Here is a 52,060-nt window from a genome sequence, read left to right as displayed (position 1 = left end):
GCTCTGTGTAATTTTTATCTTCTCCACGATGTTAGTAATTTCCTCTTCAGATGGCAAACTTGATGAAGGTTCTAGTTGGACTAGTTGTAATTCACATACTATTGCCTTCGGTGGTATACTCAGTGTTCTTGTTGTCAAATTCTCTATGGTAATAGTCACTGTCCCGTTCTGTTGGTTTACTAAATAATCCTGGTGGCACTTTTACATGGCTGGTTTTGGGAACATTACTTCTACATAAGCCTATGGATGCTCCCCCTTCATAGACTTCTTGCCGTTTAAATTCTTCCTGCTGTGATCCATTCTTACAGCACAACCTCTTTTATAATGTCCAGTTTGTCCAACATCTCCAACATTGAGGTTCTTTGTGTCTGTTGTTGTCCTTGTCCTCTACCAAATCCTCTACCTCTACCTCTCTGTTGTTGCTATCCTGGTTGCCAGTGTTGTTGCCAAGGCTTTGGTTGCCAGGTAGGTTGTTGCCATGTGGATGGTTGTTGTTGTCAGGGAGGTTCTTGTTGGTCCAATTTCTTTTCATAACTGTCCATTCTAGTTGTCATCTGCTGGATCATTCCTTTGATATCCTCAACATCAGATTGTTCAATTGCTGCTTTACTGGTTTGTGGCTTGGAAGACTTGCTTAATACTTCTCGGTGGAAGTGATCATTCTCAATCTGGCGAAGTGCAACTCTCAGTGCATCAAATTCCTTGATGGTGTCATACTTGTGTCCTGAGATGTCCTTGAGTGATGACCTCAGACCAGTCCACAACATGGAGTGAAGCATACCATCTACATCCTGTCTTCCAACAATACCTCTCTCTACTGCCTGTTCCATGAGTGATCCTAGACGGCAACTCCAGCTGGTGACAGTTTCATCTTCTTTTTGGCGTGATCCATAAAACTCTGCCAAAAGTTCTACCTTCTTGTCGACATTCCCATAAATAGAGTCTAGCTTATGAATGACTTCCTCAACTGATGCATCCAAATCCAGTCGCATGGCTGCATATCCAGCTTCCCCTCTTTGTGACCTTCGAACAGCATTCAAGATGACTTCCTTCTCATATGACTGTTTCATCAGCAACTTTACTTCCTGCTTCCATAACTCATAGGTGGTGTCCCCTGACTTAGGTTCATTTCCAGAAAAGATGGAAATCCTTGGTGGGTGTGTCATTACTACTTTGTTGGATTTCTCCCTTGGTGGTGCCTTAGGTGGAGGGGGTAATACCAGCTCTGGATTAACCTGTTCTAACTTTATATTAATATCAAGTACTAAGAATATAAAAATATACAAAGTACATAAGATAACAGGCTATCACATATATATGTGAAAGGAGAGGCAATATATGGGGCACTTATTTTAAGGATTTGGGGTCCAATATTATCAGTTCCTGATGATTTATTTACATCAAGTTTGGTTAACTCATCAAATAGCTCATTTATCTTCATTTGTGGTATGGTAAATTTCTCATGTTTTTGTTGTTTTAATTGATTTTTATATGACTGCAAAAATTAAAAATTTTTTGGTTGTATATTGGTATCACGTTGTCGTCAGCGTCGTCTGAAGACAGATGGTTTCTGGATAATAACTTAAGTATAAGTAAATAGAAATCAATAAAATTTTAACACAAGGTTTATAACCACTAAAGAAAGGTTGGGATTGATTTTGGAGGTTATGGTCCTAACTGTTTAGGAATTAGGGGCCAAAAAAGGGGCCAAAATAAGCATTTTTGTAGTTTCCAGACAATAACTTATGTTAAAGTGTATGAATCTCTCTGAAATTATACCACAAGTTTCCATACTACAAAGGGATGGTTAGGATTGACTTTGGGGGTTATGGCTCAAACCATTTAGGAATTAGAGGCAAAAAAAGGGGAAAAACAAGGGTTTTTCTGGTTAAAGGACAATTGAGACAATTTAAAAGCAGTGTAAGGGAGGTAATCCAAATCAAAATCCAAATCAATTTAAATAACAATGTTTGATTACCTCCCTTACACCGCTTGTAGATTATGCATTAAGAAATGATGATTGTCTGAGATACTGACCATAACTTGAGGGAAAGAATTATTTTTTGGAATAAGGGAAAGGGGAGAGGTGAAAAAAATTGGCGGGTGGTCAATTCGCATAGTGTATTGCACAAAAGCAAAAATTTGAATATAAATTCAAATCATATAACCAATTTGAAGTTCTTTGACTAGTTATTCTGTGTCAGAAACCTATTATGTGTCAAAAATTTAAATACAATCCAAATTCAGACCTATATCAAGCGTGAATATTGTGTCCATTTTGGCCCCAACTTTTCAGGGTTGGACATCTGCGATGGTATCCAGCTGCGCTCAGCAAAGCAATTTATTAATGAATGTGCTGAGATTATTGAAATCTGCCTAGTCAACAGATGTAATATCTCTCTGCTCTCTAAGTTTTTCAGCACAGGAAGTAAAAAAGTTATTGAAAGTATCTGCTATTGATTTTTTAATATTTGTTGTTGTATTGTTATCATCTGTAGCGAACTCATGTGGGTATTTTTTTACCTTAGGGTTCAGACTATGAAGGCTGATTTGATTTAGAAATAGAAAGTTGGGCCCATCCTCTCATGTGTTAACTTTGCTACAAATCTGGTCAAGATTGGAAGTATTCAGCAAAAACTAGCGTGCCTACAAGACTTGACTGACATACATAAAAACAAACGTAAACACATTCTAGAAATTAGATGATAAATTGATTGCAAGTGTTATACTTGCACCTTTTACTTTTTGCAACTTTGTTCCAAGGTAACAATGAATTCTCCTGTTTTATCACTGAACATGTCATCTGTCAAATAGTAAAATTCAGTCCTAAAGAGAGAATAACAAGAGTTGAAAAATATAACACAACACTTTTAAAATAGTAGAGACTTTTATTTAGATTCTTTAAAGCAAACATCAACAAAACAAGCTTGAGGCAAGCCTCCTAATTAAGATACAATATGATTATAGTGACAAATAAGGAACAAACTTCATATTACATGGATTTTCCATGTTCAATATGAAAAACTTACATTTCAATATCCTGTAAAAGTTACAAAACTAATATAATCTATTTAATTCTTAACAATATAAAAAGATAAAATAATTTGCAACAATATTCACAATACAATTATAAGTACCCCACATTTGATGAACTATTTTCCCCTTCATTGGTGCAAGATAAATGAGTAAGTCAAATTAACAGTTTGAATTTGCACTGAATAACAAAAGAAAAAAGCTCCCTCACTTGACCCTCAGTCTATAACATAAACTGGCCAATGTAAATAATGATATCACAGATATAACATGTATATATGTACACCTGATATAATTTCCTGGTCTAACCTTTTGCTAGCATTGTATACTAACATTTTTTTCAGAATTTCAGAACATTGTCATGGAAACTTACTAATAAAGGTCATTAGTTTAGTAGACTGTGAATGTGAATCACTGAACCATGAAAATGAGGTCTATGATAAATCACTGAAGAGAGAAGGGCTTGTACTCTTTATGTACAATGACTCTTTGAAGTGATTTCTTACAGTGCACACACTGAACTGTCTTGTTTGCTTTACTTATCATTATTGAATTAATGTTCAAGTATCACATAAACATAAAATTATCAATGGTCCATATAATAAGGTCAAGGTCAGATGAACCCTGCCCGACAGACATTTACACCTTACAATCATACCATACATTAAATAGAGTTAACTTATTGCTCATAGTATCTGAGAAACAGACCTAATTACAAAAACTTAACCTTGGCAATTATCCATGAAAATGAAGTCAAGGTAAGATGAACATGGCCACATGTAATTATTCCATACAACAATTATAGTTGACATATTGCTTAAAGTATCTAAGAAACAGACCAAACTACAAAAACAACATTGTCCAATGAACCAAGAAAAATGGTCAAAGTCAGATGAAACCAGGCAAACGGACATTACATTTTACAATCATTCCATACATCAAATACAGTTGATCTATTGCTTATAGTATATCTAAGAAAAAGACCAATCCACAAAACTCAACATTGACCATGAACAATAAAAATGAGGTCAAGGTCAGAGGAAACCTGCAAGTCGGACATCTTTACAATCATTTTTTTAAACAAAGCAGTCACTGAACCATGAAAATGAGGTCAAGGACAATGAACACATTACAGACAGGAAACTTTGTAACATAAGGTATCTGTTTTATGAAGCATTCAGGTTTCCACCTTCTGACATATAAATCTTTATACAAATAATTCATGCCGGCGCCACCAGATTAGCATGACCTATGTCTCGCAAAGACAAAAACAAACATCATTAAAAATATTGACTTTAATAAAGAAACCAAGAAATCTCACATCTCACATATGGATATGTACACTCTACAATTATTCCACAGTCAAATATAATTTACCAATTGCTTTATAGCTCATAAACCAATCTACTCATGCTGCCCAACACCGTTTAATTCATTGCAGCTTCAAACCTAATAACTTAAAGGTTAGACCAGAAAAAATACACCAAGAGTACAATAAACTATAAGCTTTACAGCTCTTTAAATTTGGTATCATTTATTATATGTATTTAATTTTTCAGAAAGGCCATCATATCTAAAGACACCCTTGCCCCCAAATAATATATAATTTGAAAGTGCTGCCAATGTTTGGATGCCATAATTAAATAGAGCAACTCCACATAAGTTGTCTTGTTTTGGCAGAATAAAATGTCACTCATCACTAATACTTTCAAATTAAAATATACAATTTCAACAAGGAATGATATCCAATGATCCAGCATTTTTATTTACAATCAATAATCGAAATAGTACAATTCAATATATAAAATTTAATAAAAAAATAATATTATTAAATCATAAAAAATTGTAAACTAAACATATATTCTTTCCTATTAAACATATATCTTTGCAAGATTTTAGGGAGTCTAAAAAAAAATGCTTTTTCAAATGATTTTGTTTCAATTGACTTAGGTTACCAACCAAAACATGCATGACTCTTTCTTAATTTTATATTGCTATTTTTCAAAGGAACTTCATGATTCTATTTACAATTAATTTTTTTGGTGTCAATTCAGTAGATTAAATGTCAGGTTGTGAAAAAAAATTTGTCCAAATAAAAGAACATAGGACAAGAATCCCCCCGCTCATGCTTTGTAATTTTTCAAGTTAAAAAGTGGCATAACTCTATAACAATAAATGACTCACTGCCCAAATTCGAACTCTGTCTGCGTGTTGTGGTTCTTTGCATTGTGTATGAGTTTCAAAAAAATTTTGATGAGAAAAACTTAGATTAGAGTAGGTAACTAAAAAAAATTTTGTAATTTTGTAATTTTTCCAACTTATTAAGGCCTAAAAGGGGCATACTCTAGAACCAATTATATATGACAGACTACCAATATTTATACTCTGTCTGCGTGTTGTGGTTCTTAGCATTGTGTATGAGTTTTATAAAATTTGAATGAGGCAAACTTCAGCTAAAGTGCTGAAACGAAAAAAATTTGGAATTTTCCCAGTTATAAAGGGGCATAACTCTAGAATGGTAAGTGACTCACTGCCCACATTCCAAATCTTTCTGCAGGTTTTGGTTCTTAGTATTGTGTATGAGTTTCATAACATTTGGATGAAGAAAACTTTAGTTAGAGTGCTGAAACAAAAATGAGAAGGACGACCGGAAGGACATCAGGGGCATAAAAATGTGAAAAATTGATGTATGGAAAACTATAAAATGTAACTCTATTCATCTTGAAAAAATGCAAAATTTAAAGACAATCTCTAAAAACGAATTTTATTATAACATTTCAATACATTTGGTGACTTACCCTGTCAGGTTTAGCACCCTGTATCAATTTAGTACAGCTTTCTTCATGTAAACAATAACCTATTTTAATCATGCTGTGTAGCATTTGGCTATACACTATACACACATGGTATGGTTCTGTGTATATACACAGTCTTAAAATTTATCATATCTATATTCTTTCTAAAAATAAAATTACATGTCCAACATATTTAAAGTGAAATCGAAATTGCTACTTGTAAATATATTTTTTTATTAAATTTTACTAAACTCCAGGTACATTCATGTCACAAATATTGATAATATAAGCACTTATTGGCCAAGTTGTTATGACTAATTTGACGCCCCCCCTCTCCTCTTTAAATATCAAGCATGCAGACTGATATGGGTTTCCAATATAAATTCATATCCACCCCTTTTAAGATTCCATATATGACTATATTCCAGTCAGGTCAAAGCATTTCACTACCATTTGGTATTCCATTGTTTATTTAAAATAATCACTCTATCGATAAAAGGTGAAGGTACAATTTTCTTATAACAATTCCTACAGTGTACAATTTACACAATTAAACATTTTAATGTTTCAAATTCTTTCATGCTATAAATAGTTTCCTGACACCTGTTGCATGGTGACCTTTCCTGCAATTAAAACTATACATCAACATAACAATAATTTAGTACAAAAACAAAAAGATTTCATTTGACATAGACACTGCTACTGAAAAAAAAAATACTTGACCAATCAGCTTTATTACTAGACATTTACATAATGGTCAAGAACAATATTATAAAATACTTGACCAATCAGCTTGATTACTAAACATTTACATAATGGTCAAGAACAATATTATAAAATACTTGACCAATCAGCTTGATTACTAAACATTTACATAATGGTCAAGAACAAAGTTATAAAATACTTGACCAATCAGCTTGATTACTAAACATTTACATAATGGTCAAGAACAACATTATAAAATAAATACTGGTTATACTGGTGTTTAAGCATCATGATTCATTGCAAATAATTGTAGCTGCAGTTACATAATGATCAACAGGTTATAAGGAAATACAAAAACAGTCAAAAAACTAAGTTAATTCAACACAGAGGAGGTTTGACAAGAGCCAAAATTTGGCCTCTAACATTGCACCAACAACATTTCTTTAATCTTTAGAGTTCTATTTTAATCTAATTATGATACTATAAAATGGCCATTCCAGTTCAAAAATGTAAACTATGATGACATAATAATGTCATGAACATATCATAATTGGCATACTTGTCAAAATATGAGCAACAGTCGTACCCCAAAAAGATATTTGAGGCATTGCATTATCTTTGGAAAGACATCACATTTGGTGATATTAGAATGAGAGGATCCAAAGAGTTGGTCAAATGATATACCTTTATCCTTCATTAGATAATTTGGCTCAAAGTTTCAGTATAAAAATAAAATATCCAGGCAACCAAACAAATTCGGCTACAAAATTCAATAAATAAAGTATAATTTTGAGTTATGTGTATCATGACTGTATGTCAGTGCTTATTTCTGTTATTTACAACTACCAATATATTAGTTATTCTAGAATAAACTGTTATCACAGAGATATGTCTCGCCTTTTTGTAATTTTGATAATGCAAATGTTGAAATTCAAATAGCAATACTTTAACATGTAAGTTATGCAAATATTAATAGTTGATGAATCATGACTGAAGGTACATGGCTAAACAATCTCCATGGAAATGAGATGTGCCAATTCTTATACAACTGCATACCAAATACCATTGACTTATTATAAGTCGTTCCCTTTAAACTAATCTAAACAAACATTAACTTGTAAACTATGTAAAAGTTTCAAAGTCAATGAACCACGATGAGGGGGTGAAGCTATATAATCTCCATGGAAACGATACTTGCAAATGCCAATAAATTTGTATACCAAATATCATTGACTTAACATTAGCAGTTCATCTTAAACTGATCTAATCACAAACTAATACATGTAAACTAAGCAAAAGTTTCAAAGTCAATAGACCATGACAGAGGGGGCACGGCCAAATATTCTCCATGGAAATGAGATGTGCTAATGCTTATACAACTGAATACCAATTAACATAGGCCTTCCACTAATGGTTCCCCTTGAACTGATCTAATCACAAACTAATACATGTAAACTAAGCAAAATTTTCAAAGTCAATAGACCATGACTAAGGGGGCGGAGCCAAATAATCTCCATGGAAATGGGATATGCCAATGCTTATACAACTGCATACCAAATATCATTGACCTACCACTAGTGGTTCCCCATAAACTGACCTAATCACAAACTAATACATGTAAACTAAGCAAAAGTTTCAAAGTCAATAGACCATGACTGAGGGGGCAGGGCCGAATAATCTCCATGGAAATGAAATGTGCCAATGCTAATACAACTGCATACCAAATATCATTGACCTACCACTTGTGGTTCACCATAAACTAGACCTAATCACAAACTAATACATTGTTGATGCCGTCAACGCTGGAAACAGCATACCTATGTCTCGCTTTTTTCCGTCAATGCGAGACAAAAATGAACATATTGCAATTTGGTGATGTATGAATTAAAGAAACACACTATAACAGATAAATGTGCTTATAAAAAAGTTCTGAATGAAAGAATTGAACAGTTCATTTTGATTTATTCCTGTATAATTAATAGTTTTTTAATGCTGATGGTGAAAATATCAGTCTTGTGAAAGTTAATGATTATAGCTGTATTAAAGCTTTAAGTCTGCTTGTCCTGAGTCACACTATATATATCCATGTACATATATTTTTTAATCAACAATTAAAATCCTGATAAAATGATATGGACTAGATGACAAAAATGTTATGACTAATTATCGCACCTTGGGTAAATTAGTGACATTATGATTGGTTTAAAATCATCACATGGTTACCCCCTATGGATCTGTATGTGGTCAGTAGATTTCATATGGGGTTCATGATGTCACATCTACTATTCATGGTGACGTCATATACTAATGTTATTGTCTTTCATTGTTTATTTTTATACAATATATTTTATACTGTGTGCGATAAATTCGTTATACGGTTCACTATGACCCCCTACTGATCGATGGAGGGTTAGTAGCAAACCATATAACTTATAATATTTAATTCTTTCTAGTATTTTGTGTCCAGATTTATTTTCTGTGTAAGGTTATGCTTAGAATGATTTCTGCAAATTTGTATACAATTAGCAACAAATTTTTGGTGTGTTTTCAGTAAAATTTTGAATGTTTCATTAATCATATAAATCTACTGATTACCAATATTTATTGTGCAAGCAATACTGGCTGCAAAATATTCACTTTTTGTGAACTAAAATAATAAAACTTAATACTCCCTCTGAGCATATATTTTAAAATTTTTGTTTGATGTGTTTTTGAATATCAGTATATACAAAGCGTTCTCATTTTCAAATCTAATTACCATTATATTTTAGTTAACATTTAAAATGGTGAAGAAAGAGGTGCCATCTGAATACAATAATTATGCCCCACCTAGGATAGTAGAGGGGCATTATGTTTTTCAGTCTAAGCGTCCGTTCGTCCGTCTGACCACAATTTCACTGTCCATGGAAACATAGAAAATGATAGTGCTAGTGGGGCATCCGCGTACTATGGACACATTCTTGTTTTTCATATATCAGTTTTCCCTTGGCAACCTAAACTTTAAATTTTTTTTCTTAAATACAAAACAGTGATCTACAAATAATGCCCCCTCTTAAATGTTTACACTAATACACAAAAATCTAACTGAGTCAAACATTTCTATGATGTCCTGAATGGCAGTATATTTAGAACTATAAGAAATGATTTAATAACTTCTCTAGGTCTAAACTAAGGAGATTTTGTACAATAATCTTATATTATAGTATAGAGATTATAACATGAATTAACTTTTTCACAAACAAGATCTACATACTACAAAATAACACAATACTATGTACTTAATATATAAACACATTTGAGAAGATTTCATAATATCAGTGCAAAAATCTTGAAAAAAATTACAATATTTTCATACAACAAAATTTTAATTTCTTATGTTTAAAAATTAAAAAAAAAAGTATTACTACTGGAAAGGTTCATTATTATCACAGCTGCTAATGATTACATTTACAAAATTTCAAATTAACAAATAAATTCAAAGATCTTGGTTGTAAATCAATAAATTAAAAGGTTTTTTCTATTGTTCATTATCTAAAAGGCAACTGTTTTTTCTTACTTAAGCTTGTTTCTTTATATCAAGTTTTAATCAACAAAATTTTTAAATTATATTTCTATAGAATAAAATGAAAAGATGAATTTTCTTAATTAAAATAAAGGCTACTGGCTACTCTTTAAGGCTTTATTGCAATGAGGTAAAATAATAATTGTTTTGTATAACAAAGAAATATAAAAAAGATAAATAAAAAAAAAGAATAAGAAAACCAGTCAAACTGACTTGGTATATCACTTTCAAAGCTAGTTTTAAGAAAATAAAAATATCACAACTGAATGAAAAAAAAAAGAAATATAATGGGAATAAAAATGGCCAGACATCTCATTACATATGTACACGTCACAATTCAGCATACTAGATATGATAAATGTATAAGTCATGTAAATATAATGTAAGGTCAGTCAGTTTTGGCTGAGATAATAATAATAATACTTATAAGGTATAATACTCAATTATACTAACAAATAGCGTCAACAAAATAAATACAAATACATGTTTATAACATTCCATTGATCAGTAACTTTATACCATCCCATTTTGATAAATTTATTTTATGGTGCTGTTTCTATTCTACTATTCATTATTAGAATTTATAATGCGATAATTCTAATTGAAAAAAATTCGTAAGGGTTCCGCGGAACCCAGTGTCTCGCCTACTTTTGCTGTTAATCCCAGGCTCAACAAAAATGAGGAAAAAAATTAATAAAAATATTCCTCTCTATACTATCTTTTGATTGTAAGTAGCTTCTGTCCAAGTTTGGTAAAAATCCAGGATAGTTTATGAATCTAATAAATGTTTTAAAAACTTAAACTGCAGACTGTATGTAATGTTAACTTGAAGAAAAACTAAGTCCATTTATAAGTAAAATACGGAAAAAATGGAACAAAATTTTAACAAAATTTCCTTCTAGATACTAGCTTTTAATCATAAACAAGCTTCTGTCCAAGTTTGGTACAAATCCAAGATAGTTTAAGAAAGTTGTTAAAATTTTAAAAACTTTAACCATAGAGTGAATGTAATGTTAACTGGCAGAAAAACTAAGTCCATTTATAAGTAAAATACTGAAAAAAATGATTTTTTTTTTTTAAATTTACTTCTGGATTCTATCTTATGATCATAAACAAGCTTCTTTCCAAGTTTGGTAGAAATCCAGGATAGTTTAAGAAAGTTATTAAAATTTCAAAAACTTTAACCACAGAGTGAATGTAATGTTAACTGGCAGAAAAACTAAGTCCATTTATTAGTAAAATACGGAAAAAATGGATTTTTTTTTTTTACAAAATTTACTTTTGGATATTATCTTATGATCATAAACAAGCTTCTGTCCAAGTTTGGTGGAAATCCAGGATAGCTTATAAGAAAGTTATTAAAAGTTCAAAAACTTTAACCACAGAGTGAATGTAATGTTAACTGGCAGAAAAACTAAGTCCATTTATAAGTAAAATACGGAAAAAATGGAATTTTTTTTTTACAAAATTTACTTTTGGATATTTATCTTATGATCATTAACAAGCTTCTGTCCAAGTTTGGTAGAAATCCAGGATAGTTTAAGAAAGTTATTAAAATTTCAAAAACTTTAACCACAGAGTGAATATTTGTGGACGCCGCCGACAACGACGACGCCGACGGAATGTAGGATCGCTATGTCTCGCTTTTTCGACAAAAGTCGAAGGCTTGACAAAAATGATATGTTTACTATAATCAAAGCTATAATTCCCCAACAAGTAGTAACTCCCAAACAAATATTTATTTAAATATTGAAGTAATTCCAATATGTTTAATTAGGAAAAGAGTTTATACAAATATATGAAATACAGCAAGTTACGTCCTTTTGTAAATTGTGGACTAAAAAATGCAGTATATCTTTTGAAAATGAAATAATAGATCCTACATATATGACAGAGGTACATTAAAACTATCTAGTTTAATTAGAATCCAACACTTTGTATAAACTGTTCAAGGGAAAAAACTCTATGTACTACAACTATGACTGGTCGTCAGCATAGTTTTCTTCATCATCATCTCCATACATTTCCTCTTCAGATGATTCCTCATTCATATCATCGATATCCTCTCCACCACTGTACAGATTCTCATCTTCCTCCCTCCTGTGTAATGTCTGTCGTCTATGTATTGTTTCATCCAAATCATCATCGTCACCACTATAATAAAAGTACTTAATTTTACTAAGGTTCAGGTATGCAGATAAGTACATGTATTACAAACTTCTATACCATCAGTGTAATTCAATTTGTATATTTGTATTCTAATACTTACTTTTAAAGTTTTCTTATACATTTCTACTGAAATGAAGGATTTTCTTTGGCTACAGGAGTAAGCCACTTAAAAGTTTACAAAAATATCAGGTGAAAACCCTAATTTGGCATATCTTTTTAAAAGTTCATATTATAATAAAGATGTGTACTATGTTTCAAGCTGATGTTGCCATGATTTCATGGTAAACTACCTAAAACAAAAATGTTATCCTGATAAATAAACTGAAGAAAGGACGCCATACAGAGGAAGAAAGGCACACTCCAAAAAACATAATGCCACCGTGCTATTGTAGGCAGGGCATAAAAAACACATTGATCAACTCAATCACAATTAGTTTGATTCAAATCTAAGTTTCAAGTGAAAAGAGCATCTAACATACTTTTCATGTCAGTTATTTTATCAGTTTATGAAGGACTAAAGTTTTCAGTGATAATAAACATTTACACAAATTTGCATTCATCAAATTTTGCCTCACAAGATTTGTTGCAAGTGTTCTTCAAGTGTAAAGAGCAAGACACTCTGTAAACGAGGCATCATATTAAAAGTCCCCATTCCCACTGGTTGTGACTGCGTATCTATACATCCCATCCAGCCAAACAAATGCCCCATTTAAGCAAGGGTTTACTGGTGGATACGAGATGTCTTAAGGATGACAATATTCTATACTTTAGTAAACCCTGGAGTCTTATTTCAATATTCATGATAATGAACAAAAGTGATCTTTTCAAATCGTCAATTACAAAATACCCATCCATCTTTAAAACAACACCTTCAACTCTAAATGGTGATCTTTCAAAAATCAAATTTTGTAATATTAGTAAATATTATGGAATACTTAGATGAACTCGTATAATTTTCTGGCCCAAAGACTATAATTACTGGGTAGATTTATTTCATCCTAAACACTTCAACAGTAACATAACATCTAATAACACAACCTATAATAATGTGGCATTAAAATAAAAACTGACTCATTTATAGCAACATTTTCTGGAGTTATATTTACAATAGATGTGTTATAATTTGACCAATTTAATAGAATACCTTGTTTCTTTTATACTTCAGAACCATAAATAAAACAAGTAAAGCTGTGAGCTACTGCTCACTGATGATACCCCCGCCGAAATATTTCAGTAAACAGGAAGTTGTTGAGTGATGAATCTGAAAACGCATCACACGGTATAGCTGACTTATATAAACCCTGAAACCAAATTTCAGAAATCCTTGTCAAGTAGTTCCTGAGAAAAATGCGATGAAAATTTTCAACTTGGCTATCATGTGTAAAATAATACAAGTGTTCAGAAAACAGGAAGTTGTTGAGTGATGAATCTGAAAACGCATCACATGGTGTAACTTACTTATATAAACCCTGAAACAAAATTTCAGAAATCCTTGTCAAGTAGTTCCTGAGAAAAATGTGACGAAAATATTCATGGGACAGACGGACTGACGGATGGACTGACGGAAGGACAGACAGAGGTAAAACAGTATACCCCCCCTTTTTTAAAGCGGGGGTATAATTATCTTGTCAAAATATTTTTTACGCAAAGCTTCAACAAAATCTAATCATATATAAAGAAGCCATCAAACATAGAGAAATCTCTGTAAGACTGAACACATAAATAATAAAGATATAAGTAAATAAGACTAGAAAACACAACATTTAATTTTGTGAAGTTTATATATTTAAAATAAGCTACTAAACTTACTACAGACTTAAAATCAGTTTGTTAATAAATCCTATACATTTTTCTATGTTAAAATAAATATTGTGTGCACAATTAGAGAAACTGATACTTAGTTAAGATAGTCTAGGAAATAAGATATCTGATATTGTGGGTTCATTATTATTCTTACGATAGTAATTTTCAAGGATTACGTGGGTATATGTATACCATGAATTCAAATCTTCATCAAAATACAAATTTCCTATAGGCTTGTATGCTGAAATTTTGAAACCACAAATTCATGTATCCTTTAAAAAAAAAAAACATTTTTCCGGAATCCATGAAAATTTTTACCCACAAAAATAAATGAATCCACAATAGATATAAAGCAGAATTTGTCATCTCTCTTTCTTGTAATACATTAGCATTGTATCCTCACACTGACATTTTGTAATTCACTTATTTTGAAGGAATCTTGTGGTTTTTAATTTATTATTCAAATTTTAAAAGTTTGTTGTGCAAACTTTTTAGGTATTAAAAAGTATTTTAAGATTATTCAAGTCGTGAAATATAATTAAGACAGCATAAGAATAAGAAGTTTACCATCTTTTTCAACAAAAATAGAAATGTTTTCTTCTTTTTAAGCCTTAAGCTTAAGAGCACTGCAGTAAATGATAAATCAGGCAAAATATTTTTTTTCTTATGTTAAATATTTAGCCTTTATCTATGGATGGGGATATATAAAAAAAACTTTGTTTCTAAATAACAAATGACAGACGCCAAGTGATGACATAATAAAGCAGAAACACACCCATATTACCTTTTCTTACTGCTGGTTTTCTTCCTGTAATCAATTGTGTGTGTTATTTGTAAATTTAAATTAGTTCACTGAAATACAGTAAAATCTTGTTATACTCTCCCCTTTTTGTATATTCAAAAGTAAAGTAATTTCCTTTTGATGATGATACTTTGCTAAGGCACTAATACATATCTCATTGTATTCATTAGACAGTTCAAATGGTACATAGCAACTTAGCTTCTTTATGTGTTTCCAGATTTTGAAAATACCTATTTACATCTAATACATGTATACAAGATTTTACTGTCAGATTAAAATCAAAATGTATGTACCAACCATAATTTCCTGAATTTTTCCCAGATAAAATTATGCAAATATTTAGGTCAACTAAAACCAATGTTAGATCACATAACCAACACATTATTGTAAATCAAGTATACAGTGAATCAAAATGGATAAATTGTAAAGGATATAAGAACTATACATACAGTAGATCTGGATCCTGAGCAGTGGCTCCTAGGTTCTGTTGAGAGTCAGACAATGGAGGAAAAGATACCATATTCTCAGTTGTGTATTTGGTACGAGTTCTGATCAAGGCCTCACTGAATTTTTGTCCCATGTCTTCCATCATTGAGGTTGTAATATGTTGATCCTACAAAAAGAACAAATGTCTTAATAAAACTTTTCTTTGTGAAAATCAATAACCCATTAAGCTTCAAAAACATGTTGATGAGACCCAACCCAACAGCATAAATTAACCAATAAAGACATCTTTAACTGGCAAACTTCATATTTTTATTATAAATTTTAAGAGGGTATTTGTCAGTATCCTAATCTGCCTCCATAACAACTTACCTTAAACTTGCCATCATGATCAATACCACAGTATGTACTCTCCATTGTGTAACTCCTAAGTACCCCAATCTGCCTCCATACAAACTTACCTTAAACTTGCCATCACGATCGATACCACAGTATGTACTCTCCATTGTGTAACTCCTCAGTACCCCAATCTGCCTCCATACTACAACCCTGGCTGTTGTCTCCTTAGCCTTCTCCACAAGAAAACTACAGTTCGGCCAGGAAAACACCGGAGATGTTAAGTGCAAAATCCTTGGCAGTGTCTGAAAGTTAAACAATGTTTTTATATATAAACACTATTCAGTCCAAAAGCACACACAGTCCCTATGGAAGACAAAAGTATTTTGATTATTATCAATGTAAATTCCCTTTTACAAATGTAATTACAGTAAATTCAGAAATTATTGTGTGCATTTATTATTGCGATTTCTTAAGAATGGACACCAATTCGAGATTAATTATTGCGATTTCAGAAATATCTGCATACATATATATACATCAGACATCATGATTTGAGTTCTTATTATTGCGATAGTCGCCCAGTCACATTATTCGCATTAATAAAAACCTCGCAATAATTTCTGAATTTACAGTATCTTTTTTTTTTTCAAATAACCAATTTTGTATTCAAATTCTTTATATATGCACAAAGAATGATATGAAAAATCAAATTCTTACACATTGTAATCAATATCTCTTAAATAGATTCTTAAGATCTATAATTTTGAGAGAACTAGTCTATGTTTCCAATTGTATGGAATTAAAGATCCTGTCTTTCTATTGCAAAGATTTACAGTGAAAATTTTCACAAAAGTGACAGTTAATTTGTTATTTTGGTTTGAGGAAAAGAAAATCTTAAGATTTTAAAGCAAAAAAGTAAGTAATACTTCTATGACATGCTGTATCTTCTTGCAAAAGATTCTCATTCACCACATTAGAAAACCCCTGTTAAAATGGTAAACTATATAAATCTTAGTTAACCAATTTCAAATTTAGACAGCAAGAGTACACACGCTGAAATGTCTCGCCTTCTTTACTGACCATTGATTTTATGTTGATAGTCTTTAATATAAAGCTTTACTATAACTATCACACAAAACTTAACATGATCCAAGAAAATGAGGTCAAGGTCAGATAAACCAAACTGGAAATACATGTACACCTTACAATCATTCCATACACCAAATATGCTTTAAATATAGTTGACCTAAAGCACATATTATCTAAGAAACAAACTTAACCAGGAAAACTTAACATTGATCAAAGAACCATGAAAATGAGGTCAAGGTCAGATGAACCCTGCCAGACAGACATATACACCTTACAATCATTACATGCTTTAAATATAGTTGACCTATTGCATATAGTATCTAAGAAACAAACTTAACGAGGAAAACTTAAGATTGACCAATGAACTATGAAAATGAGGTCATGGTCAGATGATAATTTCCAGACAGACATACACCTTACAATCATTCCATACACCAAATATAGTTGACCTATTGCTTATAGTATTAGAAAAATAGACCAAAACACAAAAACTTAACACTGAGCAATGAACCATAAAAATGAGGTCAAGGTCAAATAAAACATGCCAGACTGACATGTACATCGTAAAATATTATCATACACCAAATATAGTTGACCTATTGCATACAGTGTTAGAAAAACAGACCAAAACACAAAAACTTAACTTTAACCACTGAACCATGAAAATGAGGTAAAGGTCAGATGACACCTGCCAGTTGGACATGTACACCTTAAAATCATTCCATACACCACATATAGTAGACCTATCGCTTATAGTATCTGAGATATGGACTTGACCATGAATACTTCAGTAGTTGTCGTTTGTTGATGTGGTTCATAAGTGTTTCTGGTTTCTTGTTTTTTATATAGATTAGACCGTTGGTTTTCCTGTTTGAATGGTTTTACACTATTAATTTTTGGGGCCCTTTATAGCTTGCTGTTCGGTGTGAGCCAAGGCTCAGTGTTGAAGACCGTACTTTGACCTATAATGGTTTACTTTTATAAATTTTGACACGGATGGAGAGTTGTCTCATTGGCACTCATACCACATCTTCTTATATCTATTAACCTTGTTCACTGATCCATGAAATGAGGTTGAGGTCAAGTAAAAACTGTCTGACGGTCATGAGGACCTTGCAAGATATGCACATACCAACTATTATTATCCTATTAGTCATAATTAGAGAGAAATTAAGAATACTAAAAATCCAAACTTTTTTTTCAAGTAGTCACTGAACCATCAAAATGAGGTCAAGGACAATGGACATATGACAGACAAAAACTTTGTAACATAAGGCATCTATATACAATGTATGAAGGACCTTCTGAAATATTAAACTTTAAAGAAGGTTGTTTACGCCGCCTCTGCCGGATCATTATCCCTATGTCGAGCATTCTGCGGCAGAAGTTGCAAGCTCGACAAAAATCATGATAAAATCTCAAAAACTCTTTGACAAGGATAGAAACTCTATGAAAGAAACTATAAGAAAATAAGTCAAATTAACTCTCATAAAACAAACTTCATCAAACCTGGCTTTTCAATGTGAAAGTAAAGAAATTAAGTATATACATATATCATGGCAGTTCTTTAACTCACTTTCACACAACTCTACTATTATTGTTGTTACATAATTACATGTATATTGTAGAGCTATTCAATACTAGTTCATGACATAACACTTGAAAATTCCAAACAATTGTAGATTTAGTACAAAGAATACTACCTTATAAGCATTATCTTCCAGTCACAATACTACCTTATAAGCATTATCTTCCAGTCACAATACTACCTTATAAGCATTATCTTCCAGTCACAATACTACCTTATAAGCATTATCTTCCAGTCACAATACTACCTTATAGGCATTCTCTTCCAGTCACAATACTATCTTATAAGCATTCTCTTCCAGTCACAATACTACCTTATAAGCATTACCTTCCAGTCACAATACTACCTTATAAGCATTACCTTCCAGTCACAGTACTACCTTATACGCATTACCTTCCAGTCACAATACTATCTTATAAGCATTATCTTCCAGTCACAATACTACCTTATAAGCATTATCTTCCAGTCACAATACTACCTTATACGCATTATCTTCCATTCACACTACTACCTTATAAGCATTATCTTCCAGTCACACTACTACCTTATAAGCATTATCTTCCAGTCACACTACTACCTTATAAGCATTATCTTCCAGTCACAATACTACCTTATAAGCATTATCTTCCAGTCACAATACTACCTTATACACATTATCTTCCAGTCACAATACTACCTTATACGCATTCTCTTCCAGTCACAATACTACCTTATACGCATTCTCTTCCAGTCACAATACTACCTTATAAGCATGATCCCTCCAGTCACAGTACTACCTTATACGCATTACCTTCCAGTCACAATACTACCTTATAAGCATTATCTTCCAGTCACAATACTACCTTATACGCATTATCTTCCAGTCACAATACTACCTTATAAGCATTATCTTCCAGTCACACTACTACCTTATAAGCATTATCTTCCATTCACACTACTACCTTATAAGCATTATCTTCCAGTCACAATACTACCTTATAAGCATTATCTTCCAGTCACACTACTACCTTATAAGCATTACCTTCCAGTCACAGTACTACCTTATAAGCATTACCTTCCAGTCACACTACTACCTTATACGCATTATCTTCCAGTCACAATACTACCTTATAAGCATTATCTTCCAGTCACACTACTACCTTATAAGCATTACCTTCCAGTCACAATACTACCTTATAAGCATTATCTTCCAGTCACAATACTACCTTATACGCATTATCTTCCAGTCACAATACTACCTTATAAGCATTATCTTCCAGTCACAATACTACCTTATAAGCATTACCTTCCAGTCACACTACTACCTTATAAGCATTCTCTTCCAGTCACAATACTACCTTATAAGCATTATCTTCCAGTCACACTACTACCTTATAAGCATTATCTTCCAGTCACAATACTACCTTATAAGCATTATCTTCCAGTCACACTACTACCTTATAAGCATTACCTTCCAGTCACAATACTACCTTATAAGCATTATCTTCCAGTCACAATACTACCTTATAAGCATTATCTTCCAGTCACAATACTACCTTATAAGCATTATCGTCCAGTCACAATACTACCTTATAAGCATGATCTTCCAGTCACAATACTACCTTATACGCATTACCTTCCAGTCACAATACTACCTTATAAGCATTACCTTCCAGTCACAATACTACCTTATAAGCATTACCTTCCAGTCACAATACTACCTTATAAGCATTACCTTCCAGTCACAATACTACCTTATAAGCATTCTCTTCCAGTCACAATACTACCTTATAAGCATTATCTTCCAGTCACACTACTACCTTATAAGCATTATCTTCCATTCACACTACTACCTTATAAGCATTATCTTCCAGTCACACTACTACCTTATAAGCATTATCTTCCAGTCACACTACTACCTTATAAGCATTATCTTCCAGTCACAATACTACCTTATAAGCACTACCTTATAAGCATTACCTTCCAGTCACAATACTACCTTATAAGCATTATCTTCCAGTCACACTACTACCTTATAAGCATTATCTTCCAGTCACACTACTACCTTATAAGCATTATCTTCCAGTCACAATACTACCTTATAAGCACTACCTTATAAGCATTACCTTCCAGTCACAATACTACCTTATAAGCATTATCTTCCAGTCACACTACTACCTTATAAGCATTATCTTCCAGTCACACTACTACCTTATAAGCATTATCTTCCAGTCACACTACTACCTTATAAGCATTATCTTCCAGTCACAATACTACCTTATAAGCACTACCTTATAAGCATTACCTTCCAGTCACAATACTACCTTATAAGCATTATCTTCCAGTCACACTACTACCTTATAAGCATTATCTTCCAGTCACACTACTACCTTATAAGCATTATCTTCCAGTCACAATACTACCTTATAAGCATTCTCTTCCAGTCACAATACTACCTTATAAGCATTCTCTTCCAGTCACAATACTACCTTATAAGCATTATCTTCCAGTCACAATACTACCTTATACGCATTATCTTCCAGTCACAATACTACCTTATACGCATTATCTTCCAGTCACAATACTACCTTATACGCATTACCTTCCAGTCACACTACTACCTTATACGCATTACCTTCCAGTCACACTACTACCTTATAAGCATTACCTTCCAGTCACACTACTACCTTATAAGCATTACCTTCCAGTCACAATACTACCTTATACGCATTACCTTCCAGTCACAATACTACCTTATACGCATTACCTTCCAGTCACAATACTATCTTATAAGCATTACCTTCCAGTCACAATACTACCTTATAAGCATTCTCTTCCAGTCACACTACTACCTTATAAGCATTCTCTTCCAGTCACACTACTACCTTATAAGCATTCTCTTCCAGTCACACTACTACCTTATAAGCATTCTCTTCCAGTCACACTACTACCTTATAAGCATTCTCTTCCAGTCACACTACTACCTTATAAGCATTCTCTTCCAGTCACAATACTACCTTATAAGCATTATCTTCCAGTCACACTACTACCTTATAAGCATTATCTTCCAGTCACACTACTACCTTATAAGCATTATCTTCCAGTCACAATACTACCTTATAAGCATTCTCTTCCAGTCCTACCTTATAAGCATTATCTTCCATTCACAATACTACCTTATAAGCATTATCTTCCAGTCACACTACTACCTTATAAGCATTATCTTCCATTCACACTACTACCTTATAAGCATTATCTTCCAGTCACAATACTACCTTATAAGCATTATCTTCCAGTCACAATACTACCTTATAAGCATTATCTTCCAGTCACAACACTACCTTATAAGCATTATCTTCCAGTCTATTTCCTGTAGTGGCTGGGTTTTCTGAATCATTCTGTATCCATGACATTGTAGGACTACATCCATACAGGAAAATGTTCTTCCTCCTGGAGTGTCCATGGTAATCACAGTATACCTGTAAAATTCAAACACTATAATATGTGTCCATGGTAATCACAGTATACCTGTTAAATTCAAACACTATAATATGTGTCCATGGTAATCACAGTATACCTGTAAAATTCAAACATTATAATATGGGCCCTTTTAAAGAAATCAGACTGAAAACAGTCGGATTATTATCAAATGTGGAGAATTTTAGATTTTTAAAAGGTATATGTAAAGAGAAATTCTGTGTCATTGTATTCGGAAATTGGAATTTATTCTGTATTTTTCATTTATGGTATCTTTGCAATAATATTTTCTTGTCTTATACATTTTTGTTAAAATGAAGAGCATTTTTATATTTCCTGTTGAGAATTTTTATGTTTATTGGAATTTTTGAGTCCATTAAAAAATTTCCCCAATGTTGACTAGGGTTTTAAAATATGGTAGCATGGACTGCTTTCGTCAGTAGTAAGACCTGTTCTGATGTTTGTTTTTGGATGTGCAGAATGTATTAATGAAAAGCCATGTTTAATTGGAAGGCTGACATTAAAACCAATGCCCAGTGTCAGGATGTGTCATATTCACATTTATGATTATGACAGAAAAGGTTGTAGAGTAAATATTTATGACTTACCAGTGGCGACTTATTTATCATTTGTAGATACTGTAGAAGTCCTTTGGTATGGTAAATAGTAGGGTGTAACTTAGGACAGGGGTTGTCCCATCTTCTGTTCAGATCTTCTGCTGATAATGAACATCTATGGCTAGAAATATTGAAACACTTTTGTGAAAATTACTGCATCTTCCATTGAAGACAAACTTAATATTCAATATAAATGGGTAATTACTTTATACAATTAAAGCATAAAAAGTCAATGCAAAAACTTATTCAAGTCCATATAATAGAAAATCAAATTATATGCCAAGTCAGTTTAAGGATGTTTTCGCTCCTCTTGTTTTTGAATATTTTGCCAGATATTCGTAATCCTCTGGTTTTATCCATGTAGTGCCATTAAAAATATTTCCCCACTAACCTGTACTTTTCTTTTCATAACTTTATTACATATAGTTTAAAAAGCTATATTTGAAAATCCTATAAAATCCTTGTTATTTTTTCATGTTTTTTTTCAAAGAAAAATGGTGCTAATGTTAAATGTTTGAAAAGTCTAGAGAGAATTATTTCCCGCCAAATATTCAATGGCTTATATCTCGAAAACAAGCACAGAGACCCTTCACTTTTTTCTGCTTTTTTAGTTCATTTATTTATATACTATCAATTTATAATAGTCTTTTAAAAAGCTTGTTATTTTGAAACAGAGAAGCGAACATCCTTAATAAAATATGAACTTTCTACTGGCATCTTGTTTTATGAGTATTTGCACAGAATGGTTATTGGTCAGTGTTGATTAAATTTATACTACAAATAGTCGTTTTATTATAAAAGATATTTGTTTCTTAATTTCTTTAATAATATAAGTTTCTACAATTTATAGATAGATAGACATACTTTCCATTAATGACTCCATCTGGGTTTAACATAGGCACAATTTTAAAAATGAAATTTTCTCTAAGTTGTTGAGCTGCTGGTTTCTTACTGAGCAAAAAGTCAATGGTTCCTGTATTGTAAAAAATAAATTTTAATCTTTACCAGCATGTTTGCGTGCAAAGCTTTTACATCAAACACAAGTTTTGGCTATTCTACTTAGTCACTTTTGGTTTTTATGGTCTCAAGTATTCTCCATTTCTCGCTTTACAAACTTTAGTCTTGAACGTACCTGATGAAGTTTATTCCAGAAAAAACTTGTCGTATGCATTGGAATTGGTATGATACTTTTATTTAAGATTGATTGATTGTTGCATGCTTAAGGTCAGGTCCAGTGGCAAATATTTAAAGTCTTGTTTAAGTGATCCTAAATGCATAATAACATATCATATAGTGTTCTATACATTGACATATATATATTGTACTAAAAATTCAGATTTAGGTTTTGGATGCAACGCATTTAAAATTTGAAGAAATTACTAAAATCATTCTGTATTTTAAATGTCAACACAATTAATGTAAATAAAAGATAAGCATTCATACTTTTAAATCAAAGCACTGTAAGCGCTGTAGGCAGTTAACCAAAAACCAAGGAAAACATAATTATGAAAACTGTGGCTATGTTGCTTCATTTTTTTTAAGATTTAAAAGAACAAACATTAAACATTCATATATTGTGCATTTATGTTCATTTAATTAATTAATTATTAAGGCAAATAATTCATATTTTATCAAGGTTTTCAAAAGCAACGCATATATCAAGTATATTTTTAATGGTCATGTGTCTGCAGTGGTACAAGTTCGAAATGATTGCAGTTGTTCTAGTTGATAGTTAACGTTGGTATTAGTTGACTGTTAGTAGTTCAAGTTGACTAAGTACGAGCTTGTAATAGTATGCATGGACTTGCTTCCCTGGAAAGAAAACTGAGTTTGTGTTCTACAGTGCAAAAGTTATGAGACACAAATCAGACAAATGTTTACTACTACGGGGATCAAAAGTGAGGTCTGACTGACCTGCCCATAGTAAATATAAATGACCCACGCCTTCACCCCAAGTCCATGATGTCTAAGTTTGGAATAAAATGACAGGTGATTATAATAAAGTTGGTCAAACACTCTTGGGCTTGAAAGATATGTTTTCTTTAAAATGAGCCATATTAAAATGAATTTTTTTATAGAACCAGAAATTATTCAAAATATAATTAAGGTAAATTCTTTAAACCTACTCATTTTTTGCATCAATAAAATTTTATAATAAACAAGAAATAATTGTAACAGAATGCTGTTACGAAGTCGCCCAAACAAAGCTGCCATAATTATTCATTCCCATGGTCGCCTGACATTGGGCAAAGTCTAGTACACATTGATTAGGTCTAGTAAAGTGATATGCATATGTGATGCCTATGAGATTGACCTTGTATGTCATTCAAATCTGTTTGAAATGACGAACAGGAATGAATATGGTTTAGGAGTTGGTATCTCAAACTTTTACAAGTTCTTAAAACACACACAAGAGGGGATGGGGTGACCTTAGGGACTAACCCTATATTTCATTTGATTTTTTTTATGTTGTCCCATACATGAATATATATATGGTTTAGGGGTGGGGATCTCGACCGTTATCAAGTTTTCAAACAGGAGGGGGTGGGGTGACCCCAGTGACTTCCCCTATATTTCATTTGATTTGTTATATTGCCAAATACATGAGTATATATGGTTTAGGGGTGGGGATCTCATCTGTTTCCAAGTTATCAAACAGGAGGGGGTAGGGTGAACCTTAGGACTCTCCCTATATTTCATTTGATAAGTTCTGCTGTCCCATACATGAATATATATGGTTTAATTTAGAGGTCGGGATCTCGACTGTTTCCAAGTTCTCAAACAGGAGGGGTGGGGTGACTGCAGGGACTCCCCTATATTTCATTTGATTTGTTATATAGTCCCATACATGAGTATATATGGTTTCGGGGTGAGGATCTCGACCGTTTCCAAGTTCTCAAACAGGAGGGGTGGGGTGACCCCCAAGGACTCCCCCTATATTTCATTTCATTTGTTATATTGTCACATACATGAATATGTATGGTTTATGGGATCATTATTTTTTTGTATGCTCCAATGAACAAATTATGTCTTTAAGAGAAAGATATATACCTACATATTACACACAAAATCCTTCCCAATTGAAACTTACTGGTCTATTATCACACTGTAACGTGCCACTGCTAACAAAAGTGCGCATGTTTCTAAGACATATTGAAAAAATATTTTCATAATACAAAGCATGTTACAATAACTTCATATCCACGTTGCAATTAAGAATTTTGCAAACAAATCAACCAACTATGGTTTATTTCAATTTTATTGTATGATATCACTTATTTATTTATTGTGTTTCTTGCTTGTAAATGTATAAGTATATATGTAATTGTTAATGTATAATTGTTATCCCCTTGTAGCACCATACGTGTGCTTGAGTTTAAATAAATTGTCTTGTCTTGTCTTGGGATCTTGACCGTTTCCAAATTCTCAAACAGGAGGGGTGGGGTGACCGCAGGGACTCCCTCTATATTTCATTTGATTTATTATATTGTCCCATACATGAATATATTTGGTTTAGGGGTGGGGATCTCGACCATTTCAAAGTTCCCAAACAGGAGGGTTGGGGTGACCCCAGGGACTCCCCTGTATTTTTTTTATTTGATTAGTTATATTGTCCCATACATGAATATATATGGTTTAGGGGTGGGGATCTCGACTGTTTCCAAGTTCTCAAACAGGAGGGGTGGGGTAACCCTAGGGACTTCCCCCTATATTTCATTTGATTAGTTATATAGTCCCATACATGAATATATATGGTTTAGGGGTGGGGATCTCATCCGTTTCAAAGTTATCAAACAGGAGGGGGTAGAGTGACCCAAAGGATTCCACCTATATATCATATGATTTGCTTACATTCAGGTATCATATAATCTAGTTGCACTATTTGCGAAAACAAAGTAAGAAACTTCCAGCTATGTTAACTGACCCTTCAAAATTGAGAAAAAAATTGCAGTAATATGTTTACACTTTAAAAGCATCTTACATGCATTATCAACATTTATCACTAATAAAGAAGATTTATACTGTCACCAGGAACATATATATTGTTAGATATACTGTTCCCAGCTGTCACATTGTATTGGATTTTGACATTAAAATTTGTCAAAAAGTAATTTTGAGTTTCTGTATCAAATATTTTTTGCTTTTTCTTTCTTTTACATATATCTTTTGGTTTCCATTTGTAGTGTTTATATTTATTTACCATGCATAGATGTATTTTGTCACCTGCCTGACATTTTTTTTTGTAGTTGATCTCCAAAACCCGGAATTACCCTTATCCGCTTCCGGAATCGGACCAGATATTGTAATTGTCTACACGGCATCCATTGTTTTTCAATGTTGTTTTTGTCAGTCAGATACGATTTTACTCGAATTTACACATTACTTGTAGGCGATTATCTGTATAAAGCTAGCGGTTGGACAAAATGAACATCGCTGTCATGAATAATAAAGATGAAAATACGTTTTGAGATCGTTTATTTAGAGACTTTGGTAAAAAGGTTTGCAAAGTTATTTTTAATTTTCTTTCAAGTGAAAGGTCCGTCGGGCGTAGCTAGTAACCAAGTCGAGAGTCCGATTGCAAAAGTGGAAGGTCGCGGACCTCGGACCACCGCTGATTTGAACCCCTGCCTCCAAATTGAAAAGATACGAAAATTTCGTCTTCTAATTTGAAATTGCCGCCAACAGCATGAACAGTGGAACTTATTAATAGACTACTGACGTAGTTGTAACACGTATTGACGACAAACAATATTCCTACGACTTTTGCCATTTGGGAAATCTAAACTACTTGTCTTTAAAGATTTTCGGCGATTAAATATTTCATACAATTGTTCTTTGACATCTTAGCCAAAAGCACAGGGGATAATAAACTACATAAGGATTCCTAATGTGCTCTACTTCCTATGTGCAACTTCAAAACTTTTGGGTGGTTCGACGATCATTTAAGGTTTTTTCTGGTCATATTTTTGTAATCCAGAATTAAAAGTATGAAAAAACTATTCAATTAGTTATAAATAACATTATATCCAGCTAGATAATAACAATGGCACGTATTTCAGCATTTATTGGGTAGAACACAAATCTAGGGTGCTCGCATAAGGCAGCTTAACTGCCTAAAAATCAAATTACCTTTCATAACCCAGCTAGAATTACTTTCTCCCGGATGAACTCTTCCGGAAAGAAATATATAAGGTCTACTTCCTGAAATATAATAAAGAATATTTTATCTCTATATTAATGTAGACTCAATTAAGTACAGGTTTGATATTGGTAAGTTGCACAATCAAGATGGACAAGCATGCTTGTATACTTAGAATTGATTTTATTGTTGATTCCTTTGGTGTGTGGTCCAATGGTTTACAGATAGCAAAAGACTGCATGTAATTTTAGAGTCTTAAAAAGTTTTAGTCTCAAAAATATATCAATAAAATGTTATTACAGTGTCTACCTTACACCCTATTTTCTCACTTCTGTGTCTGTCTTTTTGAGTTGTTTTCATAGTTTACCCTTTGGAGACAACTAAGAATTTGTACTTTATTATTACCACAATTTACTTACTAAGTTCTTCTACATTATCTCTACTATACGACTTTGGCTGAGCTGTGACAGTTAATACTGGTACATTATTACCACTTATCGTTTGACAAAATGTTTGGTTACGGAAAAATATCTGTGAATGATCAGTAGATCTATCCCATATTTGAATATGAGTCTGAAAAATAAAATATAACATTACTATCACCAGTTGTCTCTTACAGATTGATATATGTATAGAATATTAAATATATATACGAGTACATCAGTACATTGATACATGTCTTAAATAATATCTATCTGCGGAGGGGCAGTGTATATTTGGAGTAGACCTTGACCTCAATTTCAGTTATGGCCCAAGTATCTCAAATCCAACGAACATAGGTCTTTATTATTTACAGTTAATGAGTAATACAAATATACAGATTAATATAATAAAATGAACATAGGTCTTTATTGTTTACAGTTAATGAGTAATACCAATATACAGATTAGTATAATAGTAAAGGGAAGACAATTCCTATAAGATACATTGTTCAACAGATGAATATGAATTGTTGCATTAGTTATTGTAATTTTCAGATTGATATCACCATGAAAATCACTGTCCATGCTTAAACAAAATTATAGGATGCATGTATCCATGTTGATGTTTTATTTATGCAAGTTATCTCTAATATGTCTATGACTGTTTAGTTCTATTCATTGCCTATCATTAGATAATGTTCTGACAAATTTTTATCCCATATCAAATATCAGTACATTGCAAAACTTTCCACATCCTTATAATCTCAGACTTGCCATTTCAAAGTGTTGAAATCACAGAAGTTTTGCTGAGACAGGTATTTCTTACATTATCTAAAGACATTTATGAGGTACAGGTTGTGTGATTACAAAAGTTTAGGGGTTGAAATAAGACTAGCAAATAAGTAGCTTCACATATCCATAAATCGGTCAACTTCAATATTGAGTATTACATAAAAATAACTGGAATTGTGGGGTATATGTCTATGATACAGCAACACAAACATCAAAACAAATAAAGCCAAAAAAGCATCTGCATCAAGAGTGCTAATTATCTTCATCCATATGCATATTAAAATTGTTTCAAGAATAAAATGGGATATTGTAGCAGGAATTTAATGAGAAGTCAGTAAAATGGCCATGAAGAAAAACTTGGAGAATTATGTCATTAAGCGTAAGATTAAAGTCCAATAACTCCAGAAAAGCAAATTCAAGAATTTTCACAATCAACAACATTCCCAACAAATATATAAAGTTTGTAGCAAATTTATCCAAGAATACTGGAGTTATTGTGTGACATCTGGAAAATTGTCTTAAACCTGATGGTTCAAGTTCCATAGCTCTGGAATAACAAATTGGAATATTTTCAATTAAGGTAGCTTACTTTTAACAATTCCATCAACAGCATAAAGTTTCAAGAAAATCAATCCAAGAATACTCCAGTTAGTGCATAATATGTGAAAAATTGCCTAAAATCTGACAGTGCACTGATTCAAATATTCCTTACAATTTTCATGAAATTTGATGAAAGCATTTGCTAGCTTTTGTACTAGAAGTGAACAGATGGTTGGACAGAAAGACCATAGACCATAATAGTCTATGACGGATGTATTAAAAGACTTTTAACAGTCTACATATGGACTCCAACAAAAGACAAAACTGTAATGTAGTATATGTATATTGGAAATGGTATGCCATGTAACATATATCTAAAGGTATGTTAACCTATATTCACCTGTAATGTAGTATATGTATATGGGAAATGGTATGCCATGTAACATATAACCTATAGATAACCTATACTCACCTGTAATGTAGTATATATATATATGGGAAATGGTATGCCATGTAACATATATCTACTCACCTGTAATGTAGTATATGTATATGGGAAATGGTATGCCATGTAACATATGTCTTTGTTATGTTTGAATTTGACTGTGAATGTTGCTGTAAAATATGTCTTCCCCTTAACACCTCCTGTAGCCTGAGCACTCCGTGTAAAATGGTTTTTATAATAGCAGATATCTGTACCCACTCTTGACCAAAATGGTCGTCCTTCTATAGACTCTGTCACAGAAAACATCACTGGTTTCATTCCTGAAATTAATCAATATATTTTCTGCTTGAAATTTTTAAAAGCAGATTTAGTAATACTAACAACTTATGATATCAGTCAATAAACAAATTCAGCATAACCTTTTAACTTAGTCATGCAAGACTAACCATCAAATAATATTTCCTCAATATTTAATCTGTATCATTACTAACTTTCATAAATATTAAAACTAAATCTGTATCATCACCTTGGGAAAGGATTAGTAGCCTTACTGGTAGGTACTTTGGTTTTTTCAATCTAGTCTGTATTCAAACATGTATAACCCCACCACATTCTTTGTATGCTTGTCCCAAGTCAGGAGCCTGTACTTCGATGGTTTTGTTGGTTCATGTCTGTTATATTTGTTTTTTTGTAAATTGTTTTGTTATAAAATAGGCTGCTAGTTTTCTCTTTAATTTTTTCACATTTTTCATGACCGGGCTTTTTATAGCCGACTATACTGTATGGGTTTTTCCATTGTTAAAGACTGTACGGTTGCCTACAATTGCTTACATCAACTTCATTTTAACTCTGATGGATAGATGTCCGATTGGTGATCATACCACATCTCCTAATTTTCATATCAATCTATACTTACCAAAGTTAAACTGACTGTTTAGTTTCTCACAGTTGACAATATTAAATCTGTATGGTATATCTGCTATCATGTTACTAACTTCAAAGTAGAACCATTGATGGTGGTGGTTTGTGTTGACATCTGGGTTCAAGATTAAGTCATATTCAAACTCCCTCACCTAAAAATGCAAAGAAAACTTTACAATTAAAAACATGACTTTGCAGTTGACATGAACAATCTATTATCTTAATTTGAAGGTAAATCTGCTTTGGTATATCCATTTTCTAAATGGTACAGTTTGTCTCTAAATTACATAGTTGTCCTAAAACAAGGGCTTACAAAAATATTTGAGCCAGCGGGACATTTTTGTCTTACCTCGATTTTAATCCTTTTAGACTTTATAGTAACAAAAGGCAATCATAGTAATCATTTGGGTGTCATGTCAATGACTAACATAGAACGATATTTAATTTCAGACTTTTGATATAAATTTGATGTTCTGACATAAACTGTTACATTGATAGTGCATCATACGAATTGTGCAACATCAGCATACTAATATCTGCAATAGACTCTTTATTTATGCAATATCACACTGTCATTACCTTTACGTTTGTTTTTTAAAAGCATATTTTTATAATACCAGATGTTGACTTCACAATAGTAAAATACTGACCAGAGATGGATACCTAAAATCTGTGTACCTTTACAAAGGATAATTGAGTTTAAGGAGTTCTTTCCACATTATTTCTTAAAGAAAATACTTGAAACGAATGTAAGATAAAGGTATCAATGATATGTTTAGTATTTTGAAGAATATGGATGCATAATTTAATCTCACACCTGTCAGTCAGGGGTACTACTTGTACAAGTAATCTTTATTTACTTGAAGAAGTAAAAAAAATATACTTATATAAGTTAATTATAATGTTTGAATAATCTCCCCTTAATTTTCTCAAAAATTCACTTGTATAAGTAAATTTTTTTTACAATCCCACAAAAATTCTCAAGTTTTGAGATGTAAAAACATGCCTTTAATGATTTTTCCCAGGTTAGCTCATAATTTTTTCTTAGAGTTCAATGTTTCATCTCATTAATTCAATAAAGAAACTGATTGCGCAAAGATCTTAAGTATTTGCGCAAGGCCTTCAAAAATTGCTCCTTGTTGGGGGCTTGTAAATGAGCAGTGTTCTGAAGGTAACAGACAAATGAGATTTTCATTGTCCATGAAATTACACTTAAATGATTAGTTAAGACATCTGCAAAGGACAGACAATCAAAAATTCTATTAGAGCAAAGAAGTCCTACGAATTCAAGAAAAGAAGATATGATGACTTTTTCACTTATATAAGTAAAAAAATCTGAATGTCTAAGGGACATAACTAAGCCATTTTTTTTTTACCTATACAAGTAAATAAAATACACTTGTATAAGTATCCTACAAATTTACTTATATAAGTATATTAATATTACTTCTTCAAGTAAATAAAAATTACTTATACAAGTAGTACCCCTGACTGCCTGTGCACATGCTCACACCGTGTACAAGTTCAAACAACATGGTTCCAACGATTTTTCGCTATATCTTTTCAAATATATCATCAAATGATATTTTGATACGAATTCTGATAGTCTAAATATTTTTTTACTAAATTCAATAGATGCAAAACAGTGAAATATAAGAAAATAACTTTAAATAGGCCAATCGATGTCCAGTACAAAATAGTTTACCTGTCACCTCAACAGGTAAATTTGAGTTGTCAAACAACTTATTAACCTTGATTGTAATGAGGGGTATTAAAGTACGGCTTGTTTTTATAGAATTTATAAATCATTTCACTTTTATGAATGGAAATGTGTGGCTGTTAAAGGCAAAAGGTCAGGTAAAAAAAATTGCATAAACTTCAATTTTTTTCTGAATTATGTTAAAATGGCAAACCCAAGTTACATGTTCAGTTCAGACTCGCCACAACAAGTTCAGAATATAATTTGTCAGACTTGTCCAGACATTAGGACTGTTTCGGAAGCTTTGCCTAAAACTAAGAGTGCTTATTATGAACCAATGCTGTTTATTCAATAAAGGTAACAGTAGTATACCACTGTTCAAAAGTCATAAATTGATTGAGAGAAAACAAATCTGGGTCACAAACTAAAACCGAGGGAAACACATCAACTATAAGAGGAAAACAACAGAACAACAGAAACACTGAAGTGCAACAAAAACAAACGCCAACATACATAGAAACGAACTATTTGATATTTGCCATATTCCTGACAGCTAATGCATTCTTAAAAAGGCAAAGTTTTTGCCCATTGAATTTGAAAATCAAAAAAATTAATATCTTTATATAATAACATGCTCCAGATGCTCATCAGATATTACTATGCCTGCTGTAGATATTTGTTATTTTTCAATTATTACTAACAGAAATTAAAATATTTTACCCATATTGCTTTCCTGAGATTCCCACATTCAAACTGAGCATTAAATCTAAGGGAATTAGCTCCCACTGCATCCAACTGACTACCAATTCTGAAAAAAACCAAATTAAAAGTCTCAGTACTCCTCTGTATCAAGTTATCTTCCTTTGACATCACAGAATATTTTATTGTATAAAATGACATTTTGATAAATTAAACTAGAGGCTCCAAGGAGCCTGTGTTGCTCACCTGATATTTTTGTTTACAATTGATGCATGAAATAATGCAACCATTATACTTTTACTTTAGTTTCAGAGATATAAGCCAAAATCGACGGACTACGGATGCCAAGTGATGAGAAAAGCTCACTTGGCCTTCAGCCCAGGTGAGCTAAAACTTAAGTATTTACCATCAGAGGTTCTCTCCTGTTAGCTACAGTACAGCATTTTCATTTTAAGGTTCATGTGGACCCTTTGGCTAAAATGACTGTATTTTCACGTCAAAATTACAGAGTACAGACAAACCTGTGCATCTGGACAAATTTTAAGACATAGCATGCTCTAGGTAAATAAAATTTAAATGCATTTGATGTTTTAGAAAATTAAAAACAACTGGATTTTGCCCTGATAAAATTAACAAACAGTTGAGTTACACTTGATATATCATATATATAGTCCGCTCAGTGACACAGTTTAAATCTCCACTTATTGTCAGGTATCTATTGTCCCTCTATTTTCCATGCCAATCAGTACAGTTCACTTCAATTATTACCCATGGGAAAGTTCTGAAACTTCTTTCCCAACTCTGTTTATTTTGACACCTTTTGTAGGAACTTATAGAAATTTTATTTGATTTTTGTATTGCTGGGTTGCTTTCTTAATACATATAAGTAAACTGACCTAAGTTCATCCCTATTACTAAGATTAGAATTCCTGTTACAGTAAGTTGATCCACATCTTTTAATGGTGGCATCCACATCATATACGTCTCTATCTATCACATGCTCTGGGTGGATCATTCTGTCTATATCCTCAAATACTTTGGCCCTGTAAAAACATACAATTCATTTGATTTCCTTGTCATAGTTAAATCACAAAATTTCCATATCTTACAACAAACCATACCATCTTCTATTTTTTTTCCAAAACTTAAATTTTTCTATCTAAAATTTAGAAATTTGACCCCTAGAGACCACTAATATGTAAAGGAACCTCAAAAACTTTCAAAACAAATTATGTTATTCTCCTACCTTCACCATAGCTTGAATTTAAGTTTAGTTTTGTGTGGTCAAAAACTTGTTTCTTTACACAAAATATTTCTTCACTATCATTATATCAAAGAATCAACATTTACACAAAATTAAATTATTTACAAATAAACATTATACCTTTGAACACCAAATTTTCTCCTGTATAATGGTTCCAAATAAGGACAACCTCTAGCTCCAATTAGATCAGGGTAGCCTATTTTCTCAAACCTATACACTCCTTTAGTGCAACAAGCCTTGTCCTGATATACTAACACATCATGGAAATATAAATCAGTATCTTCATCTTCACTACTTGACCCTGTCTCATCAACGTCTTTTTGATCTTGAGAAATATTCATATTTTCAAATTCAGTTTCAATTTCTAGTAAATCTGGATAGCTTGTGGTACTTGTTTTCTTTACTCCTTTTTTATTATTGTTACATTTTTTGCCTGCTTTTGATTTCTTGCTTGTCTTTGGTTGAGAAATTAATGTTTTTTTGATAGCACCTTTTTGAGGCAAGTCTAAAGAAAAGAGACTAGATCCGGTTTTCATGTTTATAGCTGTAGCTGAATCACACCGCCCAGGCCGATAAGAGTCAGGATAGTCAGATTCATAACTACTATAACCACTGGTCCGTGAAGAATATAAGAAGGTTCCCTCCTTTTGATACAGAGAATTTTTAACATGTTGAGCTTCAGAAGACATAAAGTTGTCAAAGTTACCAGTTGGTATATAAATAGATGTTGGAGGAATCAGTGATGGGTCAGAATCATCATCTTCTTTAATCTGAAAAATTTCAAAGAAGTTTTAATTTCTCATGTCTCTTTTAAAATGTCTACAAGCAGTTCTGTTCATATGAATAATATTATTCAGTTTTACTCTCAAACAATTATCTTGAACAATTCTGATGGTCATATGGAAACAACACATAGATTTATAAGGTGAAGAAAATACTTTTTTTCATTAAGAAACATTAAATTTTTTTTAACTAAATCTTATCAATATTGCACACTGTTAATTCTGAGTTTTTGCATGCTTTTGTAACTGCGATCATTGAACAATGAATTGAAATATGAGATTAATTATTAGGATTTAAGGAGATGCTGCATACAAATAATGCATTCAAATATTAAATGAGAGTTTTTATTTTTACAAAACCTATTCCTCCATCTGCAATAATGAAAATGTTGCAAAAATTTCAAGATTTACAGTATCTACTTCACAGCAGAAATCAGCAATGACCCTGCATAGTTTCATGTATCGGGTCAGTTCTGTTGGAATTTTATCAAGAGCTAGTGAAACAACTGTTAAATTCTAAAATCAATATAACTTCTAGAAACAACTTTATAACTTATTCCACACTTTGAAATCTGCTCTGGGTCAAATTCAGTTGTTAACCCAGATAAATGACCAAATTTCAAAATTGATAATAAATTAATCAGTTTGGGTTTTTTCTCCTCAGGGTAATAAAAACCACATTTAGCTGACATTCATTTACAGGAATACTAGCTTTTTTTTGCTTTTTTTTTAAAAGTTTATGGCAGACATGATGACAGACCCTGCATGATTTCAAGTGATGGCAATAAATTACATATGCCCTTTAAATTAAGTTAAGTAAAAATAATGTGTCAAACAGTAATTTTATGTTGTACCTCAATTTCAAATATTTCAGGAAAGAATTTATCATACATTCGTAGATCATCAGGATTTCTTTTAAAAGGTTGTGGTGCTTCTCCTTGATCATCTTCAGTCTCTTCAGAGTTATCTGTCTTGAATCTCTCGTCATCACTGTCAATATCATCATCATCCTCTAAAGAACTACTGTCACTGTCTGGGGTCTCGCTGGAACTTCCATAGCTTATACTACCTTCTACAAATACAGTTATCACTTATTCAGATGCCAAATGCAATTACCATTATCACAAATATAAATTGCCTGCCCTCTATTATTGCACATAGAGAATTATTTAAACATGAATAAAATAACAATTCCCTAGTTGAACATCAAGGTACAACTATACATGCATATATTATCTGAAAGCCTTAGATTGGTCTATGTGAAATGAGTATCATTCCATGATTCACTACAAAGCATACATGAAATAAATTCTGCAAAAAGTACTAGTCAGAAGGCAAGTAATTTTTGCAATGCTCTCTAGAATTTTTGTACATCTATGATGCTTACCGAGTTGGAAATGATACATAATTTCAGATTATTTTTTTTCTAAAATCAAGTAAAATTAAGTCAGACATTGGTATGCTAAGACATGGATCCAAATTAAATATTGTTGTGAGTGCAAAATTACTTCAATTAACAGTAATTAGATTTTAAGGAAAGGATTTCTATGTCATTTTATTTTCAGAGAAAGACGGAATGCTCTTAATATAAAAAAAACAGTCAGGTCCATTTCTTTATTTCAATGAATGTACTGATAAAGTATAAAATTATTATGTTACCTTGTCTGGTACTTTCAGGGTAAAGTTCAGATTCTGGCAGTTCAAATTTGACTGGACTCCTAATATCACATGGTAGTTTATTCCTAGGGCAACATTTCCTCATTATCACACTTGCCAGCAGTATCAAACTCTCCATCTCTCTACAATCTATAACATCCTGGGCAGTGTCATATAAAACTTGTATCCCATTAGCATCTGCTAATGCTTTTCTTCCTGATTCTGCCAATAAATGATAGCTTCATTAAGGACAAGGTATATTAATAGCTAAATTCACCCAGAAATTTTGACTTATACAGTGGATTAATTTATTTTCTTTGGTACCATTTTCACCTATACCCACAAAATCCATGAAAACTGGTATCCAAAGCATGTCAATTAAAAAACAAGAATGTGTCCATAGTACATGGATGCCCCACTCGCACTATCACTTTCTATGTTCAGTGGACCGTGAAATTGGGGTCAAAACTCTAATTTGGCATTAAAATTAAAAAGATCATATCATAGGGAACATGTGTACTAAGTTTTAAATTGATTGGACTTCAACTTCATCAAAAACTACCTTGACCAAAAACTTTAACCTGAAGCAGGCACTATCATTTTCTATGTTCAGTGGACCGTAAAATTGGGGTCAAAACTCTAATTTGGCATTAAAATTAAAAAGATCATATCATAGGGAACACTTGTACTAAGTTTCAAGTTGAATGGACTTCAACTTCATCAAAAACTACCTTGACCAAAAACTTTAACCTGAAGCGGGACAGACAGACGGACGAACGAACAGACGCACAGACCAAAAAACATAATGCCCCTAGGTGGGGCATAAAAATCAACTTGGCAAATTACTATAGTTATACAACACTGAAAACTATCACATTGGCTTTAGAGATATAACATGTATTGGGCAAAATTTCAAAATTTCAAACTATGTTTTTAATTATTTGGAGTAGAAAAATATTTCAGCTTGCTTGGAATTTCAAATATATATTGAAAATGCGAACACACATTATGTACTATACACCTTATATTTAAGAATCCTATATATTTAGGCCAACCAGAATGCTATTCAAACATTTAGTTTGGTGATGCTTTAAGGATATTCAGGTCTTTCTTAGGTTAACATGTCTGTGTTTAGTATCTATGTATAGGCTGTTTCATATTAACAATACATTGTACCCAGGAAAGGCACATTCAAAATAGGGTAACCATCTACAGAGGCAAATTTGGAATTCCACTTTCATTTTCACTGTACTTGACACTAACCCATAATTGGAATTTCAAAGTGCCTAATGCTTTTACGGATCACCCCTTAGTAATACTTACTAAGGTTAGTGATATTTTTAAGGATATTCAGGATAGCTTTTCTAATGTTAACATGTCTGTGTTTAGTATCTAACTGGTGCCAGTCTTGGTACAGACCCAACAAATGTGGTACATGTTCTCCTCCTATAGTCCTGGCAGCATTGTTTCCTATAAAATACAGGAAATTCCTCATTTACACATAATACCAAGCAATAGAATACAATTAACACATATTTAAAATTTAATCAAAAACTAGCTGCAACTCATATACCAGAAAAATTCAGTAGTTTTCAGGTAACAAAGTGTCTTATTTGGTTTCTATAATACTAGAGAATTATTTTTTGACAAACTGCATTCTGCTGTAGGAGGGGCCTTGGTGGCTGAGTGGTCTAAGTAGTCGAACTACGTAACTATATCACTAGCCAGTCAACACTGAGGTTATTAATTTCGAATACCGCACGTTGCAGGTGCGCTTGACTCTTGACTTGGATTGTCAGTTTTCCTACCAAAGGTTGTGGTTCTCTTTGGCTTCCTCCACCAATACAAACTGATCGCCATGAAATAGCACAATAGTGCTGAAAGTGGCATTAAACACCAATTAATCAATCAATCATTCTTCTGTATCACTTTACATGAATACTTCCTAGATTTGGTTAAGTTATATAAAATACGTACTAGATTTGGTAAAGTTATATAAAATATATACTAGATTTGGTTTAGTTATAAGTGTAAAATATGTACTAGATTTGGTTAAGTTATATAAAATACTTACTAGATTTGGTTAAGTTATATAAAATTTCTAGTGCTAATTTGAGGACTGTAGTGTGTTTCCTTCCACACTGTTGAATGACTCTGAACATAGGAGGGATAGAGTTGTGCTTTCCCAAATACGAGGCATTCACACCTAAAATATAAAATATTTCAATTTTAAAGTTTAGTTCAACATTTTACCTCAAGTTTTTTTTACAGGACTGATACACTTTGGTTCCATTAATAGACAAAAATGGGTTTCTGTATTTACCTTGTGCATATATTGTATATCTTACAGAAGGCTTTGTTTATCTATATTTTCCTAGTTTGAAATATTTTGTTACCTAGTGACAGTAATATCCAAAAGTGATCTTAACTTCTGTTCAAGTTACTAACAGTAATTTTTATTCAAAATATCTCAAAAACAAACTCATGTCAAAACTCAGAATTGATTGTCTATAAATAACCATTAGTCTAAACAAATTGTGATTAATGAATTCAGTCTTGTATTGTCCGTGGTCTTGTACTCCAAAATTAAATTTGCTACACATGGGTGCATTATAAAGTTTAATAAGCAAAAAATCAGAGAAAAATTGATATCACGATGTTTGTTTACGTTCCACCATGTTTTTTTAAAATTTAAAATGGTACAATGCACCCTTATTTCTTTTCAAAACTTTAATAATTAACCTATTAAATCAATATTAATGTGCAATTTTAATTTAATAATCCAATACTAACTGATAAATATCAGAATTAAATTCTTTAATACAAATTTCTCATTTCTTTTTATACCATTGCATAATGTTAACTGGAATCTGCTTGTATTTTACACTATGAACAAAGTGTAGTTGTCAGCCAGGAACCCAGTATAATGATTTAAAAACTACAAAACGTTATGTTATTCGTTCAGATTTGGTGTTTCATACTGCTGCATGTGTTTTGTTTTAGCTAAATTTTCCTTCGAACTTAAATGTGATGAATATATCTAACAGTATTTTATTGAAGGATTCCACTATTTTACTTTCAAATTCATATTTTTTTGTATCATCTATTAAGAATGGATTTTCCACACACTCTCACCGTATTTATTTACAATTAACACGTTCTATTCCTATTTCTGGTTAATGACATAACCAACAGTTCTAATTGTTGTTGTGATTTTGGCTTATTTAAACACTCATGAAGCATTTTAGAATCATTTAAAAGCATTTTCAACTTTTACTTGTTGATGGAAAATGTAAATACTGCAAACAATCACACATGATTTGAAATTACTAGAGTTTTAACTACACGTTTTTTAACATGTGACAACATTTTTTCCGGAATTCTTGTGGCAAAAAAGGGTGTGCAGACAATTTACCAGTACAGCTTATACATGACTGATTATGATTAATTACAGAGACACCAGAAATTGACATCTATGTGTTTTTGAAAGAGCAAAAGATAATCTTAAAATTAATGCTTGAGAATTATCTAAAGAACTAAAGGTGTTGAAAAAGGGAAATAGTATGCAATGTGGGTAGTTCCTGACAACTAAAGTTTTTTCTGACAAAATTAGAACATTATTACTTACTGTTGTTGGTGTATGACTTGAACACTTGTAACAAACATTGCAGGTTTTTAAACTGACAAATATTACTCTTTATTAATGATAAAGTTATCAGCAGTGTTCTGTGTAATCGAGCTTTGGTAGAAAATTTTCTGTCTGAAAATATAAAACATTTTAAATCTAAACTGAATGTTCTTCATTCAGAATAATTTGTTACAATACACATAAAAATCACTTCTGAATAAGAATTTTGACTTTTGTCAAATAGAATTATGTCACATTAGCATGTAGAACACATGTAGCCTTTTCCTTATTTATGACATAAAGAATCTGCAGAAAACTAAAACAGTCTACATTGTTATGTCGTCATTCATAAATTATATATGGTATCGTAAATGAAAGTCAAACTATATTTCATTATTTTAAGTAATAAAAGATATAGCAAGTAATATTGCAGTTATAAGACTCTATGTGAAAGATGTGCAAAAATAATTTGCTGAACTTCAGACATACAATCGTTTAAATAAAAAGTTAAGCCACTTTGCATAACATTTCAATCAATAAAAATAGAATCATATCTTACCTTTATTTGACAATTTGGCCAGCACTTGATGAGCTAGTATCAACAGATCATCATTAGTAACATTATCTTCAGTTTCTCTTACCATACATTGTAATAAAATATTGGTTGTGTTAGCACTGACTAGGGCACTGGATCTCTTTCCTACCTCTAAAAATACAAATGACAATGATAAGATTATCAATCTCATAAGGGCTGTTCATACATACATTGGACCCAGGGAAGGCACTTCCAAATCTCAACTATGGTAGGGTGTCTTTTGCATAGTGGAAATGTAAGTGAAATTTTAATTTGCCTCATTTTTAAAGTGCCTTTGCTGGATACCATGTATGTTTTAATGGAACAGCCCTAAGAGGATTTACTTTTATGAATGCATAATATAGGAATTTATTAACAGTTCAGCAAAAAAATTTGTCTTTTGAAAAAAGTTATTTGTAGAAGCTTGTCTTAAATTAAAAACAATTGTTAGCATAAACTGACAAGTTTTCATATTTCCTGGTGAAGGTATTACATTAGGATCGTCATTGAACATATAATTTAAGATGCATAAATCATTAATTATTTACTTATTTTTTAAGACGGATAAAGGAAGGGGTATTTTGACAACAAAATGTGCTGATTAAAAACAATAAAAGCAAGAAGATACCTGTTCTTTGAGGTGCATTTTTTCTTTTAAGCCGAAACCCAGATGGTAAACAACCTTTTCTCACAAGACACTATAAACTGAGGCAATTGTGTTTTTACACAAGAAGTATATTACTATAAACTCAGCTACGTAAAGCTTGAGTCTAAAATAATAACACATCAAATTAAGATCTATTACTTAGTCATGTTTAAATTTTTTTTTTCTATGTTCAATTTTGACAATTTGAAACCTTTAACTCTGTTCTAATCAAATTACTTGACAATGAAAGAAATTTTGGGTTATACTATTGAGGTAGGTTTGACATTAATATGTTTAAAAATTATCTTGTGTGTGTCAACTGAAAATGACAAAACAAGACCTGAACAAAATAGTAATTCATATTGTGTACTAATACTACCTGTGTTAACTACTACAAATAAATATAACTAATTTATAAGCTATATAACATCTAGAGCTTCATAAAAGGTTAGATACACAACCAAAACCCATGTATTCCCCTTCAACAGACATACATTGACACAACCAAAACCCATGTTTTCCCCTTCAACAGACATACATTGACACAACCAAAACCCATGTTTTCCCCTTCAACAGACATACATTGACACAACCAAAATCCATGTTTTCCCCTTCAACAGACATACATTGACACAACCAAAATCCATGTTTTCCCCTTCAACACACATACATTGACACAACCAAAACCCATGTTTTCCCCTTCAACAGACATACATTGACACAACCAAAACCCATGTTTTCCCCTTCAACAGACATACATTGACACAACCAAAACCCATGTTTTCCCCTTCAACAGACATACATTGACACAACCAAAACCCATGTTTTCCCCTTCAACAGACATACATTGACACAACCAAAACCCATGTTTTCCCCTTCAACACACATACATTGACACAACCAAAACCCATGTTTTCCCCTTCAACACACATACATTGACACAACCAAAACCCATGTTTTCCCCTTCAACAGACATACATTGACACAACCAAAACCCATGTTTTCCCCTTCAACAGACATACATTGACACAACCAAAATCCATGTTTTCCCCTTCAACACACATACATTGACACAACCAAAATCCATGTTTTCCCCTTCAACACACATACATTGACACAACCAAAATCCATGTTTTCCCCTTCAACACACATACATTGACACAACCAAAATCCATGTTTTCCCCTTCAACACACATACATTGACACAACCAAAACCCATGTTTTCCCCTTCAACAGACATACATTGACACAACCAAAACCCATGTTTTCCCCTTCAACAGACATACATTGACACAACCAAAACCCATGTTTTCCCCTTCAACACACATACATTGACACAACCAAAACCCATGTTTTCCCCTTCAACAGACATACATTGACACAACCAAAACCCATGTTTTCCCCTTCAACAGACATACATTGACACAACCAAAACCCATGTTTCCCCTTCAACAGACATACATTGACACAACCAAAACCCATGTATTCCCCTTCAACACACATACATTGACACAACCAAAACCCATGTTTTCCCCTTCAACAGACATACATTGACACAACCAAAACCCATGTTTTCCCCTTCAACAGACATACATTGACACAACCAAAATCCATGTTTTCCCCTTCAACAGACATACATTGACACAACCAAAACCCATGTATTCCCCTTCAACAGACATACATTGACACAACCAAAACCCATGTTTCCCCTTCAACAGACATACATTGACACAACCAAAACCCATGTATTCCCCTTCAACAGACATACATTGACACAACCAAAACCCATGTTTTCCCCTTCAACAGACATACATTGACACAACCAAAACCCATGTTTTCCCCTTCAACAGACATACATTGACACAACCAAAACCCATGTATTCCCCTTCAACAGACATACATTGACACAACCAAAACCCATGTATTCCCCTTCAACAGACATACATTGACACAACCAAAACCCATGTTTTCCCCTTCAACAGACATACATTGCTTTTTGGTTGTTTTCTTTAATTAATGATTTTGTAATCTCATTTTGGTCAGATTTTCTATATTCAATATCTATTCTTATGTCAATTCACCAGAAAAATGCCATAAACATGCAGATTTGTCTGTTTAAGAAATAATAAATCAGCAGCTCCCTTTTGTTTAACTTATCTCAATCTACAAAGAACATTGACTTGTATATATAACTGTAAATAATTGGTTTTTCCAAACAATTCCAGGAGAATATGCATTTTATTTTACTGTAGCTTTAAATAGTTCCAGTACATTTATTATATATACTGTAAATTCAGAAATTATTGCGAGGTTTTTATTAATGCGAATAATGTGACTGGGTGAGTATCGCAATAATAAGAACTCGCATTCTGATATCTGATACATATATCTGTATGCAGATTTTCCTGAAATCGCAATTATTAAACTCACATTTTTGTCTATTCTTCAACAATCGCAATAATAAATGCACGCAATAATTTCTGAATTTACAGTAACAGTGAACTTACGAGTTTTCCCCAATAGCTCCAAGAGAATATGTATTATATTTACAACAACTGCTCGATCTGAACAATTCTGAAATGATACAACTAATATATGTATCAATAACTATGATTAATATCAAACAACCTGTTGTGAATTTCCTTGTGACTATACAGTCTAGAAACTAGATGGTTACAATGTAGAAAATGATCCTGACAAAAGTACTTTTCAAAGAAAAAAAAATAGAACTGTGTAATTTTAACTGTTTAAGTTTTGAGTCATTGTATCCATGGTAATACATAGAGAAACATGCAGCTGAAAAAAACTGTTGGAAGAAGTATAAATCCATTGAAAGTATCATTATATTTATTTATATATATTTGTAAATTGATTATCAGAATTAAAAAAAATAGGTTGTTGAATTGAAAAAGGGCCATTTCAGAAGTATTTGTATAGGTGTATCAGTATGGTTTCAAATGGTAATACCTATTACTACCTATATTTGCCACTGGATGTTAAGCAATCAACAATCAATCAATCAGTTAATATTACTACCTAAATCTGAATCTTATCAATATTGCACAAAAGAAAGACTTGATGGATGAACAAATTTTCTGTAAAAGCATTGTAAGGGTTACATTTCATGTTTGATAGTTTGTTATGAGATCAAAACAGAAAACAATGCAATTTAATACTTAATTACAATGTCAAAATATATTATTAAATCGAGTGATTTTGTTTGGTTCAAATGAATCTTACACTCACCCTTAAAGTACACAAGATTAAATCTAGTTGTGCTGCATTCTTCAGAACTGAATCTCTGTGAATTTTTTCTGGAAATAAAATATGCAATCTAGATTCATTTGAGACATTGCTTTTGAATGATTTAGTTCTATACTCTGATACATGCTATACAAAACTACTGACAATTTATTCTATAATTTCCCAAAAAAGTTTTGTATATGATAAACAACCATAAAAGTCTCTTCAGAAATGAATTGATTCTACATTTATTGCAAAAAATGAAAAGCATTTACTTGAGTTTACATGTTGTGCTTGCAGATCACACCAATTTTGTATTTTCCACTGCTGTCAACTACAGATAAATGTCTGTCCTACAAAAATATTGCCACTATGCCACATGTTCCTAGTAGTAGATTCTAAAATTGTTGTTTTAATGTTACTTACATGTACATTTATAGATTATAGATTTTTATATGCTGACAATAGAGGCTACTTATTTAACATTTGTGTGCACATAATTTTTTGTGTGTTAAGCATCTAGTAGAGGTATATTATTTACACATATCTTATGTGAGAGGTCACTGTGGAGCCAGGGCCCAAAATATTAACAATTTTAAAGGATTTCATGCATTGTTTATTTTCTTGTGTGACTTTTGTAATTCTAATGTATTCGTTTTAGTAGGTTTTAAATCAAATCTAAATGTTTAAGTTAATTAGACGGACATGAAGTCAGCAGATAATGCCCTTTAAGAAGTTAGATTACATGTAAGACATCATTAATTTGAGGTTATTCATATACATGTATTATCTGTGAATACAATACCTTGTTGGTTAAGCAGCTGATAGATTTTAGATGTAACGTATCTGATCTGTTGTAGGTCATCTGTAGAGGATGGATTCTTAGCAGCCTTTCCACCAATCTTATCCAACTGCTGGAAAAGTCCTATCAGTCTAGACCTTTAATAACAATAAGTAATATAAACATGTGCAAACATATTTACGCTTTTACACAGACTCACATTGTAAAAGATACTATAACAGTATAACCTTATGACACAGGTACAAACTTGACCATGATATATGTTTCTTAAATAACTATCATCAGGTACACTACAGACCAGATGGTTGGGAAGTTAAATACATAACATTAAAGAGCATCAAAAATAAAACAGCCTATTAAATAATGACAGTCAGAACTGTATAAGGTAAAGTTTGCACTGATCCAGATTGTAGAAGAGTTGAGATTGTTGTTTTTAGTGTTCATTTTGTGTAATTGATATGTGTATGATCAATATTTATACTTTCTGATAAAATGGAATTTTTATAGTGCAAATTCTCTTTGAAATTCAACATGAAAACATATTATCAGACTTGGCAGGGAACAGTAGAGTACAATTAAATATCAGACTTGGCAGGGAACAGTAGAGTAGCATTAAATATCAGACTTGGCAGGGAACAGTAGAGTAGCATTAAATATCAGATTTGGAAGGGAACAGTAGAGTAGCATTAAATATCAGACTTGGCAGGGAACAGTAGAGTAGCATTAAATATCAGACTTGGCAGGGAACAGTAGAGTAGCATTAAATATCAGACTTGGCAGGGAACAGTAGAGTAGCATTAAATATCAGACTTGGCAGGGAACAGTAGAGTAGCATTAAATATCAGACTTGGCAGGGAACAGTAGAGTACAATTAAATACTAGTTTCTTCGGATTATTCAACTAGGGTGCAATTAAATGTAAATCCTATAAAGGCCATGCTGTCAGAAGACAATGCTATCCATAAAACTACAGAAGTGGTAAATGTTCTTTTAAGTCAAAATGTACTTATTCTGTACTCAATGTAGTTTTATAATAGGTTCTTTTCAGTAACTTTTGTAATTCTGTTCTTGTATGTGCCTTTTGTTATTCTATTGGTCAAGGTTAAATTTTACGTTTAAAAATAACGTAAATAATTTCTGACTCATAGATACCATATATCTCTTGTATATTTAAAATAAACAAGTAAAACTTGCTACTGCTTACTAATGATACACATGCTTTAAGAATTTGGTAAACAAAAAGTTGATGAGCAATGAATCTGAAAACAATTCACAGGGTAAAGCATGTTCACATGAAGCCTGACAACAAAATTATGGAAACTCTTACTTGTACATGTAGTTCCCTAGAAACAATGTGAAGAAAATACATGCATCATACATGGCCATTATGTGTTAGACTATATAAGTAATCTGTAAACAGGAAGTTGGTACACCATAAAGATCTGTCTATAACAAATCATGTGTACACCAAAAACCTGTCTTTACCAACTCAGGTGTACTACACCAAAAACATGTCTTAACCAAATCCTGTGTACACCATAAACCTGTCTTTACCACACCCTACATGTACACCACAAACCTGTCTTCCCAAACCCTGTGTACACCACAAATATGTCTTTACTACAGTGTACACCATAAAAATTGTTTTACCAAACCCTGTGTACACCACAAACCTGTCTTCCCAAACCCTGTGTACACCACAAATATGTCTTCCCAAACCCTGTGTACACCACAAATATGTCTTCCCAAACCCTGTGTACACCATAAAAATTGTTTTACCAAACCCTGTGTACACCACAAACATGTCTTGACTACACAGTGTACACCATAAACCTGTCTTTACCAAACCCTGTGTACACCATAAACCTATCTTTACAATAACTGTGTACACCACAAACATGTCTTTACCACATCCTGTCTACTCCATAAACCTGTCTTTACTACACCATGTGTACACCATAAACCTGTCTTACAAAACCATGTGTACACCATAAACCTGTCTTAACCAAACCCTGTGTACACCATAAACCTGTCTTAACCAAACCCTGTGTACACCATAAACCTGTCTTTTAACCTATGTAAAATACTACTAAATGTACCTGTCAATTCAGCATACAATATAACAGTAAAACAGCATGTTTGGTGAGATACCTATTGGTACTGGTACTTACCCAACACTTCTTTCCATCACAAAGTCTCTTTCTTCAGTTTGATATTACATTCTCATATGTATAACCCAAAGCCAAGTTTTACTCAATGACCTGAAATGTCCAATTTTACAAGATTTTGATTTAAGTGTTCTAATAGAAACAAACAATTTGAAATTTGATAAAAAATATGAATAGTCTTTCCCCAACAAATTTACATGATTTGTAATAACATAAGCAACACAACGGGTGCCACATGTGAAGCAGGATCTGCTTACCCTTCCAGAGCACCTGAGATAACCCCCAGTTTTTGGTGGGGTTCGTGTTTAGTTTAGTCTTTAGTTTTCTATGTTGTGTCATCTGTACTATTATTTGTCTATTTGTTTTTTATTTTTGGCCATGGCATTGTCAATTTGTTTTCGATCTATGAGTTTGACTGTCCCTCTGGTATCTTTCGTCCATCTTTTACATGACTTACAACCTTAAATTGAAACTAAAACACTAGGCAAAGTCAAATGTATATCACATCTATGTATCATGGATAATGCAGGTTCTTTGTTGTCGTTAAAAGTCATGTTTGAATTTTCATATTGATCAACTTTGACATTAACCTTGATATAAATGAGTCAATTGAATCAAGAAACATGTTCAGGTACACAGAACTTACAAATCAATTGAAATAACAATTTCTGCCTTGATTTGGTTGTAAATCTCAACAGTCAACTGATTTCATAGTGAGTGGGTGTGGCAGGAGAAAACAATTCAAAGGTGAACTGAACAATCATTTCAGTTATTTTTCAAGATACATTGTGTCATACAATTGTCAACTACTTTTTTAGAGTATCAAAAAAATTAGTAAAGGATCCTCCTGAATAAGGGTAAATAGTTGGTCATATTGGCCAGAAAAGTTGATTACCCAGGGCTCACACTACTTCAAAATCACAGGGAGAAGTGACTTCTCTTTTTGAAACTGGTAGGGAAAAGTGGTGAGATTTGAAAAAGAAGTGCTTGTTTGCTCGCAGCACTTCAATGTTTGGTTTTTACTATAATATAAAAAGTTATTCTTTGTTGAATACCTGGATGAAAGTGTAAACATGGCGCTTCCGTTTGTTGAAAACCGTGTCAAAATCAGATGAAATTTACGGATTTTACTAGACTTTGAAATAAGGAAACATTTTTTTTGAAAGAATATGGAAGAATTGAAGCCAGACTAATATACTTTTTTTGACATAAAATGCCGTTTTATGTACAAAAACACTTGGAATGGACATCGTTCAGTGTAAGGATTTTGTACAACCTTGTTGAATTTTTCAAACTTTTGCTGTTTTGGGTTAAAAAATTACGATTTTGGGTAAAAAAGTTGAATTTCGAGAATTTCATCTCTCTAATGCCGAAAATTTGCAAATTTTGATTTTTTATGAAGAAAAAATGATCAAAACATTAACAAAACTTTGTCCATGGTGAAAGTGAATAATATAAAGACATAAATAACTACAGACAACTTTTTATTGATATTTAATATGAAGATCTCCCACTTGTGTCATAATAGCCAGGGAAGCCATCATCTCAGAGTAGCTTCTGTCAGGACGGCTATCGGTGAAAGGGTTAAGAACACTGTTGAAAAAAAGAGGCGAAAGATACCAAATGGATATTCAAACTCACAAGTTGAAAATAAACTGACAACGCCATGGCTAAAAATGAAAAAAGACAAACAAGTCCACAAAGCACAACATAGAAAACCAAAGACTGTCGAGCAACACGAACCCCACCAAACACCAGGGGGTGCTCCCGAAGAGTAAGCAGATCGGATTGGTTAATACCGCTGACAAGACTATACCCGAGACATTTAAATTATATGCATTGAACTTACAAACTCTAAAATTGTAAAACAAATTTATCGGGATCAGCATTTTTCACAAAATATGTCTGGGATTTTGGGATTTTCTCTTAATTTTAAAACCAGGAAATCGGGATGAGACCTAGCTCCTCTCGCCCCCTCTCAAATTCCTTTGAGATTTTGAGAACATTGGCTTACAATGTTACAAGAGTTAACAGGTTATGCTTATTGATTGTTGTTAATTTTTACTTCAAAGGACTGCTTTACTTAAAACATGTAGAACTATCCAGAAATTAATATTTATTCACATGTATATCACAGTGGCCCTGAGTTTTTCTAAGTAATGTTGAATATGCAACTTTAATGGGGCAAACTCTTCTACAGGTACCACTTGCGATTTACAAAGAATCGACAAAATATTGTAATTATCATGCAGAACACCCACATTAAATGTCATAATGACTAATGTCATAAAAACAAGGCCTACAAGTTTTTTTTACACTGTGTCAAAATAAGATCGCATATAATAGTGACTGGTCTTTTTTCTTCACGAAAGGTTAGGTGACTTTCCCACTACATAGTTGTTACTTCAAGATTGTTGGCAGATAGTTCGCTAACTTTAAGAGAAAACACTGAACTTTGACAGACATATTGTTTTACCTGTCACCAAGAGTGGCGCTCCAGTCGCATTACTTCCCTTTTATGAAAGATTACCGTGCAATCCCTTGTTTGCCAACGTATCTTTTCAAACGAACCACTATTGAGAGGGCGGACAGGGGGTACCTTTCTCCTTTCTCCCGCCCCTTTTCTCCTTTCTCCCACCCCTTTCTCTTGTCTCCCGACCTCAAACATGAAAAACTAATGTATAGAAATCTCGTTTTAACTTGATAAATATCGATCAAATTTGTATAGAAGTGTTGTTTCTTCTGCTTCAAGAACCTCAATATTATTTTCACTGACTGTTAAGCTGTCTGTTTGCATTGAATTTGCAACTGAGTTTGATGCACGCCGTTTCCCGATGATTTTTTTTAAAGTAGAAATCCAAATGCTGCTAAATAAGAAGAAAAAAATATCTGTTATTGGACTGTTTAGAAGAAATTCGATATGATTTCGGAAGTATACCTCATGAGGATAGGCCTACGTATACATGACCATAACCGAAAGACCTCGTGTAGTATAAGAAACACAGACCAGATCTGGATTTCTATTCTAAAAATGCACACACACATAATAATTATACTACAAGCATGGAAATGTGAATGTCTTAAAAAATATGAAAATAAATTCTGAAAAATGTATTTCACAACAAGAAATATGTATCATATGCTGAGTATACCAGCTCCAAATTACTCTAAATATATGCACATTGAAAATGGAATTAATTACGAAGGATTATAATAAGATATACTTGATTGGTCCTGGACCTGATTGATTTTAATATAGGTTCAAGTTAATTTACGCTTCGGTGTACAGGAATTGTTGTATTTTTTTTTTGTTTGAGCTGGACATGCTGTACAGGTACAGATGATGAAAAATGCACCATTTCATAAAACGGTGAGTCAAAACGATTCATAAATGATTAACAAAGGTGTCTTTTTGGGGAGGGACACATTGCTGACATGACTCCATGAGCGCCGGAAAAAGTCAGAGGGTATTTATATCTTTAAAAGAGATTTTGTAACAAGTACATATACAAGTATGTATGTTAAATAAAAGTGTTGTAAATGGAGATATGGGAGATTCAATAAGACTGCAACTGGCCAATTAACGACACACAAAAACCAAAGACATCTAGATAACACAGGACAAATGCAGGATGGACAAGAATTTTGATACTGCTAATTTGTAGATTTAGAAAAGATAATTTGGTCCCTTGAATTTGAAAGTTAATACGTATATTTACTATAGTAAGTATAAATAATATCAAATGATAACATCACACGTTCACAACTTTAGTCATATTAATTATAATACAAACATATGTCAATCTCGTAAGGTACAAATTTGTTAGTCTTTAAACAACTCGTATTTCAGAAGAAAACTCAAACCATTATGAAATAAGGAGATGTATTGCCTATGAGACATCTTTCTATCAAAGACAATATTATGTTTTGTCACAAAATGCCTTATAAAATAGACAATCACCAGATACGCTTAATATATATTTTGGCCCCGGAAGCATACTGTTTTACCCGTGTCCGTATGACCGCCCGTCCCTGACTTGGTATATATAACTGAGGGTTTATTCAGTTTATTTCTTATTGCTAAGTTTTTAAGATTCAAATTTAAATTATGTACCAGATGTTAGTATATTTACCAAAAGTGCGCATATTGTCAGGATTTTTCTTTGTTTTTTGTTTTAAATGTCAGGTTGCTTAATTTGGCATTTTAATCATATATAAATGCACGCAGAATACATAGC

General features: G+C 32.3%; 1 protein-coding gene across 2 annotated transcripts; it reads right to left on the bottom strand.

Annotated features, from left to right (window-relative positions):
* Positions 1–9,839: 9,839 nt before the first annotated feature.
* LOC127733784 (cytosolic carboxypeptidase 1-like) lies at positions 9,840–50,321 on the bottom strand. Of its 2 annotated transcripts, XM_052243098.1 has the most exons (25): positions 50,299–50,321; positions 47,826–47,915; positions 45,659–45,792; positions 44,857–44,924; positions 44,118–44,184; positions 40,950–41,096; positions 40,391–40,522; positions 38,837–38,968; positions 38,086–38,232; positions 36,766–36,984; positions 35,961–36,178; positions 34,445–35,094; positions 33,957–34,103; positions 33,082–33,169; positions 30,658–30,814; positions 29,829–30,061; positions 27,962–28,115; positions 27,533–27,604; positions 23,267–23,375; positions 22,394–22,523; positions 21,650–21,787; positions 15,775–15,954; positions 15,319–15,482; positions 14,852–14,875; positions 9,840–12,249 (listed from the first exon to the last, which is right to left on the bottom strand). In XM_052243098.1, the coding sequence occupies exons 2-25, from the start codon at positions 47,840–47,842 to the stop codon at positions 12,072–12,074; spliced, it is 3,705 nt and encodes a 1,234-aa protein (XP_052099058.1). In that variant the 5' UTR covers positions 47,843–47,915; positions 50,299–50,321; the 3' UTR covers positions 9,840–12,071. The 2 variants fall into 2 exon arrangements, with proteins under 2 accessions (XP_052099058.1, XP_052099059.1); XM_052243099.1 differs by lacking the exon at positions 14,852–14,875.
* Between the last annotated feature and the right edge of the window lie 1,739 nt (positions 50,322–52,060).

Source organism: Mytilus californianus, unplaced genomic scaffold (assembly GCF_021869535.1).
Source record: "Mytilus californianus isolate M0D057914Y unplaced genomic scaffold, xbMytCali1.0.p SCAF_3, whole genome shotgun sequence".
Lineage (NCBI taxonomy): Eukaryota > Metazoa > Mollusca > Bivalvia > Mytilida > Mytilidae > Mytilus > Mytilus californianus.
This window is presented reverse-complemented; position numbering and strand designations above follow the sequence as displayed.

Coding starts and splice junctions, on each gene's coding strand:
- LOC127733784 (XM_052243098.1), bottom strand. Junction 30,815..33,081: donor ATCTCAGGAAAGCAATATGG/GTAAAATATTTT, acceptor TTGCATTTTTAG/GTGAGGGAGTTTGAATATGA. Junction 14,876..15,318: donor GCTCAGGATCCAGATCTACT/GTATGTATAGTT, acceptor AATTGATTACAG/GAAGAAAACCAGCAGTAAGA.